Source organism: Poecile atricapillus, chromosome 10 (genome assembly GCF_030490865.1).
Source record: "Poecile atricapillus isolate bPoeAtr1 chromosome 10, bPoeAtr1.hap1, whole genome shotgun sequence".
Taxonomy (NCBI): domain Eukaryota; kingdom Metazoa; phylum Chordata; class Aves; order Passeriformes; family Paridae; genus Poecile; species Poecile atricapillus.
The window spans coordinates 11,566,972-11,639,060 of record NC_081258.1 but is presented as its reverse complement, the minus strand read 5'-3'; positions in this window follow the sequence as shown (position 1 = coordinate 11,639,060).

Genomic DNA, 72,089 nt, shown 5'->3' with positions numbered 1-72,089 from the left:
CACCATGAAAGTACCATCAGCCCTTTGGTGGGAACAGACCTACTAGCACTGTTGGCCTTTTCCTCTTCCAGGGTGTGATTTTCCTGTCTGAAGTCAGCAATAAAGGCTCTTCCCAAAATTTCACACTTGAGCTGTTTTCCAGAATGTGCCATGCATCTGAAAGTTGGCTGCTCAGGAGAATCCATAGGCAAGATGGGAAGAGAAGAGCTAGCTCCAAGCAACCACTGTCTACAGTCACCGCTTTATTCCCTCGAAACGTGAGAAACTGGAATTGTCCCTGTAAAACACATTTAGTGCCCCCATTATGATTTGTCAGACACCACCCATAAGAGAAAAGCTAAGCCGATTTTTTAATCTGAATTTGTACAGGCTTTTCTGTCATTCTTTAAGTAGATTTGTTATTATTTTTTGCCCATAATTTGTATAAAGTACTTAGCATTCAAAACAGATCCTTTTTAACCTTTTGCCCAACTTAGCTTTTTGTACTTTTTTTTTTTTTAAAAAAGGGGGGAGATGGAAAGGGAGAGAAACCCTTTAAGTACCCTGGGCCTGGGTTCCTTCAGTATGCAGGCTGTAAATGTTTTACTTTGATTTGAGATACATGACAATAAATTAGGGGACATTTATCAAAGCTGCTTTGTTGCATTGCTGACAAAAGCTGCTTTTTGCATAAATTACTGCATTATACAAATACACTTAGCAGGATCCTGTTTCTTTGATGTTGGTGGAGGAGATTTATGTCCAATGGAGTTTTTATTTATCTGCCCTGTTCACCTCAACAAGGGCAGGACATATTCCTCAATTAGTTCCATACCCCTAGAAATGACATATATATCTCACAACTAGAAGCAGAGAAATTTAAACAAAACAAAACAAAAAAAGCACAAGTGCACTTTTTCTGGCAAGTCTAAACTACTGTACAGTGTAAAAAGTAAATATTAGGCTGAAGCTGTGGCTTTGAAATCTTTGTTCTCAGACTGCTTTGAAAGATATTTAAGTAAGCTAATTTTGACAAAACAATATTCCCTTTGCAGAAAAGCTTTTCTAGACTTCATTAAGAGACTAAGTAAATACGAGTCCTTTTCAACAAATGCTTGATAGCTGAATAAGTAGGTTAAAAGAATAGATTCCCTGGGTGGTAATCCTCTCTGGAACTGTATTTATGCTAAAATCTCTTCAGATGAATATCTAATAAACTAATGAAGGCCATCTTAGGCTAAATGGTGAATTAGGATGGTTAGAAAGGAACTTGTCAAATGAATAAATTGGCTAAACAGTTACACTACTTAAATGAATACAGAATCTCTTGAACACTGTTTCTGAGTGCTATTCTTCTGTCACTCACCATCCCCATACCTCAGTCTACACGTAATTCATTTTGTTCCTGGGTCAGGGGTTCAAATGCAGCACTATGTGGCCACTCAGAGCTGTGGCTGTACAGTGGCCTGAGACCATTTCAGGGAACCTTTTTCTACCTCAGACCTCAAAATAAAAATAAAAAATAAATAAAAAAAAGCAGAAATTTACTATTGTCCTCTTCTTTATATAAACATTATATATTTATACCTATATACATAATATAGTTGTAAATATATATTATAAATATATATTATATATAATATATTATATATTGTGTATATAGCTATAGACATGTATAGCGTTGTCTGTCAGTCTTTGACACATATTTTAATCAATGCCAGAGTATCACTGAGCCAGCCACGAAGAAGAGATGATCTGGAATGCTGGAGACTACTGCTTACAGCCCCAAAGTTGTCAGGGCCTGTGCTAGCTTTGAAACTTTGCCAATGAGGGGAAAGAGCTGAGGCTGAGGGGGCTGAATCAGCTCACACAGATGGTTTGGAGCATTGTCTTCCCCATCCTTGGACAATCATTCCCCAAAACTGAAGCCCCTACATCTCTGGAGCACTCCACTGGAGAGAAAATGTTCATAATCTTTATATTATATAAAGGTTCATAATTGGCACCTCTCATGTTTCACCCTTTCTTCACTGGCTTTTGCCTGGCACTTTTTTAATCGAACTATTTATGTCAGAAGGACTTTGCACCCATTGAGCTCAATTTTGTCTATGAAACTATTGAAGGTTTTCAACAAATAATAAAAAATACCTTTTCTAAAACAATTAAAATATTTCATTAGCAAACTCTTGTTTTGTTTGAAGATGTTCTTAATCATTAGTAATTTGGAATTTTTAATTGGATCACACCTGTTTCTAAAAATTCTGGAAAAAGTTCTCTGTCCTTTCCCCTCCATCCACCCCCAAGATTTTTTTTTTAAAAAAAGGAAAAAAAAGGTGAAGTCCTTTGAACATTTCATGATGGTAGGAAAACAATAAAATTATACAAAAATAGATTTTCATTATTCAGGCAGCTCTGGGGAACAGATTCCACACAATGCATTTCAATGATCCCAGACAATGAATTACTATCATAATTTGTTCTTAAAGTCTGTTTAATTGGCTTACTTAGCCACCTGTTCAGCAGAGTTACCATGAAAACATGGGAACTGAATTGGTTTTGCTAAATTTCTGAGTGCCAGCCTTTCATCTTTCATCCTGCCTCCTTCACCCATAAAGCAATGCTTAGCACAGATTTAAAAACAGTGTCATAGCCATGCAACACATATTTTAGCTAATCAGGAAGGAACTGAAAAGTTATAACAATGCCAAGCTAATCGGGGCATTTACTCACTGTCAGCTCTGCCTGTTCCTGGGTGAGTGTCAATTTGTTACATCCCACTGCACATATAATAAAGGGGGAAAAGGTAAAGAATGATATGCATGCTTAATGTACGTAGAGAGATGGATGCTACACACCCCTCCAGCTGAATTACATCAGCCCATTGCACATTAAGAAGTTCCATAAAGAGGAGTAAAATTGTGAGAGGAAATTCAGCCAAGGAATTTGAAACTGTTGTCCATTCTTTAAAAAAAAAAATTAACAAATAAAGGAAAGGAAAAGCAAGCAGAGCTACAGGCATGAACTTCCATTTAGAGACACTCACCACATTAAAAGTTATAAGGCACTGGGGCACCCTTTGTTGCCTGCCGTGAGTCAGATTGCTTTCCTCGAGACCAGTGTAAAGTATTTTTGCAGAACAGCAGATTCTGAGAAGGAGAGGGGTTCAGCAGTAGAGCATAATTAGCACTCTCTAAAACTGGAGCTACAGTGTAAACAGCTCGAGTCTTCACTGCACAAAGCAAACAAACAATCCCAGCTGAGAATTCCCTGGCAGGAACCGAGCAAATACGGCCCTCGCTGCTGACTGCTGTTATTGCTATGGTTGCTTAATCAAAACAGACAGCAGCATGTAAAAATGTAAATATTTGATATTTGTTAATACAGTCCTAAGTTATTGCTCTGGCCTGCTGGTTTGGTTCCATGCGTTGGGATCCTCTGTACAACTCGCTCGTCATACATTTCAGCAGAGGAATATTTTTAAGAAGCCATTATCTAAACTGCTGATGTAATAAGGCACCAGTATATGAAATACACTTAATAACTCAACTTCAGTTATTTATTGTGAACGAGGGTGCATTCTCCTTGATTCCATTTCCCAGCAAAATATAAGTGGAGCTTTCATCATGAGTGCTTGAATTTATGGCAAGCAGACCAAGTGACATTAAGAAAGCCACACAATCCCTTCATTCAGGCTTTAATAAGGAAGCCAAGGAAAAATTATCCAAGCTGGTTTGCGGGTGACAGCACAAGAACTTTTTGGAGTCAGAAAGTTAGCACGGAGGCTCCCTGTCAGCCCATTAAAAAGCAAGGTTGGCATTCCCAGATATTGGAACCATGTGTGCAGAGGAATTTTTCTTCTGGTAAGACATTCCAAATATTGTCCCAGAGCCAAACACTTCGGTGTTAGACTAATTTAAGCAGTATGTTGGAATCAGCTCTCAGGACTTTGATCATATGGAGATCGTTTGTTACAAATTGAACTAACCCAGTCTCTATTTCTGGTGGATCAGAACTATGGATTTGTTGAATTAAATGCCTCATTTAATGCAGTTTGCACATGAAAAGAAAGCTGCACTCAGGAATCTGATAGTGAATTTTTCACCTAACCAACAGGTCTACTTTTTTATTACTTTTAAACCTAATCCATACTCAGTCCACACTGTTCTTAATAAGCCCGAGGCTGTTTGGAGTGAAGGTTTAAATCAGCTCGTATGTTATGGGGGGAAAGCATCACTGAATTATCAAACCATGTAATAAGGAACACATTTGAATCCAATTCTAGAAATAATTTTATGAAGAAAAATAAATTAGTCCTTGGTTGTTATTTACCATCCAAATAGCTCAGTGCTCTTTCATGACAGCAGTGGACAGAAAGCTGAAAAATGATTTTGCAGACATACGATTTTCTCCCTGCTTCTCATTGCTATCCCCATTTTTTCAACTAAACTATCGTGAGGGTTAAAAGTGCACAAAATAAAGCATTTCCACATATGGCTGCACTTTCTTTCCATTTCTTGAAGTTATAATGTCTTTAACTGTTGATAATGATATTATAAACTGTCATTTAGTGCATTTTGAGTATATCAAATACATGAACAAAAAATGTGTGGTTCCAGCTGGACCCTGATCAGAAACACTGAGATCTGATTCACTGAAACTGCAGATAGCAACGTGCAGAGCTTGTGAGGAGCCTTGTGGAACAGGTAGCAGTTGCAATAGTAATAGAATAAAATAATTGATTAAAATAAAAGGACCTGACAGCAATTATTTCTCCAGGAGTGGGATGAAACTGAGAAACAGGTACCCAAGTGATATCTAATGGAAGAGTCATTGGCATGCTGCTACACAGTGGACTGACACAGGGCTTGAGTATATCACAACTCTCTGCCTTGGGGAACTCAGGATTTACACTGCTTTCAACACATTTTCATCTGGAGTCTCACACAAAATAAAAGCAGGAACACCAGGAATTCCCAGGGACCCTTCCTCTCAGTCCCAAGGGAATCTACATAACAGAACTGACGCGGAAGGAAATGGGAATGCTGTTTTCTGCCCAGAAGGGGCAAAATGAATCTCTCCAACCTCATGGCTTTGAAAGGACTCTATAGCCAAGCTGAAAACCTCTGGTATATAGATATAATTTTTAAAGACATCTCACGGTTGTACTGGTTTAGCAAAGAGATAATATGCCATGGTAAATGTGGCCTCAGCCCCTTGGTGCTGTTACAGGCATATCCAGCCACTGCAGCCAGAAAAGGAACTAACCAAAAACCCAAAAAGGTGAAATCACTGTCCAGACATGAGCCCTGAGCAAGAGTTATCAAAACCTTTACTGGGTCTTAGAGGACAGGAACAGAAAATAGTGACTTGGAAATTACATGGCAATGCCCTAAGCCTGACCAAGGCAAGCTCAATCCCCAGTTTATGCTGATTATGGTGTTCCCATTGCTATGAGCACCAAGGGAACCATCCTTACCCAGGCCACGGGGGGATGATGGTGAGTTTGGCACAACCAATGCAGAATACAAAACAGCAGAGAGAAGCAATAAGGGTGTTGTGTGCTCCAAATCCCATCCTGGGGCAGGGGGAGTGGGAAGGATCTCCCAGGGATCGTTCATTCCAACTCCCATTGCATGCAGAGAGCAGAGTTCATTCTTCATAATGAAAAGGGAAACTATTCCTTTAGGGAAAAAAATAAAAAACCCACAAAACAACACAAAACAACAGTTATCTAGCAGATACTGATTTATACACACTCACACACATTTATATATATATATTTTATTGGCAAATAAAGAAAGATCAGATCTTTAATGAAATCAGGATGGGTTTGGGAGGTGAACTTGAGCTGAACTCCCCAGATTTTCATGGAACTTCAATTAAAAGGGTTTCAGAGGAGTTGCTGAAAGCCAAGCACTTGCCATTGAAAGCTTAATTTAAAATGAGAAGCATTTTTACACCACATTTCTCAGTGAAATTCTATCCCTGATCCTCATTATATACTTTTTTCTCGAACAATATATATTTTTTTCAGATAAACCATGTGACAATGTATATAAATTTTATCCTCAGGTGTTATGACCAGTGCACACATAGTGGCTACAGTGACTAAAGAAACCATCATTACTGTGCAGAAAATCACTCTGCCCTCTCTGCTCTAAAACTAGTGGTGAAATTTCAGTCAGAACTTGTTGTCATGTATGATATATAAGGATTTAGATATCTGATAAATACTAGGACTACCAAAAAAATGTGGTTTGGAGGAAAGGAGTGAAATCTAACTTCAGAAAACAAAACAGAAGGAAATAATTAAAAATAAAGATGGTTGTTTAATTTCTGCTTACCAGCCTATTCTCCGTCAATCCCAAGAATACAAGGTAAATACACAGCCTCACTTTAGGGCCGTTTTCAATACCAGAGGAGTCACAAAATTCAATCTTTGAGCTTTGCCTTCAAAACATATCCTGTGCTTGATCAGATGCAGTACAATTCAATCTGAATGTCAGTTTCTGGGTGTGGAAAGAGGGCACTAACTATCCATTGAAGAGTGACCAAAATGGACACAGATCCTGGGGTTTAAATGGCTTTAAAGCATTAAGGGAAATGATCTTGTTTTAACCAGGCACCAGGAAGTAAGTTACTTTGAAAAACATTTAAATAAATAATACTTTACTGTGTAATGAAACATGATGGAATAGAAATTATTGTGAAACTTTTTAAAGTAATGATGGGGGGAGGTGTGCCTAAAATAACAAAATGCAGCACTCTGTCAGGGACACTGTTACCAAGACAAACTTTATGTGCTGTGGGGTGGAACCTCTCCCTCTGTCCAAGCTATCTGCAGCGCAATTGAATAATAACAGACCTGCAAACCACAGCTGAGCTCTTGGAGCTGACATGTAAGACTAAGCACTGTAGTTTCATGGTCTCACATGCAAATGGAAACAATAAATAGATTGAAAGGCCTTGTTCCAATTAAAACATTAAATTCACACACTTCTTCTAGTTTTCATTTGCTTATGATTGTTTCTTCTGTCCTTACTGTAGACCAAAGACTTCTAAGTCACCTAAGAAAAGCCAAAACTAGATTATCCTAAAAGGTTCTCCGGTCTTCTTCCCTTTCTGGCAGCTTTGTAAGGAGGTTCAAGTGGAATTCTTTCTTCTTTCACCCTTTTGGGAGATCAGTTGTGTCCTAATACCTTCTTTGTCCTCATTGCATTCAGCTGTGAAGAGCAAACCCCAAAACTTCCTTTGTGTAGTCTGGGAGAAGAACTGAAAGTTCAGATTGCCAAACATGGATGCTAGGAAAGTTAGAGCGCTGGATTGTCTCTTATGGAGCTGAAATGTGGTTTTAAAACTGTGCAAATACTCAGAATATTCAATTTTGTCATGGTTCATCCCACAGGAGAGCCTCCTCATTTATTCCACAGAGATGGTTCCTGCCCTTGTTAAAGTGCCCTGGTGAGAGCACTGAGCAGCAGCCAGCCTTCTCCAGGTCAGTACTGTGTGCCTTGGCTGGAGATTACTGCTAAACTCCCACCAGAGCCTGGCACTTGCTGTTAGTGTTCAGAGCCATCTGAGCATGGCCAGATATCCAGCAGGACAAGGCTCTGGAGAGAGGCACAGCTGCAGCTTTGCTGGGTTCACCAAAGCACCCCGTTTCTGCTGGCTGAATGTCTTCAGTGGAGTCAGGTATTGGGGCATGGACAGGCAGCATTTCCTCCACACAGACTGTCCAACAGCAGAGTGGTGGCACATCAAGCCCAGCAGATACTGATTTATACACACACACACATATATATGTTATTACATTGTATATTATTGTGCATTACATGTTTTATTCTTGTATATTTTATGATATTTCAAATCAAGAGATTTCAGGTTGGTATCAGTGACCCACCAGTGGGGTTGCCACACCACTGAGCCATGCATTAGGACAAGTTTTCATACAGAAATAGATAACCTGGTATGACTTAGAGGAAAGAGCTTGTGATCTGGTAGCTCACCCTTGGCTTGCTGCATAGACCAGAGCTAACACCAGCTAAACCAGGCTGCTCCCAGGATGTCCAGGATTTCACAGATAGTGACCACCTTCCAATTCCTGTTTTCAGCCTGCTATAATGCATGCAGCAAGGGGAAAATCAGAGCAGATTTTTGTCTCTGCTCATACCTTCCATTCCCATAGTTTCCTATTTTACAAAGAGACTGATGCTATTTAAAATGCCAGATTCATTATATCTTTTGTTTTCTCTAAATAAAAAGAAAATGGTTTCTCACAATTTTATGGGAAGCTATCAATCTTTCACAAAGTGACTTATTGTATGGAAGAAAATAAACATTGCTGTGTATGTAAAGCAGAGCAGAAAGGCTGCAGTCATGGGCAAAGCACTGCTTTCTTTAGCAGTAGCAACATATTAAAGCCAAATGTAGTCCACTGAAAGTGACATAAATAAGTGGATTTCACATCTGAAACATTGTTTTTAGCAAGAGAAGCTTTTAATCCCCTTAAGTTCATTTCTAATCTGTCTTGGAACTGCTTGTCTAAAGAATATTACATTGATATAAAGGATTTAATTTATTAAAACTAAACAGTAGCCAGCACACTACTAAAGAATATCTTGTACACAGTACTCTCCCAAATGAATAAAGCTGCTACAGGTAGAAAAAAAAAACCTGCACAAACACATGGCACAGCATTCATTAAAAATTCACACATTATGTTCCTGAGCTCTCCTGCTCGCTGTGCTTTTCCCAATAAAGCAAACACTTTAGAATTCATAATACCTCTTTATCCCATGTGCACAAATGACCTCCTCTCCTTTATGCACCTAGCAAATGAACAAGTACAAAAGGGAATAGAGTAAGCAGAAAACTAAACATGCCCTCTCCTACCCAAGAGCATAAAGAGAGGGCAAGCAGAGGTTCTCTGAAGGGTTTAGAGCAGCCTTGACCAAGATGCCAGGGCTCCCATCAGTTTTGGCCAGTGCAAGCTACATAGGCAGCATCAATTATACAGTTTGTCAGTCAATTAATTTTAAGGGTTCTTTCTTAGAATAGCAACTGAAGGAAACAAAAGCTGCCTTCAAACTACATTTAAATCACTCGTTAACCACAGATTTGGAAGACTGTTTAATAATCAGCAAGAAGCCAATTACCAAATGATAAAATGGCCTTTTTTTCTCTTCCTGAGGGTATGAAAATATCTCTGTTTCTAGCAGCCCACCTTGAGACACCATGAGACATCTCCCTGGTTTCTCCATGAGTGCTTTTAGTATGTAAGGTGGTGTTCAAACACAGTAGTGTCAAACAAGGCCCCAGAGACCTTTTAATCCTACACACTAATCATGGAAAAACTTGGAGAAATTTTCTGAAAATGAGTAACCAACTGTCGTAAGGGAAGATTTAGTCCACAAGGAACAACTTTCACCTTCAAAAATGTAGTTACTATGGGGCCTTTTTCCTAAATTTTGCAGTTTGATATAGTATAGGTCTCCAAGGGTTTCTTTCCTATCTTGACAAAAGAGACATTATTTATTGGGAAAATTCTGCTCTGCTGTGGCACAGTGTGTGTGTTGTGATTCCTCGTACATTACACCCATTGATTCCTTGTGAAGTCACAACGGAAGCTCACTGTTAGAAGTGAGACCAGAATTTGGTCACACATTGTTATCACGCTGGATCTTAGACGACATTGCACATGACATAGTTTCCATTCATTTCAATCATGGCCAGCAGCCATCCTGCCTCCATTTCGAGCCCACATAGCTTAAGTCAAACAGGGTCAGGACTGGTCAATGCTGGAAGATCTCCAAAGAAAACCATGAGGCATGCAGAGGTATTATTCAGGGATCAAGATTTAAACTTGCAGAGAAACATGTTCCTGAGGAGTCAGACTCTTAGTAGGTGTTTTCTGCAAGGCACTCTTGGGTTGGTGCTGCTGCTGATTAAACACACCCCTCGCCAACCAGGGACAGAAAAAACAGACTCAGCTGGCAATGCTGGTTTTTGTCCTGCTACATGATACCAAAGTGGAGTGATTCTCATTCTGTGACCTACACACAACCGTGGCAGTTCTAGCAGCATGGGCACAGCCTGGTGTGAGTAGAAGGAGGACTGGCTTTCCTGAGCTCTTCCAAATAAATTGTCCATGAAACTGGGGGCCTATCACAGGAAATAATTTTTCACTGGGTATTATATACATGTATATTCTAACTCAGTAGCAAAGGGAATGACAAAAAATGCTCATCTTTAAGGAAAAAATTAATTAGCACAGAAAATAAAGTCTTCTGCCTAATAGGAAATCCCTTTTATTCCCTGCATTCTTCCCATCATTTTAGATGGTGCTGTAGCACAGTCAAGTGGTACTTACTGACAATTTTATCTTGGGTAAAAGTCCATGAAAACATTAAAACATGAACAAGTCATCAAGTCAGTTTATGAATCAATATACAGATTTCCTCCATGCCCATAGCTGATTTCCATAACCATGAGCGTGCTGAAATCCTGTCTAGATGCCAAATCAATTTTTCTTATATATGAACATCACAGCTACTTGAGAAAGGGAATCTGTGCCAAAAACCTCACGCTCTTAACTAATTATTTCTGTGACTCCCTCCTTGCAGAGCACAATGACTGCCACATAAATACACACAACATTTATTAGGAACAGGCACACTTCCCACAGGTTCAGCCTGAGTGCAGCAACATCCCTGACAAGCTCATCTTCCCAAAATGTGCAGCCAGCCTTTATCACAAGGAATAGTTCTGCTTTTCCCAGGATTTTTTTTGCTGTGAAACATTCAAGCACTTATCGTCTCAGGCAGGGCAGCCAGGAGGGTATGGAAATTCCCAGCTCTCCATGGATGCATCCTGCAGAGACAACTGTTGTCTGGCGCTTGCTTTCACTGGTCATTGATCCTGGTCTTGCTCAGTGTCATTGTGGAGCTGCTGCCTGTGAGATGAGAGCAATACTTTATGTAAATAATGTCCAAGTAGAGGAACTAATCATTAATGCAGACTGTTCTGAAAGTAAAAGCAAACAGCATTTGGCAGGGAAAACTATTAATGAGAGGGTCATCAGGGAATTCATTCTGCAAACCACATGGAGATTTGCAGGGTATTTCCTTGTGAAGCACCTCAGAGCAGATGTTGTGCAAGTACCACTGACTGATGCGGAGCAGGAGAAAAATGGGGTTAAGGTACTGAGTCAGTGCCAATGGCCAAGTAGAGGGAAGACAAGAGGCTGTCAGGACAGCAGGGCCTGAGGAGATGTGGGCTGGTATTGACAGGCTAAAAGTATGCTGCAATGAACTCCCATTGCACAACAGGGACAGCACTGGGGTAGGTGATGGTTGGGTCTTGGCTCCAGCCTCCAGTTGTTTTTGGAGTTGTTTCTGGACTTCAGACACCATAACACTTCTGTGTATGTGGGGGTGTAAATGTGTGCATGTGTGTGTAAGCATGAGGAGCTAACCCAAGCTAACCCTTCTCTTTCATAGGTGGCTTCTGTTGTTATATGTTGTTGAAAAATAAAGTGGATACAGGGGAGGAAAGATGCTGCCAACCAGGCACTGCTCACTGGGGATTATCACTCTCCCTCCTGCCCTGACCCAGCTGAGCCGTGGCACAGGAAATGCCACAGCCATCCCACACCACAGAGCCAAGCTTCTCCAGATTCCTGTCGGGGAGAGAACAGGAAAGGTGGGTTTTGAGCTAGTGCTCCCTGCTGCAATGAGACTGAGACTTCCTCAGAGCTGCCATGGAGCATGTCCGTGTTCCCTGGCTTGTAGCACTCCAAGACAGCAGTGCTGCAGGCAGGCTGCACCCTACCCAGCAGAAACCTTTCTACACCCTTTGTTTCAGATCAAGCACACACGGTCCCAAGCTCTGTACACAAACCCATGGCACCTCTGAGAAGGAAATCATCCAGTAATTGCTTCCAACACACGGGCAGTGCCACTTTGTAACATCATCTTGCCCTTTGCAAATATAAGCTAAATACCTAAGCAGAAGTAAAAGCCACAGATAGGACAAAGTCTGTCTATGTAACAGATCCATAACTTTTCTGGGTGCTTGGTGTATCAGTATCCTAAACAGTATCCCAAATATTCCGTTATAATCTAACGGCCAATTCTTGATCTAATGGCATTAGAGCTGCAGAACTAAAGCACTTACTGTGACTCAGAACTGACTATATTCTACCTCTGTCCTGTAGTTTATATAAGGAGATCATAACCTCCTCTGGCACCATAAATAACCATGCCTCTGCAGCAGCAGAGCCAGGCACAATGGACAAAATCATCGAAATTGCTAACCAAACAAGCAGAAGGAGTTATTAAAGAGCGCTTAGGCTTCCACATGTTTATTTTCAATGATTTCCACTGCAAGCACTGCCTTAGCTCTCCCAAAGAGCCAGGACACTGATTTTGCTCTCATTAAACAATGCCCTGTCATCAAGCCGAGACGCTGGATAAAATGAATGATTATTAATCCCTTCAACATAATTATAGATGACAAGGAAGAAAGAGAGGAGGCCACACCAGTGGAACAACTTTGCTCACAAGAAGAGAGAACAAACAAGTATGATTGCAGATGTTATAAATGTTTCTAATTCAACTAAGCAGTAATTTTTTTGTTTGTCCAAGTAGCATCCATTGGGTTTTGCCAACAGCTATGAACATACACTATGTGGTTAGTAAGGTTGCAATTCTAGTAAACATAGAAGGAGGCAGTGATTTTGTTAAAATTCACAAGCCTTTACTTCATCAACAAAAATCAGTTTTTGCTTCAACAAAATGACAAACCTGCAGTCAGAGCCTGACTGATAAACCAGTGACCCAGCTCGAGTGTGTGGTTTCCATGAACATTTTGTGAAGCCATGGGTATACCTTTGGCTTCTTTCGTTAATCTGAGTGGAGGAGACAGGAGCAGCCATGGAGGGTGCTGTGTTAATGACCAGCACAAGTTTTCAGCTGAAAAGAAAAGGAAGTTGCTTGATAAGAAAAATGTTCTTTGTTCTCTTTTCAAGAAGTTGTGGAGACACCATGTGTGAAAGGAGGTAAGGCTATGGTCTTCCTGAAGGAGAAGGAGGGATGCAATGACAACAGCAAAAAGTCAGAGGTTCAGAGATCATTTACAAATATCTGTGTGATATTTGTAGGAAGTCTGTGTGACTTCCTGGACTGCTGAGTCCAGGATGAGGTGGCACGTGTGTCTGGGAAAAGATCTTCCCCAGCTATAGAAGAGGTGTTGGGTGAGTTGGGAAACAGGCAGAAGAGCAGGGCAGCAGCAGAACTGTGATAAATGAGTTACAAGACAGGAGCGGGAGACATGGGAACACGTGAGGGTTTGCAGCCATGGAGCCTTCGCTCCACAAGAATTGATACCAGATGACTCAGCCGTACAAATCTGATACAGATCACACTATGGGCATGTGACTGCTTCTACCAAATTAGATACAGCACATGATGTGAGCCTGTGCCAGCTCCACTCAGGCTGTTGAAAGACAGACAATAAGGATGAAGAGCCTTAAAGACAGTGTGGAGCAGTCAACCACCACCTATTCAAAGTGGGATCTTCTCCCCAGATTTTTTCCTCCAAAATGGTGAACAAGCTTAAACCTGTGGCGGTGGGATATACTGGGACAGAGCTTTGCATCACAGGGCCGTGATGTTTTCTACTCAGTAGCTGGAAAAACACCGCCAGAGGAGCTGTGTCGCTGGCAGCAGCCAGTGCTGCATCGTGCACAGGCACAGGGGTGTGGGCACTCCCCAGCACAGGGGCTCTGCTCGAGCAGCTGGGAACAGAAGGAAAGGGGGATGATTTCTACCTGAGACCCAAGGCAGCAGATGGTGTTTAAAAGCTTGACTTTCTCTTGGCCCTGCTGTAGAATATAGGTCTAAAACTCAGATTATGCTGCTTGCAGCATCCCAGGAAGTCAGATTTGCAAAACCCTGAAGAAACCCAAAACAACATGCACTCAGAAAAAAACCCAAACTAGCAGCCCAGATGCCAAACTCAAACCTTCTGGTCAGCTCATTCAAGGCTATTTTTCATTTTACTTATCACTGCCACCAACATTTTGCTTAGTCTTGAAGAAAACGTTGTCACTCCACAGTCAGATGTTTGTACATGTACATCCATCATGGCCTGATATATCCTGACCTTAGTTAAAACTTATGTTTTCTAAATTGTACTTTTATGTTGAGCAAGCCCTTAGGCTACACTGTTAAAAGTTTACACTGAAAAATCATTTATAATTGGTTTGTTTGAGTTTGCCTGCTTTGCCTGCTGCAAAGTCACCAGAAAGGGCAGTATTAATTAGCAGTGGCTTACACAGAGTCTAGACAATAAAAAGGAAATTATTTTACCTTTTTTTAAAAGTTTTAAGCATCTTACCACTTCCAGCAAATGAATCTTTTAGAAATTACATTTAAGGAAAAAAAAATTGCTGTATAATTTACAGCAAAGCTGTTCCATTTGAACAATTTATTTTTTCTTGAAATATTTTCAGGATACACACACATTGCTCAAATAAAAATAAGATTATTGTGAAATTGAGACAGCCAACAAAAATTTTAATTTATTCCATTTGTTATGCAAAAGCTTGGTTGGAGAATTAAACAATAAATTTTAGTTTATTGCATAATGTCCTAAGTTTCACTATAAAAGACTTGTTTTCATTTTGGGTAGATAATGATGACAATTGCACAGAATTTTTAAATAGTGCACACAACAGAAAACTTTCCAGAACTCCAACAAACCCTTCACTGCACATATTGTTTCAGCAAAATTAAGGAGGCAGTTCGTCTAGGTTAGACACTGAGGGATTGAGCTTTTAGTTCCAAACATCCTTTCCAAGTGTCTGACATAACTTTGCAAAGCCTTATTAAACATGAATTAATGAATCATTGGAGCTGATTTTATTTATTCACAATGTCACTGTGAAGAGACAGAGGAGTTTTGGATCATGGCACTCTGCAGCACTTGATGTTATTTTAGTTCATAATTGGTGGTGACAAAGCCACAAAACACTTAGAGCATTTGCCAAGAAAATATAATAGCAGGCACAGAATTTAACTTACATCTACCTTCATTTGGAAGCAGATTATTTTGTCATCCTTGAGACTGACAACAGATCCCAATTTCTGTATTGGTTCATTTCATAACTCGCTGCCTGGCCGGCCCACATGTGTTGCAGTTTATCCTGCTGTCACCTGATACCCTGGAGGTCAGCGTGGCGGGGGGCACCGAGGAAGGCCTGACAATACAAAAATGACCGTGAGCAAAAGGCATTCTTCAGGGCTGATTCTGTTCTCAGAGCAACCAAAGATCAGCGTGTATTTAAACAGATAGGGTTACTTTAAATAAATGTACAGTAGCAAAAATTCCAGGAAACCCTAAGGCAAACTGGAAAAAATAATCTCCTCTGTTTCCTTGTAGTCCTTTCCTATTTTGTATTGGAAAAAAACAAAGTGGGGTTTTTATTCCCAGCACAAAGGACAGCTGAAATAAGGAAAGGAGGGAAGACTAACATGCTTCTATAGCAGGGCTTTGCTCAGCCCAAAGACAGCCTCTAACTCAAGACACATTCCCTTCTTTCATCTCTCACACTTTTCACTGACAAAGGCAACAAACTGTAAGCAAACACAAGAAATGTAAAGCTCCATCCTTGAACTGTTTCTTGATCCCTTTCCTATTTTTACTTCACATCTTCTATTCTCTTACAGACCCATCTTTTCCCAACAGCTCTAGGCACATATTTTTTTGAAGTAAATGAAGCTGATTGAGATCTTGCTGACCCAGGTTAAACACAGATTCATGTCATGAAAGCCAGAGGAGGTGTATCCATATCAAACCAGTGTGAACAAAAGTAGAATCAGACCCCACGGTATAAAGGTATGGAAGCATATATGTCCCAGTAGCCTTTTATACACGTCAGTTTAATGTTAATGAGGTGCCATTGGCTTCAGAGGAATGGTTCCTGACTTGCAGAAGTAGAGTAATTGGAGATGCCAAGCACATGTGGTGTTTAGCACAGCTCTCCCTGTGCAGCACCGGAGCAGAAGTGCCAGGAATGCCTTTCCCTGCCTGACCCTGCCTGAGCCCTCTCACCTGCTCCCAGCTGAGGCTATTCTTGCCCACCTGCTCTGGCAAAGAAGCTCCCACACGTTTGGTGTCAAGCACAGGCATAGGGTTCTCCCCATCCTTTGGAACCACGTTCCGGGACGTGGCCAAGGAGCGGGGACGGGCTCCGTGTCACAGCCCCTCTTTCCATGCACACAGCATATCTGCCCACAAGTCAGCCTCAAGGGCTTGTTTGTACCTAGTCTTGCTGCCAGGTTAAAGAGCAGTTACCCCAGGCAGAGGAAAAGAAATATTTTACAGCTTTGTAATTCATTAAAGCACTGGACCTGTTCCAATATGAATCTACTGCTGGGTAGGAGAGAAGACATGTTCAGACCGTGGTCTACAATGACACACTTGTAATATTTGTGAACATTTCTAGTGACTGAAACTATTTTCTGGGTGTTCTTCCTGTGCCAAGAGACTCAAGCACACAAATTCAAAGTAATTCCCTTTTGCTTGCATGATTCAGGCTTGTGTCATTTCAAGTTTTAATGATAGATTTAAGAGGGTCACTTCAACCATGCACTATATAATACAAACACTCCTGAAACAAAAAAAAATTCCAGCATAGCACAAACAACAAAATCACCCTAAGTCTCCCAGGTGTGGTTCTTTAGTGGCTTATACTTAAGTGATTTCTGTGCATGTGAAGGAAAACACTTCAAAGATCCTTTTACCGGTATTATAGTCACACATTTACCTAGTTGGAGAAAAGAGTTCTTGTCTTTTCTCTTATACAAAACCTGTAAAATAGAATTTACAAGACTTCAGAGTCTTTGGCCATGATCCAGAAATCAGTACATATGTTCCTATTAATCAGAAATGAAAAATTTAAGTAGAAGTCAGTAAAATTGTGTCCTCTGACAAAATTGACAACCACCTTGTCAATCTCGTTGACTTTGGATATCAACCTCAGTCACCTGTTACTTTCCATAACAGCTCTAACCAAGATCATTCACAACAGAAGTAAAAACTTCTTTGCTTTTAAAATTCACAGAAAGCTTTAAATTTCTCCTCTACTTTCAAGAGGAGGCAATATACATGTGACACCAGAAAAAAAAAAAAAATAGAAAAAAAAAAGAGATATGTGCAAATATTCACAAATTGCATGCAGATTCAAAAATATTACATGTTCTGATTTTCCTTGTAATTCTTTATATGCTACTACCTCCAGTGCCTCCAGTGTCAATTTTATACACTTATTGAGTGATTTACACAACACCAATAATTATACTCAGTGAATGTATGTTTCAGAATAATAGCCAAATTATTATCCTAAAAAGTAGAAACATTGATGTTAAAGAAGGTGGAAAGAAGAACCATAAAACAACAACAAAAAAATAGATTCTGTTGCTTTGCCCAGGGTGTAGCTAAATGCACAGAGAGTAGAAATAAGTCTCCCAGGAACGTATCAAACCAAGCAACAGAAATGCAGCCTCAATGCACGGAGAGTCAGCAGCAGTGCCACCAACCTCCAACAGTCACAAGTCAGAAATGACGCCCTAGAAAACCAGATGTTAAAGCTCAATGAATGTAAGAGTTCATTGTATTTGTTTGTGAAGTTTGCATTTGAAATTCACACTCAGAAGCTTTTTTCTACTTTTCTGAAGTCTGAAAACATTTGTTATTACCTAAGCTTTTCATATGACCCTAGAAGGTAGGGAGTTTAAAGAAAACATTAAACATAGAAAGCTTGGATGGGCAAACTCAACAATTCTGATACAAAAATTAAACAGGACACAAAAACCATGCCAACAAGGCTGGAAAGACCCTGTGGACCTGGCAAGAAGTGATCCAGCAGGCTCAAGTGCTAGTGTAGGACCAGCCATGCCAAATCATGCGGTCACTGGCTGGCTGGTGCTCTTCAGTCCTGGCCTTGGGGTGACACATCTACTTCTGGATCAGAAAATTTGGGAAAGTCTCTCCTAGGTAAATGGAAAAGAGAAACTCACAAGTCATATAGTCTTTGTGAAGAGGATGGCCATACATCCAGTACTTGATTTTATGTGACAGTAATGGAACAGAGGTCACTCTCAGGTGGGAGCAAGCAAAGCGACCTGAGAGCACTAGCGCTGGCTGAGACCAGCATGCCCTTTCAGGACCTGCTTGTAACTCCCAGGGGTCATCCAGGCAGGGCACAGGGTCACTCAGGAGGCTGTGAAATCCCCATCTCTGGAGGTTTGCATGGCCCCTCTGGATCAATCTCTGAGCAGCTTGGTCTGATGTCCCTTTCTGCTCCAAAAGGAGCGGCTCTGACAAGGTCGCATCCATTGTGAATTACACTCTGATTCTGTATTGTAGCAATAATTTCCCTGACTGAGAACAAACCATTGTCCTCTACCATGTTTCACACGATGAAGTATAAATAAACAGACCCAAACACAGGCAAATATAGACAGAAAATTGGAGCTCACATATTAAAACCCTTCTGCCACTCAAGAGACCGACCCCTTTTTAGGCAGCATTTGCATGAGGAAATGATTATCCCCATCTCCACTCCCACTCAGGTGCCTCTCTCTACAACACCTGATAGCCTCCAGGTTGCTGTCCTGTTCATGGTTTCTGTACTCCAGCTCAGCTCACACTCTCTCATGCCCATGTCAGGATACACCATCCAGTGATGAAATCTGCCGTCACCCAACGCCGTGGCAAAAGCCCAAGTCAGAGTAAAGCAGGATTTCACTCCCATTATGGGTAGGAACCTCTCCGTGCTCCCCTTAGAATGAATTAGTAAGGACCTGCAGTCTTGAGCAAAGCCTGTATCAGTGACTCTTTGGTGAGATAATGCCCTGAATTTCCAACCTCCTCCACGGACAATGCACACAGTATTGGAGTTTCTCACGTTATGGTCAGATGGAAGCTCCCAACAGACTCCTGTATCAGTGGCCTGGTATGGAAGAGCTGAGAGGTTAAAAGCAGTCAGTCTTTTCCATGGCCAGGTCTATAGGGCACACCAGCAGGTCACTCAGCAGCTCCCAGCAGCAGATGATAAATAAACATATATATATAACTGTAAAGAATAAAACAAATTTTAATTTCTACCCTAGGAGCCAAGGGAAATGGCTCACTGGCCTATAGAGTTATGCAATTGACTTCCTTTCAAGTTGCAAATTACAAGATGGCACAACCACAACTATAAATATGTTCCTCTGGTACTGAAATAAGCTTTGCTTTCAATTAAGCAGTTGTTAAAAGTATGTCTCTTTTTAAAGAACTGGCTTATGATAGGGGATATTTCTTTCTTGGCATTTTTAGTACACAGGAGCTTAAATTTAGGTTACAAAACAACCAGCCTGACCTTTTCCCAGAGCTTTAAATCCTGGACAATTTCCATGGCACTCAGAAGTTGCTCAGTGGTTTTTGACCATGTCTTTAGACCATTTATTTCAATTTCAGGAATGTAACTTCCAGGTACCAGTCCTGACAATCCCAAACAAATGTGTTTCAGAAAATAGCAATTTTCCTGAAATACAGACAATTATAGACAAACCTTCATGGAATCAGATATAGGCAAAAGTTTGAAGTGCTTTGTCTCAGCAGCGTTTCAACAAACTTTATAGGCAAGAAGCATCAGCTATCAGAAAGAGTTTTAAAAAACACAGATCATCTGCTTTTCCATCTCTCCAAATGGAATTCTGAAATGTCATCAGTTTAAGGTTTCAGATGAGAAGATATTTTTATCCATTTGAGAAAAAAAATCCATTTCCCATGCATTAGATTCATGCGAAACTCTAACGTTAGAGGCTGTGTCCGTCCTGCTCGCTGATATAAATTGTACCTTGACAATCCCAGTGATGGGATTGGAAGTGGGTTGAGCACCACAACATCTCATAAGACGGCTCCTCAGTGCTATTCCTGCAGATAAGATATCATTTGTGCTCCCCTCAGGCACCAAAGGCAATGTACCAGTGCAATAATCTTCTGAGTATCCCAACATTTACAAATAATTGTAAAGTCCTGCTAATATGGTTTAGTTCAGCAGCTCTTCACAGTGCTGAGTGCTGACAGAAATGACAACTAAGAGAGTATTAAACAGTCTTTAGGATGTCTTGAAGGAGAAGGTTTGTGAAGCAGTTACTCCAAGGAATGAGTAGTGGGAAGCATGTTGACCATTTCATAACTGTGGCCTCTCCAGCCCCACATTTTGTCCATAGACAAAAAAAAGCCAGTGTTTTGTGTTTTGTAAAACTGCCTAACAAATGAGACAAAGAATACGATGGCGAGGTTACAGCACAGTCATAAATGTGCTGTTTACTCATGTTAAAATTTCATTACTAAACTGCTCAGCAGTCACATGCAAAGCAGGTGGCAAAGATCTTAATAAGTTTTCTTTTTAAATGTTTCAAGAGGTCAGAAGGTCTTATAGGACAAATTAAGGAGTTTGATAGAAGAATTAGAATAGCAGTTGATAGAAATACTTAGGATGGCAACTAGTAAGAGGAAGTTCTCCATTCATTTTATTTTTGAAGCTGGATAAGAGTTAGGATTATTTTTGAAGCTGGATAACATCCATTTAATGATGTTACCATCAATTTCATCCTTCACATGAGTATTTTAAAAGTAAATCTACAAAAACTGCTAAACACTTATACCACAATGTTTAAATATCAGATAAGAGGGAAGCTTGTATATTGCTTAAAAGAAACAAAAAAAAGAAAATAAATCAAAAGTTATGCTTTTAAGGTTGTTTTATTTTCTAATTATCACAATGAATACATTCCTCTTTCATAAAAATGTCACTTTATATACTTACATTAAATTTGCTAGACTTTTTCATATAATGCATATTTCTGAAAAAAATGCATGTTACCAACAAAAAAAATGAGCATTAACTAAGAGACAGTTACCCACATTTTATTCTTCTGGAAGTGGAAAATCCAAGCACATAAATCAAAATGACCCTAAAGCAGTGACCAGCATGCCCTAAGCAGATCAACAGTGGTTTCATTGACCTCCAGACTCATAAGGGTCATATTTTCACACAGATGAACTGGTCTTGAACTGCCTTGCCATTGCATTGTGCACAAAGAGACCTCAGCCACAAAGTGTCTCTGCTTTCTGTTAGGGTAACCTGGATCACTTCCCAAAACAAAAAAATCAAAGCCACATTCCATTTTAGAAAGTGTTTGTCTGTCCTGCCTGGAGTCCTTTCTTCTAGTCTTGATTTTCATTAGTACTTTTATGTATTAATTTACCATTAATATTCATATTAAAAATAAACAAACAAACCCCCCAAAACAGCACAATAACATCCCTCAGAATTTGTTATTACAGATTTTTCTTTTCTGAAGATTTTTCCAGGACACTTTTTCACACTTGTGAGACTCCAACTATTCGATGAGTGCACAAACTCTGGGCAACTCGTTTGAAAGCTGTAGGCTCTCCTTCTAACAGACATGCACTGAAGTGTCCCTTACATCACAGTAGTTTTTCACAAACGTTAATGTGAAAATCCTTGCAGTTTTCCTGCTTGGCAGGAGGGAGCACTGAGGCACTGACTATAAACAAGAGGTTTATATTTTGTCCCTGTGCTGAAGGAAGGACACCACAAAGCTTACATGCCATTAGAGTTTTCTAAATATACTTGTATAATGTTCAACCAGTGGGTGAGCGTTGTTTGTCTCCCAGCATCAGATGGCATCCCAGGCTCTCGCTGGCTCTCGGCACAGGATGAATTTTGTCAAAAACAGAGCATGCCATGGCTGGCTATGCAGAACATCTGTGGCACAGGCAGGAGCTGAATCCAAACCAGCTAACTCCCAGTTTACTGCTTTGATCACAAACTCTGCTGCCTCTATCCTGCAGCATCCCTCGGCACACTTCTGGGAGTGCTCCCAGGGCAAGATGGAGAAACAGCAAGTGAGGGCAGCAACAGACAGAAATGGGAGGCTGTGCAGGGTAGGTCACCTGCTGTGGCTTCTCATCCTTACCCTGGGATTTTATAAAATAATTCTGGAAGCTTTGGGGGTGACTTCTGTGGCAGAACAGCAAAAGACAGAGGCAAAGTTTTACCTCTCTCAGAAGCCCACATTTTATTTCTAGTTTCAGTGCCACCATTCATATTAATGAAAAACGCACAATGTTTGTGTTGCCTCCTTTTTTTTGAAATGGAAGTGATTTCTCTCTGTCAAAATCAATCATCATATCAGTTTTAATCAGATAAAGATTTTGGCTTCTACTATCTAAATTACCCTTCCCACAGTGCCTAAGACAAGCATCAGTGCTCCATCACAAAATAAATGTGTTGATATTTGATAGCTCATTTGAACACGATGGTATTTACATCTTACTTGGTTAGATTTTCATTTAACACAAGTTATGGGTTCACATTGAAAATAAAAACAATACTTCTCTGTTCCTCTTGCCATTCATGTCTACTTTTGTTTCAGCCTAAAATAACACATTGCTGGAGGGTATTTTCTTAACACTGCCAAGCCTGAATGCAAGCCCTGTGGAAAATGTTTGTGTTGGGCTTGCCATGGTCCAGGCTAATAACAACGTGATGATGTATAGGTGAATTCCTGCTCCTCAAGTCCTCTGTGACACACGGATTAGGTCTGCCCTTATCTTCTAAGACATCTGGATGAGTGTCTGGGTTTTAATTTCACAATGAAATCACAGGGGACTAGAGTTATGTTATGTGCTTATGAACAAAGTGGAATATCCCTGGTAAGGGCAAGAGTGGATTACCTTAGATAACTCTACTTAAACCAGAGAACATTTGAGAATGTTGAAGAAAGGAAAGAGGTTCCACCAATAAAAACAAACACAGGCTTAAATTTGTGTTCTGTGTACTAAACATTTTAAAGCTCCTGGAGGTTGAAATATGACCACATGTAAATGGACTGATAAAACTAAGACAACTCTTGAAAGACCAGATCAGGCTTCCCAGGACAACTACTAGCACTAAATCCTAATGGCATGCATAAATCATTTGAAGACACATTTATTCAGAAGATGCCACTTTAAAGTCAAAATACTTTGCTTTAATCACCAGAAATAGTATGTGCATGCTAACATTTGCAGAAAATGCTCAAGGGCAACATGAAATTAGTATCTTAAAATTCCTAAATACATGCTTTTCCTAAGATGAAGACTTTTATCTATTTATGCCCATAAAACTGTCAGGAAAAAAAGACCTGTGAGAGCATAAAAGGGTCAGTCCTGCTGACTACAGCCCAGCCATGGACAACATTAAAGACATCAAAGTTCATATGATGTTCATGGCTGGGCTCTGAGTGTTGCTGAGCTGAATAATCAGCTTGCCAGACCCAAATCCTGTGATCTGGGACTATTGCAGCTTCCCAGTTTCACCAAGACTCTATTCCCTTTCTGCAGACTTTGTAGACATTGCCTCCACACTCTCAGCCCCTAGTCAGGCTGTAATCCCAGGGGTCCAAGCCTACCTTGTTTGTCGTCATGCTAAAATCTGTTTGGGTCTGCAAGACAGCCCGATCTCAGCAACCCAGAGAAGGCCTCTTCCACTGCCTGCATTCAGAAACATGGGACAAGCAGGGGGAATCAGCCTGAAAACCTGAAGGATCCAGGCTTATTTTCCAGTGTGGCTGCAGACTGTTCCCTGTCTGCTTGTGCATTTAAGTTGCAAAAGTGCTGAACACTTGCAATGCAGAAAAAAAATGAAGCCACAAATAATGGCATTGAGAGGAAAACAGACAAAATTCCATTTTGTTTAGCACATTAACTACCTGTCTTCTAATCTATTAAATTAAAAGCAATCCAGACATATTGAAAGCTTTTAGTAAACCACAGAGATTATATATACTAAGAAGGTTTCTGTTAATTCAGTATTAGTTCACAAACATGCAATCAGCTATTCCATTTTAAATAAGTAACAATATAACCTGCAAAAGTTGTTGGGTTTTTTCCCCCTCAAATATCAATAGAAAATACATCAGGCTTCAGTGAAAACCATGGAAAATCTTTTATTGACTTTGGTAGGGTCAAGATTTCACCCAATAAATCTTTAATTTTCATAACTGCAACAAAATAAAATATTTTCTTCCTGATTTAAAGACTCTACTCAGAGCTTCTCTGCCTAGATAGGAATATATCTTTAAAAATGTCTCTGTTGTTCCCATACAAGGAAATTGTTCTATTTAGGCTAATCCAGCCATGAAAAGAGCTAAATGAGGTGTCGAGATTTCTTTTTGATCCTCAGTTTAACAAGAGTTTTAATCAGTAATAGATCTAACATTTGTGTGATGCTCTGCAAGCAACATAAGAAAAGTATATTAGTTTTGTTTCTGAGCACTTCACCTGCTTTCTTTGCTTAACAAGCAATCAAAACACAGGTCCTGTTGTTATTGTTCATACATTAGATACAAACAGGGCAACTTCGTGCAACTAAACTTTCTCTAAATGTGTGACTGCAGCCTAGAGACCACAATATTTCAAGGGGGAAATACTAAGTGAGACACTGGCCCTGGAAAAATGAATGTACTACAAAAGACATTGTTATATGTATTTCTTATGTGTTATTCACAGCTGTTTCTCCACAACAAAAGAAGTCTAACATCCTATCAGAGAGACTCAGGCCAGCCTTGTGAGCATAGATGTCCTGCTTGGCTAGAAAGCTGCTGGGGTCCTTTAGTATGTGAGATTATGTATTCACACTGATCCATTTGAAAGATGCAGAGATGGCTGAGATTTGATGTTGTTTTCATTTTGCATGGAGAGCCCACTGGTCTGGCTAAGGCAGACAAGAGCCACTGTGGGCTGCAGCCAGGCTCACTGAAGCTGTTGTCACCACCAGGTGCCTGCTGCACTCTTCCAACAGCAGCTGCACCTCTGTACTGTGGGGTGGCAGGGCATGCTCTCAGCATCTCAGCTTTACAAACAAGTATGTTAGCTTAAACCACTGGTAAAATGCTGGAGTAGTGTTTTCAGTTGTGCCATAAGGGCAAGCAGCACGGTGGCAGCTGTTGTCTCCAAATCATTCATTCATCACTGGGAGCTGCCGTCAAATGGAAACTGAGTCACAGCCACAAAATCAGCTCTGAGGCTTTAGTGCGTGGATAGGAGCTAAAGCATCAGGACTTAATGTGACACCTAGAACACAGTGGATTGGTGAGAAGGAGTTTCCTCATCTTTGACAAGTTAACAGGTATGCCTGAGGATGGAGGCAAAGCTCCAGTTTGCCAGAGGAAAGCAGGAAAGCTTCCAAGACCAAGCAGATTTATCTACCATCTCCAATGACTGTGGGCAGGCTGAGCAAATTTGCCCTCAGTGCTCAAATGAAGGCTGTGGCGCTGAGAACAGCAGCAGAACCCCACCCACCCCTCAGATGCAGTCTCACCTTTCCTGTGCAAGCGTGTGTGGGCCCACCTCAGCCACACATCTCCTGCTGCTCTGCGGCCGCCGGCGTGCTCGGTCTTGCCAGCACAGGTACACCTAGAAGGGCCAATCTTGCAATCGTTTACTCAGACAGATGAGTTGCACATAAGTAATGAGCTGCTAGCATCCCAGCATGTTAGACAATATGCTGACAATGTCATAACATTATTTCATCCTTCTTAAAAGATAAGACCCAGCCTGTTCTAACCTGCTCAGGTCATTATCTTGTTACCACAAGATGCCCTGTCACTAACCAGTTTAGAGTATGTAAAGCTATAATTTGCACTAAAATGAATTATGTATTGTTTACAGTTTACCATTAAATTACAATGAACAAAAACAAGGCATCTAGGATGCCTCTTTCAAAGTCTTCCAGATGAGCTTAAATGTACACAGAAACAAATGTCCTGGTATAACAGCATTAGAAGTAGGCTGGAGCTTGGTTGACTAATTTTCACACTAACTTACTTAAAAGCCAGAAAGAAAACAGTGAAGATCTTTATACAGGCCATCAAAAAGCCTGACTGCAAGTGTTTCCAATTTGCTTTAGTAATTAAATCTAAAGGAGTTTATGGGTTTTTCACCCAGGTCATTTACTACTTTGGAATTTTACTGCTTGCTTTGCAAAGAAAACAAACTGGAATGAGTCACTGGTGAGTATAAAGAGTGGATGAACACTACTAAACAAACCAAACAGTGGGCTCAAGTGGATAGAGAAAACACAAGTCAGAATTCTAAATATGGATCTGAGAATAGTGTAAAAGGATTAGACGTCTTTGTCACATGAAGAGCAAACCCACATGCCAGCATGCCTTTCCAGTGCAAGCAGCCACTGATCAAAGTAACATCTACCAGTTTGTAAATATGCTAATCTTCATGTTTACACAAAAGTGTCAGCACTTGCTTTACATCACAAAGAGCCTCATACAGTTGAAGATTAATTACTTCCAAGACTGAGATAGTGTGTAAATACTGGTTTCACCAGAACCCTACCTTTTGCTGTATTTGCACAGCTCAGCAGAGGTGTATGTTGCTAAGACAGATAATTCAGGGACACTTACAAAGTGTCAAATACCTCCGGATGGGTAGACTTTTGACAGGTATTTTAGTGATTATGTGGAGCCAGGATTAGACAGGTTTAGACTTCATGTTGCAAGAACTGGATCGAAAAATATTTTTGCCTTTTTCTATGAGTTTTAGCTCTGAATAGCACTATCTACCCTAAACCTGATTTGTGCCTTCAGCTTTTACACTTATATGTGATTACAAAACATTTAAAATTAATTTTTCCACTCACTGGCTTAATATCACTTTCCTTCCTTATAGTGGCTTAGAGCCACCACACAGTCCACCAGGCTCTTGGCAGTGTCCTTGTCTGCTTGCTGAATGCTCTCTTCTAACTCTTGTTTGGAGAAGGGTAACTATGATAGGCTATGATAGGGACACACAAACACATCGTTTTCTAGCAGTGAATTTCAGAAACCTAAGGTATAAAACAGGGAAAATAATTACAATGGCCACTGAGAAGGAGAGATCAGTACCCACCGCTGCATTGTTGCAACAGGGAATGACAATAAGGAGATTAAGCCAAGGCAAGACTGAATTTCCAAAGGTGCTTAAGTCATGGCTTGCAAGATCTCTTTAAAAGATATTTTACATTTTCATTTTCATTACCATGTACTCTCTACACAAAAAAAAAAAAACAAAACCAAAAACACCAACAACAAAACATGGCAATTCTAGTACTGAAGGGCCATGAGCATTAATTAAAAAAAAGAAAAACATTCAAGCAGGAATTCTCTTCACCTCTCCCTTGCTGTTAGTGCTCAGCACAACTGCCACAAGAACATCACTGTTTGCCAACAATTATCACATTTGTTTCCTATTCTAAACTAAGAAAAAAAAAAAAAAAAGTGGGATGTTGGTAAATGCTAGCATTAAAAGATTGCCAGAGCAAACAAGAGTGACTAGACGAGGATAATTGGGAGATTTAAAGAAAAGAGAATCAAATGCAATGTTTAGAAAGTGAGAAATAAATGGCTTCCATGTGAAACACCAAACCTGAGTGGAAACACTTCCATATTCAACACTCAACAAGACATTTCACAGGAGCACTTGCCCAAGTCAGCCTGTCCTGCATTTCCCTCTTTACTGTGACAGTGGCACCGGGAAGTGCTCTCAAGGCACAGGGGCTGACGGCAGCCAAGCAAGATTGAGGAGGTGACACATGGGCTGCTCTGTCCCCAGCCCCTGTCCCCAGGACAGCAGCTGGGAGCCTGCAGCCCCCAGCCCCAGGCAGTGCAGGGGCAGCAAGAGCTGCAGCCTGAGCTTGGACACACAGCAGAAGCAACATGAGCAGCAGGTGAGGCTGATGTGGTTAAATCAACATGCTCTATCTCACGTTTGCATAGGGCAACACAACCATCAGATTAATTACTAATTACAGTGGATTGCTCCTAAGTAGGTTCACAGCAATAATAGTAATAAAAATACTAAAAGAGGCATTATTAGCATAGTTAATTATATGACCATTGGCGAGATTATTGATGGAGATACACAATGCTGTTGAACAAGAAAGATACGTTTGACATTGCTTAAGAGAAGCTTCACTATTGCTTCACATCTTTTTGGATTTTTCTAATCATCTCATCTGTGTTCTGAAAGTGCAAAAAAACAGTAATTATTTCTGTTTGATCTTTGACTAACAATTATTTATGAATCTAAGGGAACAATAGTGTTTCTAAAATGTAAGTATATCCAGTAATATTTATCAGCATGAAATCTTCAGCCACACTGGACTGGGTTATGGGAATCTGTCGTGTGATGAAAGCAGACAATAGTAATTTATTGGTTTAGTCATAATCGTTTTGGTAGTCCAGATTGCTGTTGCAAATTTGTTAAAAATCTGCTACCATTCACTGAGCAACAGTACAACACCTGAAGCAATGATGTGGGTGGGGAATGTAAAGCAGCACTCCAATATTCATGTGTGGCATGAGTTAGACAAGGCCACGGGAAAAGAGCTGAGAAAGAACAATGTTGCACAAACCAGAGAGAGATTACTGTTCTCCCACAGAATATGTGCAATTTAATCTCCAAATGGAGACCAGTTTAACTTTTCAAATGCTTCAAGAGTACAAAAAAGAATTATTCACTCAGCAGTTATTTTTTATCCTTTACAGAGTGGCCACGTGTTCCTGTGAAGGATCTACTGCAATGAGACACCACCTGTGTAAAACCACACTCTCTTGTGAAAAGTATTTACATTAGTACACATTATTTTCCCTTTAATTTTTCTTTATTTGGTGCACTTGGCAATACATAGCTCGCAGCTCAGTCAAGCAGTTGCCCCAGTGTTTAACATGGCAACTTCAAGAATAAATATTAATATTTTTAATCATCTAGTTTGGCAAAGGAACTGAGAAGCAGCTGCTGTATTTATGACTGCCTTCAATTCAAATCCTGAAATAGGCTGGATTTGACTGCCCCCCTTTAAAAATATCCAAGAAGACAGATCTCTGTTGGAGCCTAACTTTGGTGGCAGGTACAATTAGGCTCCCATTGACAGGAAGACAGAGTTGTGACCAAGTGATATGGATCTGTTTTCAGAGCAACACTCAGCAAACAAACAATCCTCCCAAGCGCTTCAGGGGAACACAGAAAGGCATAAATGGTTGTGTTAGCATGTTTGTCTCAACATTACTTTCTGGTTATGTTCTGATCACTCACTCACTGCTAGTCATCATATTTTATGAACCTCACCCATGAACACTAACATGCAAACTGAAATTTAGGACTCCTGACCTTTAACACAAAGTGGCCATAGGTGTTCCCACAGCTGTTAAATAAACCTATGTTTATGGAGCCATAAATGTAGTGCAGGTGAAGTTTCCAATGATGTAATAACAACTTCCATCGCAGTGCAGTTTGTCATTTATACAGCAGTGTACCATCACCGGTGAATATTGTTTTACAATAACAGCACAGGTTCCTTCGATTAAATCACTCTTTCTTCATTTATGAGTCATTTGACCTTTAACCTCTCAGAGGAAGATCAAACCACTTCTTAAGGCCCCACTCTTTTAACCGAGGAGCACAACAGTTGGTTAGATAACTAAGGAGGTTGGTATGTGCCCCCAGGGTTTCACAAACAACTGTCCTAGATCTTTTATAAGATAATCTTAACATAATCATGTAGCCACAAATTGTCGTGTAAATTCCCAATTAAAAACACCAAATAGGAGCTGTAAATCATGATACAACTGCCACCTTTTCAGCACTGAAATGCAGTTTGAAAAGCAGTAGAGAAGCTCTTGTTTGTGCTTGTTCTAGTACTCAACATACCAACAGCAAAACAGCCCTATTGATTTACAAGAGAGCGACAAAGTGACAGGACAACTAAAACTGTTCAAAACTTAACCTAGCAGCAAAAAAGAACACAGAACTTACAAAACTGCTCCATCCCCCGCTCAGGACTATGCTTGAAAAAATGAGCATTTGTGTTGGCATGGCTCCACACCCACTTCTTGTCCCAATTTACATAAAACTGCAGCGTGCTCCTGTTGGAAGGATTGATGGCAATTTGGGGGATGGGAGGAGATTTTGTTTTTGAGAAATGGCAGCTTAATTACAATATAAATGTTAGAAAAATAAATAGCAATTAAAGCCCTTTATCCATGGCTGATTGGCTTCACTCCACAAACTTTAGCAAAGTTTGAATCAGACAGAACTGAAGATACCTCATCTGCCACAGCATTTCTGCCTCTGTCAGGGATCCAGCAGAGTTGTGGGTACCCACTCACGGTGGGTGACACGTGTCCATTGCGACACAAATCTCCAGCCTAGCTCATGGCACCACAGGTCCTTGCTCCAAGACAGCTGCTTTTCTCCTGCCACCACCAAAAGTCAATCTTTATTTCCTTTGTGAAGATCATTCCTAAATTATTCCAGGACTAGGCTTTAGGGCTAAGTGTCTTGGATCCTTGTCCTTCACATGCACACTTGCTTGAAGATGCATGTCCCTTCCCTGCAACATCCCTCCCCACTCTGGCAGCCAGAAACATGATTAGAATGGGTTTTATAGGTGGTTCATAAACAATTCCCACAATTAATTACAAAAATTTTAAGGCATTCAGCAAAAGTCTTAGTTGCTGTCAACAATAAGTAAACAAATGTAGATTGCATTTTTCTCCGCCTACTTCACACTTTCCATGTTTCCCAACACCTGCCAGAATGTTGTGGTAATAGATGCAGACAATAGATGCTTTACTAAACATGTCCTTTATATCTGCATAATCTCCTTTAATATATATCATTAACTTGGGCCAGTCCCATGTTATTGCTTCCTCAACACTGCTAGCACATCATGATCTGGAAGGAGCTATTTATTGCTGAATGTGACTCTCTCACCCAACCAGTCAGACCTCAAAATTTTACTTGTCCATTTTAGCTTCTGTTCCCTACTGTACCTAATGCAGAAAAGATGAAAATGAGATATTGCAGCAATAAAGAGACTTGCAAATAAAACATTCCTCCCAAACACTTTTCCACACTGCTAAAGTCTGAGCATTTCCAAATTCAAGGTTATGGAAATTTCTTGTGATCACTAATAAAATCCCCCCTAAACAAATTTTTCAAATGTAAGATATCATCAGAGATATAATAATTTTTTTCAGGTGCAAAACTCATGCTTGTGAGGTGCAGAGGTCTGAATCCTCTGAGGGAAACCTCAGATATCTCAGGACAGAAGAATTCCAGAATTGTAAAAGGGACACCTTCCTCTGTGTAATCTGGTAAAACTTTGCACTTGGGACTCATGATAAAAACAAATTGTCTTGAATGTGGAGAAAAGAGTAGTAAGAGGCACATGCTGAAGAAGCAGAATGTTAAAGTAGTGGACAAGGCCAGATTCTCAACCTGAGTAACCCCAACTAAAGCAGAGTTCAGGGAATCACAGCTCTTACCCCAGACTTACTGAATGAGCCCCAGGGCTACAGTCCCCAAACAAAGAGCCTCAGATGGAAATGCTCTGATTGGAAATGGCTGCAAAAAGCCTGCAGTGAGGAAATGCTTGGATGTCTATCAAGGGCCCACATCTCACAAAGGAAAAACAAACCTGTCTGAAGCCTCCCTTGCTGCGATGCAGCAAGAATTTGTGGTCCCTCAAAGCCAGCTGGAATGGTTTGGCTCCCAGTGGCAAAGCTGCCCTGACAACCTACTGCTGTGCAGGGCTCGGCAGGACAGCCCCACACCGGCCCCAAGGCACTCCTGAGGCCGGGCTCCTCAGGAATGCTGCTCCATGGGGCACAGCCCCACCACTGCTCTGAGCCATCCTCCTCCCAGCACGTCCCAAACATCACTGTGCCACAAGGGCTCCCTCTTCCCCTCCCAGGCATAGGGCAAAATGGCCTTTTTTTCTCAATATTCCTATTTTTTCCTTCATATTTTTACCTTTTTTTTTGTTTTAAACTAATTTCATCTTTATGAAGACAGCTATCAGCTTATTAGAGTTCAATACTAACAGCCTCTCCTTTCTTCTCTGTTTTCTTTCCATGGCCAGCAAAGGAGGTCCTAGGGGAACAATGATAACATCCCATCCTACATAGAAATTTTGCCCAATGTAATACTGTGGCCAAATGTACCAATGTTTCCAGTGGGTTTACTGCATTAATCCCTCCAAAAGACTCTTGTCATCCTTTCTCTTGGATAATGCACTCAGATCCGGGCATTTTTGATACACTTCCTGTGAGTGGCTGTTTCAGAAGTCATTACTTACAAATCCATACTTTGTAATCCTTAGCAGTACCTGAAGGCCATGGGAACAGCTGCTCAGGGTATTGCATCTACTCTGCTTCATTTGTAAGGCACTTTCCAGACCCTGAACATTCACTGCTCACACCAGGCCAACAGACAATTCTGCTTTAGGCTACAGGGATCATTCAGAACCACGAGACTGAAAGTTGATGGTAGATGCCTAAAATAGGAGCACAGTGGATCTGAATTACATAGATATTTGTACAGGCTCTGCAAGCCTCTCCCAAAATGCACAGAGTTCAGTCTGATGTAACCTATGAAAACTGCTCTGGGACCAATTTAATTTTTTGATTGTTCTTAAGCCCTGAGTAGGAGCCTAGAAGTTTTACTCCTAGGACCTTAATTTTGGTACAGACTGTATTCATGTTTGTTCTATAGGTACAGAAGCCAGGACACACAGGCTGTGTCCTCCCAGAGGGAGGCAGACAGATACAACCCCTTCCCTTTTCCTTTTTTTGGCAAATGCCACAACAGCTCCACTGCTCCCCAGACAGTCCTGAGTGAAGGCAATTCATCTTGCAAGGACAGGCCAGCAGGTTAACCAACCTAACTAATAGGCATGCTACAGGAACTCTAGAATGTGTTCAAACAACAGCATTTTCTATTTTGGGTAAATGCTCAGGCCTCCCTTTGGCATTTCCTACCCATTTTATTCTCCTGATAAATTCAATGCATTATCCTTTGCCCACCCTTGTTGGGTTTTAAATCCATACATCCTACATCACTGCAGCGGTCCACTGAAAATCTGATTTCTCTTCCTTGGCAATCTGTGCTAAAACCATGACAGAACTTGCAAAAATATAAAATGGATTCACCCAGGAGGAATTTTCTCCCTTGCTTTGAACAAAGCTACCAGCTGTTGTGACAAAAACAATACAACCAGGTTTAGTGGCCAACCAAAAACAGGCCAGGAAGGAGATCAAGTGTTACCCCTGCCGAGTTCCACTGGTATCTCCCTTTTTTTGAATCTTCAGCTGTTATTAATATTTCAATACGGGACTGGCAATATTCAGTACCTGATGGAAGTGAACATTACTGAAAACAAGCACAGCAGGAGTGCATCGTTCTTTAGGTTTTGTATTTTTGATAAGACATTGCCATTGTGAAATCTGTCCAACTGCTCAGGAAAATCTGGCAAAGTGAAACGAGATCCTTTTGCCTGAACCCCGTAACACAGAACCTTGTGCCAGATGACTGTATTTCTTGCATGCGTAACATTTGCTTCAATCGGTTGACAGAAGGTTTGGGGTTTTCCAAACGCTGTGAACCTGGTTGAGATTATTGAAATCCTCAGCTCTAGGAGTGTTGGGTTACTGTTCTTTTAAAGCATGCTTCCTCTGACAACAAAATGTAATTAAGGGGGGCATCGCTGTCATGTTACGGTCTCATTTTAGAAGGTCTGGAAGAATGTAAAAAGGGCATAGCAAAAGTTGCTTAACCTCCTTAGAAATAAATGTCCCTAACATTTTAATGTCTTCTCTTTGGTCCATTATTGGTCACAATGATGAAACAATTTAAAGGAGAAAAGGTCACGGCAAAGCAGTGAACTTTATATGCTCTTCAGTGCAATAAAAGTTACTTAACGTATTAGCATGGGAAAGGCATGACTGGCAATATGAGGGAAGAGGATGGATTTCAGATTCTCAGTAGGCTGTTCAGAGAAAAAAGTCTTTGGGTATCCGTGTGAATCAAACACCAAAAAAAAAAAAAATTAAACACTTGCAAATTTTCCATCTTATCTAATTTCACTAAAGGAAAAAAACCAAGGTTCAGTCCTTCCATGCAATATTCAACCTGCATGAAGCATCATGGAAAACCAGCTACCTCACTTCCAACACACGTGCTGCACTGGTTTGAGTCATGAACATTATTTTGGGCTCTATATTGAAAATTAAGATCATGCCTAATTTTTTATCATATGTATTTTGTGTTTTGACTACATGCAACTAGGACATGAAGGAAAATTCTTAAACCATCTCTAAATTGTTCAAAAGCCAGCACTTTCTAAAACAATTACCTTTTTCTCCTTGTTCTCATGCTGCCAATACAAACACAACTCCTAATAATGTCAATGCTAAAACTTTCAAAACTTTTTCTTCTATTAAAGTCAAAGATTATGAAGAAATAAATAGGAACTGAAATCCACACATTTCTTAGGGTTTGGAATTTGGGGGGTTTTTTTGTTCTTTTTGGTTTCTTTTTTTTTCTTACATTAATTTTGCTTTTAAAGAAAGAGTTAATTGTCTTCCTAAAGCAATTATTTTTCACTCCCTAATTTTAGAAACTGCACTGGGGGGAGAGTGATTTTATTTTTATATATTATTTCCCAGAGTACATTTTCCTTCAAATCTCAATATAAATCCTTTTTAAAGTGTACTCAGCTTTTCACTGTTCTTTTTATGTATTTCTGGCCAGACATTTATTTCCCAGCACTCTATTTTACAAATATTTTTGAAGTTTATTCGCATTGCCTCACAAGTCTTCACAACATCAGCTGATACCAAAAATTGTACTGATTCAGTCAAAAAATAAATATATTGTACGTGTGACCAAATAAAATCACCCCAGACTTCAAGCCCTTAATATTCAAAACCTCCATGAGTGAACTGTAACCAAGAAGAATCCATTATAATAATTTGAAAAATGAAAACTTGAAAAAGTTGTATCTGTTTCTGAACAATTCATGAGCACAGAATGAGGCACGATTCATAGAATGAATTATTCTTTGTGAATTATTGGCCCACTATTATCCTCATAACCAATGAGACACATGATTTACATTTCTTTTACAGGCGATAGTAGCTAATTGATGTCCTGGTGTGATATGGAATGAAGCACAGTCATATAAATAAATTGTTTCCTAAATTCTTCACAAAAACACATTAATATCTTTGACACCATGCAATTGTATGCGGTGAACACTGCTAAGACAGTAATCGTGTCATCAAGAGTTAATTTATTCTCAGCAAGTCCATGTAATGCAGATATTAATCTCCTGGAGCACACACTGTTGTTCAGGGTTAAAACATTCACAGTTTCTGAAACATAAACAAGTCTCACACTCACAGCTGTTCTCCAAGAGCCAAACAGAGCTGCTGCTCAGTGAGGATTTGTCACTTTGCTGCCTTTTTGAAGAACAAGTAAAGAAATTCAGAATACAAAGGAAGGGTGAACTTGTTCATATTTCCAGAGACTTTTCTGCTACCTTTAGGTTACAGCTATCAAATTATGGATGCATATGAACTCTTATAAAGTGAGAAATGCAGATCCTGTCAAGTGGCATTGCTACACTTAAGACTCAGAAGAAATACCCTTTTGAGAGGACAGTTTTAATGCAAAGAGGGCTTAAAAAACTCCACTTCCTAAACCCGTCTTGTTGTGTTGCCATCTTACAAGTCAAGATGGACAGAACACAGCCCCAGAGCAAAGCTGACGCTTGGGCAGGGCTTCAGATTGCTTTTCCAGCAGCCAGGACACATACAGGGACACCACCCGAGTCACACCAAGTGACCTGTGCCACCTCCAGCACCCAAGAACAGAAGTGGCCTCTCAGCAGGTGGCCACCACAAACCCCACGTGCCTTTAAGTCTACAGAATAAGGGCAAGGTACCCCCTGGTCCCTGTCTGAGGCAGCTGTGCTCAGAGCAGGAGGAGGCTGGGTCCAGCCCTGCATTCTCCATGCTGCTGCCTCCAGGGAAAGCTGTGAATCAGGAGATTTGATACACTTCCCTGAGGTGTAATTTTTTAATTTTTTTTTCTATCTTTATTTTTCTCCAGTTGGCTGCCTTGACTATGGGCTCAGCACAAGCACTGTATGATATCTTCATCAACCATTTGAAAGCTCTGGGTCAGAAGCTCTGAGATTTGAAGGCAGAGACATGCTAATCTGCTGAATGGCCCTTTTGACCATAGTCAATTTCTACTAATTAGAAAAAAGAAATAATTAGCTAATGTCGGTGAAGAGCTTTGAAGATGAATAAGCTATGGGGAAAGCACTAGGCATATTAGTGGGAAGCAAGTTTGATCCTTTTTTAAATTTGTATTTAAGTACTCAAAGTGATTATAAATGGACCAAATGGAATAGCTAACCACCGTAAGATTAATACAATGTCTTTTGGGAAATTACAATTTATATTATACAATTAAGTATTATACAATCGCTTTATTTTAAGGACTCCTCCTTGGAATTTTCTATTTAGTTCCGGTCAGTATGCTTTATATATGTCATTTAATCCTTCCTCTAATTTGTACAAGTAAATTATAATTACTATATAATAATAGTAGTGGCAATGGTTAGACAAGTAAATGTGAGTCTGCACCTGAGAAATATATTATAAAACAGCCAAGTAGAAATTACTCAAGCAGGTTGTTTTCCATTCACCGGATGCTTTGTAACTCCTTTCAGAACAGCACTGTGACACCTTCACAGGGTGCATACAATGAGCCACATCCTGAACTGGTTGTACAGCACAGCCCCATTCCTTATCACAGTCTAAAGCAATAGTTACCCCACTTCGAAACTAAATGAAAATGGCAAAGCAAAAGATGAAGCTCCCTTTTCTTCTTGCTGAATTCTGGGGGTGTTTGATTATTTCCTATGAGCTTACATTTCTATAAGTCTCTTTGCAAAAAGAATATGAGAAATGCAGGACTGAAACATTGCTGGGGCCCCAAGTGAGAGCGCTCTGTTTGGACAAAAATATTCTCTTCATTTTCAGCTCCTATAAAAAAGATCCATCTTTTGTATTACCACCAGACCATCTGGGTTTGTGTCCAGGTACTTCAGCTCTGACAGCGTGACCAGAATTCCTGCATGAGTAACACACTGCACTCCTCCTGCAGGAAGGACTATACTTTAGCTCACCACACCAGCCACTCCTCAGAGACACCTCTGCAGCACATATTAGTGTGTACTTCTCTTCTCCCCTCCCTTTTCAAAGTGCCACTCAAAAATAATTCAGCCCCTGTTAGCTGGAATGATAAATGGAGGATATATTTGGCAACCTTCATACCTGGTTTCCTTCTTGGCACCTCCTTTTGCTTGTAAAATTCAAGATGAAATTACCATCCTACTGTCATTACTATTCCATTGCCACAAACCAGCTGGACACCTTATATAGGGTGTAGAGAAAAGAAAGGAGTAAAATAGGCTTGGGATTTATGAGTTGATTCCCTGCTTTGTTGACACACAATGTAAAGCCCTTGGGTCAGATAACATATCATTTTGTGTAGGAGTAAACTAAATGAGGTGTCATGACATGAAATCTCAAGGCTTTAGCATCTTTTGGTATCACAAGTCCAAATAAAAATAAGAGGAATGTAGCTCCTCCCTGAGATGCATCTGCTGGATTGTCCTAATGCACTGTGTGGGCTTCAGAAGCAAAAACCCAGACTCTTTGTCTTCTGCATGTGGTAAAAAACCTAATTATATTTTTGGTAAGAAAAACAAATCATGTGGTGTACTTGGCTGCTGTAGGACCCACTGATAATTGGACTATTGAACTGGTCTTTAAGATGCCTTTTCGAAGTGGGAAAAAAAGGATATGAATACATATTATATTAATACTTGTTTGTTTATTGTTTACAAAATGAACAAGTTGTAGGTAAGCTCAGGAACAAACACTTTTAGTGAAAGTGTGCCCCAAGCCTCAAACAGATGATTATAACTTTAGAGAAGGTTGACAGTCTGCCAGGCAAAGCAAATCGAATCACAGGGGATCAACATGAAGAACCTGTTGTTCTCAAAAACCCAAAGTTCAGTTTCAAGGAACTTCAACCATGACAAATCATGAGTTTGTGGATGGCAGTACACCAGGGATGGGTCATTCTCATGTACTATTGATCCCTAGGGTGAAGGAAGTCCAGAGGGAAGGAGCTTGAGTGACATTTCAGCTTTTATATCACAACAGAGGACAGTGAACAGCTTTTTGGAGTGTGGCTGTGTGGCTGGAGCCCTGCATTTCCTCAGCAGTTCTGCTGTCCACCCCCCCAGTTCTGACGTGGGTCTGGGCTGTAAACTTCAAAGCAGCATGACAGGAATATTGCAAAGAAAAAATATCGGCATAAGTCACTTATTTTTCCAAATAACTAGTGATTCTCTTTGCCCCCCCCAACATTTATTTTTATCCTATGCTGGAGTAATAGCTAGAAAATGACATATACATGGTTCCCTACCATAAAAATAGCAGCAAAAGAGAGTCATACTCCAAATCAGTCTACTAGGAACAAGTCTTTCCTTAGAAGTATGAAAAAAGCCTACAAAACAGACAAAGCATGTGAATTAACTAGTGCCACGATTTCCAAAGCCACTGAAAGCAAAGGAAGATCCAAGAAAACACAGATATTTATATATATAGGGGTGTTCTATCAGATCTTGCAGTGTGACAACAACACATGTCAGTATCAGCACAGGTCCTGCTGGCAACACCTTGAAAACTGTGTGGAGGTATAGAAAGTAAACAGCACTAACTGTGATTTCCATGATAAAATAAGAATGTAAGGAAAGCCTCTTGGGATCCATAATCTGGAATTGTCACGGGATACAGATTGTCTGTCTTTCTGATAAAAGATGTCAGTTCCTTTTCTGGGATTTAAACAGAAAGAAGCACTTGTGATTATTAGGCTGGCTGTATACCATGAGGGCTGTTGACAGAATCACTACAAACACAGATGTGTCTGCTCCAACTATCAATGTTCCTAAAATTTCTGTGTCAAAAGAGCAGCGCAGCCTAGCCTCAGTCACAGAAAATGCAATTTCCTTACTCCAGATCTTCTAATTTGCCCTAGTACACGTAGTGAAACAAATCTAAAATTTCCTGTTATCTACACAGATCAAAAAGCATCCGCTAGGTCATCCCACATTGGGCATCCATAATTTTGAAAAGCAACTGATTAATTAAGCTTGGGAAAGCTGATGTGGTAGCTGTCATTTTGCAGAGCTGGAGGCTCACACTGAGGTATGGGCTGCTTCATGGGGGAAGGATGTGCCCACTGAGCCAGCACAGCTCACACCCTTTGTGGGAAGCTCTCTTGGCTTTCAGAAGGACAGCCCAAGCTGTCTTGAAAATTTATTAAGAAGAGGCGCATCCCACACCGGGGATTACTATAGTCAAATATCTTTAATAGTCCAAAGAAGACCTAAGAGAGAAATATTGACCTTTCTGCTGCATCAACACTTCTGCCAATCCAGTGAACAGAGAAGCAAGCCCTAAATAAAACAGGCCTGTTGCTCAAGGTTCATTCTAAAGCACAGGACAGAAAATAATTTTCCAATTGCCAGTAATAAAGCAGAATTTGCATGAGCTCTCTGAAAACAAGTCCTTGGGCTGCATCAGCAGCAGCTCTCATTTTGCACACCACAGCCTGGCTTGTGAAGATTTGCACAGCAGACATCACATGCACTTCTGTGAATTCCTAGTAAAGATGCAGGGTGGAGCCCAATTGAGCTTGGACACATCACTCCAAAGCTTGAAATGCCTCTTGTCAGAGCACAGAGCTGGGCTTGAATGGATCTGTCGATGTGGGAATGTCCTAACGTCAGACATCCTGCAAAAGCAAAGCAAAGAGGGACAGCAAACATGCTCTTTTCTTGTCTGATGTTTGCCCAGTTGAAAATGCACAGCTCTCAGCCACTCCACAGATTTCCTCACACACTCAACCCAGTATAAACCAGGTTGCTCTTCAGTTTCTTACACAGAAGCAGCCACACGTGCCAACAGCAAACTCCAGAGCGTCACACGCTGACCTGTGAGTCACCATTTCCACACTGTTTTCAGGTGTACATCACTGCCACAGGAACAGCACTGGCTTCCCTCCTGCACTACTTATAACCCAGACTAACTCTGCTCACATCAGCAGCACTGCACCTGGCTATCCAAGAAGAAGAGAGCCTTTATCCCTCAGCATTACCATGGGGAGCCTGAAAGCATGGGATGCTACATTAAGTGCTTGCAGAACATTTCCACCCATCCAAATGTGAGTTTGTGACTCACATTTGCTTCACTATCAAGTGTGGGAGAAGCGTCTTGGCCCTGCCTGTGCTCATCCTGTGGTTCCTCCTGCTGCCCACAAGGTCAGTCCATCTTCTGCCAAGCATAATGCAGGCACCCAGACTGCTACACAGCAACACCATCATCCAAAAATTCTCTTTATGACTTGAATGGTCATCTTTTTCATCAGAAAAAGAAAAAAACACACAGTTCAAAACAATGACCTGTCTTCTACAGCAGACCACCAGGAAGAGGACCCAGGAAAGAGGAAACTGAAACAAAAATGGAGACTAGTTGAAACTGAAAAATAAAATCCCTACAGCCAATAGCCAGTGCAAGGGCAAAAAGAAGTTGGAGATAGAATCCTGTAAAACTGCCAGTGCTGATGTTGCTGACAGCTTCAGTTTAAGACCCTGAGATGAACCCAGTTGGAACAGGGCACTAATAATGCCAAGATTGCAGGTTTGATCCATGTATGGGCTATTCATTCAAGAGTTGGACTTGATGATCTTTGTGGGTCCTTTCCAACTCAGAATATTCTGTGATTCTTAATTAGGCAAATATTGTTCATGTAAATCAGAGCTATGCAGTGTTTAAAAATATATTCCTGTCATCATGAATCAATATTCATGGTATTTCTTCACCTGTGTGCTCCTCTCTCTTCTCTACATCTCCACTGACCCTTTTTCCACCCCTTCCCCAGAGCACACCAGCTCAAATGCCCAGCATGTAATCTATGCTGAAGAGCAAGTAATTTTATTAATTAATCCAGGAAGCTGGATATTGCAATATTTTTCAGGCAATTTCTTTCATTGGAAGCCTGGATGTCAGTTGATTTTCTGCATGTGTGTGATGTCAGGGGAGCACAGTGAAGAGAAAAGTCAGCTTCATGGGAGGGTGGATGTTTATTGTCCAAATCAGGGAGCTTCCAACAGTCAGACCCAAACCACTGAAATCAAAAGAAGCATTTTTTTTTGTTGTCTTCAGTGGGCTTTGAATCAAATTCGTAAGCTTTATTAATTCAGCACTGGTAGAAAACTCAGTTTTGCAGAATCAGAGTGACTGATTTACAGATGCCCATTCCCACTTTAATATTTGTCAATAAAAGCATCGTGTCATTTATTTTTCTCTTTTCTTCTTTTTTGAAAATACATTCTGATTATGCCAAAAGGGCAAATGGCCAATTTAACTGACTTGAGCCTTTGATCCTTGCGAGTTACTTGTCTCTTCAGCAAAGTTCTCATTTGAAGTGCTTTCAGCACCTGATTTATTAACAGTCGGGTGGAGTTAGGCTGTTTTGCAATTCCTGAGAGGCTGATAATAAATCTGATTCTAGTATCACAGGTGGTGCTGATATTTTTAGCTGGACTGCAAAAAAAATCATAAACTGAAACAAATGTTTCTGTATTGATGCTTCCATCCTGGAGTCCAGAAAGCGACTCATGTTGTCCATTCTGGTGGACATTTTGCCTTTCACAGATTTCCTCTCTGAATACTCTAAATTCAATCTTTTAAATGTCCTCTCTTCATATTATACTCATAAATTTTATTTTAATAAAAATCAGTGCCTAACAGACATAAACAAAAAATGCCAAAAAACCCACCTTAATTGTTTTTCAAACCTTTTGCACATTTTGTTTAAAACAGATGTTTCCCTGACTTGTCATTGTGATGAAAGGAAATCCAATATCCCCTCTGCTTTCCAGTGCAGAACTGCAGAAACAAGGAATGACAGAGGAAGAGAAGAACCATCTTAACTGGGAGGTGATTATTACAGCTAGAAGAGAAAGAGCAAGGACACATGCTGGTGGTGCAAGCTCATGTATTTGAACATTCTTGTTACCTTTTTTCTCACAGTCTAGATTAATTTTAAAGGCTGCATCTGTGTGTTTCAATACTCCAGCTGAAATGAAGTCAAATAAACTCCACCCACCTGTTGGGCAACATTCTGCAAATCCAGTGCTAATGTCACGTTCCTAATTATATTTCACTTCTCCTATTACATTTTTGCTATGATCCAGTCTTCAATGAAAGCAGCTTTCATCTTAAACACAGTTTTTCTCTTCCTTAACTTCCCACTTACTCCCCCATTCATGATGCACAGCCTTGTAATAGTTCTGATTTTCATGGATAATCTTAATCCCAAGTTTCCAGTGGAGTATTAATTGTATGTTTTCTTTCAGTCTGACTCATCCTCGACTGTCTTAAACCATGCTTAGTTTATAAAGCCATCACAAATGGTGTGATATACTTGAACAAGAGCCAAAAGCTTTGTAAAGATCCTTTTCTTCCTGTAACAAAGCAAAATTATATTTCCTTTCTTTCAACAAACTGCCATGTTGCCTGTGATATGAAGGCAGTGTGAGGTAAAAGAGACAATACACATAATCAACAAATATTTCTCTTTTATCAGAGGGTATTTTCTGCCTGGTCAATGTGAAAACTGGATCCTTTACAGATTGATGCTCATTCAGCAAACAATACAAGCCAAGGCCAAAAATATGTAACTGCTAAAAGGATCTTATATGTAAACAAATCAGGTATTTAGGTCCAACAGGCTGACAGTCTCATGTGTAATTTCAAGCGCGTCCTTTTGTTTTAGGGCAATGGTGATCTTCTCCAATACCACTCTCATATAATTTTAAGAGTAATTAAACCACAGATGGAGGAGCAAGAGGCACAACTGATGAGAATCATCACTCCTCTTGAGGAAGCAGTCTCTAATTCTAACTTTTCCAATTCTTTTCTCTTGTCATTGTCCCAAACCATACTCCAGGAATCAAGAAAAATAGCTATACTGGTTTTCTTTTCTGAATAAACAGTGCTGCACGGATGTGTTTTTAATGTGAAACACAAGCTTTGTTGTGATCATTTCCTAAGCATGATGTTTAAATGGAAAATAGAGCACTTGGGAAAACCAGTCTGAATTCCCTTCCCCAGATGCAGCCTGTTGATGTAGAATTCAGGCTTAAACAGGGAAGGAGACTTTCTCCCGTAGTACAGACATAAATCTTTTCTCAGCATTGCTGGAAAAGGCTCTGCAGCTTACATAGGTGAGACAGCTGTGAGGAAATAAAGAGGGATTTGCTATGGGAGAGCTTTTCCAGTTTTCTGCCTGCAAAAGATAAGAGTTCAAGTTGATGGGCATCCTACTGCACAGATGGCAATGAAACCACTATGTTCTCCTTCCAGAAACACACAAAAAGATAGGATCCCACAGTGGATGCTGCTTTAGATTTCTTTCTCCTTAGATGTTTTCAGTTTGGTTTGGGGTTTTTTTGTTAGACAACTGCATATCCATGGATAGTTAAGATACTTAAGGCATTTCCTAACATTGAGCTCTTCTCTTCTTAGCAGTAAGCTATAGGTAAAGCTCTACTTTCCAGTTTGCAAAGCTGCATTTAGCTGAGAGATTGATAAATCTTAAATCTTATTCTCACTAATCACTAATGGGTTCCAGACTAGGAATGTCAGTCTCACTGATCTGGCAAAAATTTTACCTTACACCAGCGATTTACTCCCCAGCTGTCATCGTCTTGTTACTCAGGAGCTGCATGAATCTATCATAGCTGCTCTCAGAAGTGGGTAATTTGTGCCTCTATATCAACACCCAGTTGCCAAAAAAAAAGGCCAAAGTGTTCTCAATGAGTAAACTGCACTTGCATCTGCAGATCTCAGACCGGCCAGCCTCCCCAGAACAAGTCAGTGCAGCCCCTGACTTGCTGCAACTGGCACCAGACTTTTATAGCTGCAAGGAACCAAGATTGCAGGCAAAGATTTTTCAGATAAGCATGTCCTGGCTGAAGTCTGAACATTGTTGTAGGGATGTGACACAGGAGTTACAGTGGTATGTATTTCCCTCCCTGGGCTCTCCTGTGCAGGGAGAAAGTCTCTGGAGACATCAGTCTCCTGAGGTTTGAGGTCAGATTTGCACCCAGAGAGCAGAGCCAGCAATCCAGAATGAAAATGTGCACCTCCTTCTTAACCTGCATGCTTGTGCTGATATAGATGTGGGCCCCAAAATATGTATGATAGCACTTCCCATGCTCTGCTACCAGCTGGGGACAAGAAAAAAACTCTGAAACTGCAGCTAAATTCACCAATGCCAAACAGCCCTGGTTTTGTTGTTTTTTTTTTTTTTTCAGAAGAGTTTTAATTACTTGATTTTCTCTGTTCTGTTAACGGTTGTAAGGAAAAACAGGAATGTTGGACGTGTTTGAGAGCTGACATGACAGAATGCCACAGCCTTTCAGCATCTCAGTGGTCTGCTGTGTAAATTAGTAGCTAGACCATTTTACAAATGTATATTATTTACCCAGCAGATGCTGTTATGGTCTCTTGTGTAAATTCGTAATTAGACTATGTACTGCTTTGTGAAAATCCTTTAATAACAAAGGTGCCACTGGGTGCTGAAATAATTAAATCAACCCATTTGAAACAACACTAGTTCACCACCTCGACTTGGGTGATATAATATTACACATTCCTGTAAAAAAAAACAGAGAAATTGAGAATGATCAGCTACAAAACATCAGATACAAGGGATAATGTTACCCATTCAGTAGCTTTGGGTTTGGCATGAGTCTAGTGTCACAGTTGAAAAAGTTGCAGCCAACATACCAACAGCTCAGACAAAGAACAGATGATCCATCTCCTCTGCCATCTATCATGCACAGCATTGCCAACTCCAGGGCTTTACCAGCACTGACATTTAAAACAAAGTATGTGTCAACCATATTAAATAATATACCAAGCTGTGGGTTATTAAGTGTGGGGTAATTTGACCACAGCAATTAAACTGAGATTAAAGAATGATAAAGGCAATGTTATATGCACTGTTCAGTGGGGTTTTTGGAACATATGGAGTCCTGAATATTTCCAAGTGTGAAAGCCACATCAGATACTAAGGCGCATGTCAGTCCCAATCAACACACTCCTCCTCTGCCCTCCCTCCTTCCCTTCCCCCTGTGAGATGCTGCTCCTAAATGGCAATAGTTTTCATTCCACATATATTCAACCAATGAAATGTCTTCTGTCTCCAGACTGCAGCCCAAGGAACATGTCAGCAAAGTGAGGGTTTAACGTGGTAGCACAGTAAGAACACACGATTTGCCAGACCGTGCCGCAAGGCAGCAGGGAGTGGGTGATCCATGGACAGCCACTGTGCCACAGACTCACACACAAACCATTCGTTTTCAGAGCAGTAACACTGAGGAATATCTTCTCTGTCCTCCTAAAGGGTTTTCTGGTAGAAGTCTAACGGGGAATTTGCACATAACCACCCTGTCTGCACACAAACAACTGTAGGCAGTCCAGGCAAGTAAAATCCACAGAAAACTAAAATCTAAAGAGCACAAGGCAGCTCATCAGCAATCTGTTCTCACTTCATGTCTGCAGGCATTACCCCTTCCATCAGAGTGGCCAGACAGAGAAGCAGTGAAGAACTCGGGTCTACAACAGCCAACAAAGGAGCATTAGAAAATCAGGGTCAGAATTTCCTGTGTATGGCCCTAATCCTAGAAGTATTTCACTATTTAAAAGAAAAGACAACTTAAAATTGAAGGTGCACTCACATTCCCAAATTGCACAGTTACCAAACACACTGTGACACTCTCCTCAGGTATCTGGGGATCAGCAATTGCAGCAAGTGTGGGTCACCTATGATGCACCTGGCTTTTACCTGCAGAAATAAAAATCCTAATAAAACGATTGAAGCTCATAATCCATTTATAAACAATGTCTATTAGGATGATCCTGATGGAGAAAGCCACCACAGTGCTCCTCATAAATACCTCAGCCCTCCCATTTTAATATTTCCAGGTGGCTGCCTTTGGTACATCTTTGAAAATTTCAAGTAAAGAACATTTCTCTAGTATTTTCTCACCCTGAACCAGAGCAATTCAGGTATGGTAAATGGAGGTTTTTGAATACCTATCTGTTTTTTAAAAGCCACCTTTCCCAGAAAAAAGAAACACAGCAGAATGGTAAAGAAAATTTAAAAATTACGAAAATAAGGCAGCATTCTAATGAAACAAATGCAGAGAAATAAATACATTGAGATAAGACAACCTCCATTTAGAAATGTCAAAAGAACACCTAAAATATTGCCAGGACTGAATGAAGCATAAATGAGAAAAAAAAAAAAAAAAAAAATCATTTAAATCCCCTGGAAACAGCTCCAATATAAGCCTATCTGCAATTGTTAAAACAAAAGGAACATACCCAGACCTGAGAAGATGTTGACACCACTAAAATTTCACACAGCTTACCTCTCATTTGGAGGCCTTTAGACATATTAAAAAGAAGGCAATCCTTGCATGATTTTCTCCACTTTCTTATCTGTAAGCATATAAGTAGTTCTGTTGCAATAAACAAGTCTGCTCATATTCTCAAAGTTGAACATCTTTCACTGGAACTTTCATTCAAAAAGAAAGGAAAATGGGGAGGAAAACCAAAATATTTTGGCAACATTGAACAGTTCCATTGCAATGACCCCAAAGGAAGGGACTGTTAATACAAACCCAGCTTCTTCACTAAAAATAATTTCCAAAAGTTGATAAAATTGTTAAAATTTTATATTGATATATGATACAAAATGCCTTCTGCATTTCATCTCTCTCATTATTTTTATTGTCCTTCAAAGCTACATTAATATAATTATTTTTCTAACAATATATATTTAATCTACTGAAATTTTTTTGTGTTCTCAGAACCTTGAACACATCCCAGATACTACACTCTGTTATGCCCAAATGGGATTTCCAGCAGCCTATATAAATCTGCTTTAAAAGAGAAGATCCTAGTGTGAAATAAACTGAATTTACCCCTAGTGAAGACAAAATTTATTCTAAGGAAAAAGCAGAGACCAGAACACAGTGGCCACAAAGACCAGGTCAGGCTGAAGCAGAAAACCAGATAACTTCTTCCTCTTCTGAAAGTTTCCTCTGGGTCAGGCCACAGCATGAACCTCTCATAATACAATGAGCATTATTGACAAGGCATCAGCCATGAGTTTGCTCTTCCCAAAGGAAAAAGCAAACAAAAGAAGTGGTCTCAGGAGTGAAGTTGTCTCATCACCCTCTACAGGAATTCCTGAAGCCTCTGTGGGTGTCCAAGGCTAGTGTCAGCCCTAGACCTCAGGCTCTGCAGCACCCAGTCCATCTGGGGCCAGAACAGCCAAACCAACCTGGACATGTTTTGTGGTACTGGCTTTCTGCTTGTCTGCTGTGTGATGGCTCAGAGCTGGCTTAATGACACCCCCTCAAGACCTGAGCAGCAATTTTCATTCCTCTGCTACAAACTTTATCCACGTCTACCATTTACCACTAGCACTAGTGTGGGCACATATTTTTTCTCATTATTTATTGTTTCTATGCCCATAAACCATGACAGTGAAATAGAAATCAATAAAACAAACCAGATTTTAAAATAGTCGACTCAGAAAAACTTCTCTCTGCTGTAATTACAAATGCCAAATTTCATGACACCTTCTTTTTAATAACTGAGCCATAAACTTCTCAATAATGAGTCTTGTAATGGAAATGCTAAGCCTCTCTTTACTGCTTTGACGTGAACTTGCTGCTATAATCAGCTATTTTTATCAGTTAGTTGATTACACCTTAGAAAAATGACTGCTGGCAGCACAAGTCCTGTTTCATTAGAGACTCTCTTAAATACTCTAGTGTGGTAGTACAGCCAAGAAAGAAGGGTTGAAGAGAGAGAAAGAAATGTTTGAAGAAAGATGGGGGAGAAGGGAGAAGTGTAAAACTTAGAGAGAAATATGTGCAATGGGTGACAGTCTGCAGACTTGTCATTTCCAGCTCTCACCAACAATGAAAGGTGCTGGGTTGGTTTTGCTCTCTCTGCCAATGAGGCATTTTTGCCACCCTGGGAGTGTCAGCAGCTTCTGGGCTCCTCCTGGGCACCTGCCTCTCCAGACAGCCTTGAAGTCCTGAGCTCTGTGGATGGAAGTCTGCCACCACATTACTGGCATTGTAAGTTTTCATTCTTGTTCGGGAAAACTTGTGATTTCCTGGTCATTTTAAAGGGTTTTCTTCTTCCTGGTTTCCCTGAAGACTTCAACTGGCACATGTTCATCCACAATAGTGAGCCTGCAGATTCCTAAAGCTTTCTGTGACCCAGTTTGAGATACATGGCACATATTATATACCAATTTAAACCAGATAGTTTATTCCCTTACCTAAGTGAGTCACGAGTTTCTTTTACTGTTTTGTGTCCATGGTATGTTGAATTAATTCCTGCATTAATAACATCTAACTGGCTTCCAGCTCTATGCTCTAGAGAAGCAGAAGAGGACACAGGAAGAATAAGAGGAGCCTGTCTTTTCCTGAAAGATCTTTGAGAAATACAAGGCACAATGCAAACCAGGAATATTGTATCTGTTTTCTTGTCTTTAAAATACAAACCTAAAATTTTAAAAGCTTCATATTAAATTGCCATTGACAGCATTATCCTTGCAGGTGCACCTACATAATGAGTGTCCCAAGGATACAGTGGCATCTTCTCTATGTTGGTCAGAGGGAGCTGGGGACACATCTACAAAAATCCTGCATTTCAACGAGAACTTTCACTTAAGAACTCTGTTATTATTTTGCTCAACAGTGCAGAGATATGATAGAGGGAACCCATAAAACACTTACCATACACTGTATAACTAATTATTGAAATGTACAGACATAATCCTCTAACCTTGGAAAAAACTACAAGTATATGTAAATATAATTATGAAGGACACATGGTTGCAATATGATGACAGACAGTATTAAACATACAAAAGGAAGGACATTCAAAGAGGTTTTTTGCATGTGCAGAAATTGTAGTTTGTTTTCTCTGCTAGCTTCCCAGGCAGCATTGTGCATATGCAGTTAATCATGTCTGTGTTTATACAGCCATTCTGCAATTACATTCAAGTTTTCCTAATTCTTCCACATTTAAATGAGAACCATAAATCTGACCATTAGAGAAAGCCAAATGCTGTACTGTAAGGAGAGAAACCCCAAACCCCATGGATCTTATCTCAGTTACAAGATGAGGTGGCATTAATTACATGGCTTTATAACCCTAATCTCTCAAAAATACTTTTTAACCCTATTCCCCCAAACCTTCAGAATTTAGCCCATTTTCTGTTCAAACTGTTTAACAATTCCTAAAATCTTCTGTGATCCTGCACTGCTGCAGAACTTCCTCCTGACTTGGAGAGAGCCAAGATTAGACCCAAAGCAAACTCTGTCCTCAGCCTTTGCACACAGATTGCACTGCATTTCTTCCATTTCTTCCAGCCTTTGGGGACCAAAAGCCAGCAAAAGCCATACCCTTTACAGACAAGTCCTCTTGTCTTCCCAAAAGACTCCTTGTTCCACTTTCATAGTCCAAAGATATTGGGAAAGTAGAAAAGAACACTAGAGACAAGAAGTAGAAATTATATTACAATTTTAAGTATTCAATCTCTACTAATTTCCCTGTTCTAGGTCTCTAAATTCCCTTAGATAAGACTTCAAAAAATACCTCTTCTTGAAATATGTCGTCACACCTCCAACACTGTCAGAATGCATATTTGCATGTACTAATTTGGCATAGGTTTAAAAGCAAGAAAGAAAGAAAAAAAAAAGCCCTTTTCTTTCTTGTGAAAAAATAGAGTAAAATATCAATTATATAAGGAGATCTGTGCAAAAACGCTTTCAGCAAGATGCACATTGCAACTCTCAGCCAGGCAGCCCCATTAATATGAGTGAAGGTGAGCCATCTGTGAAGGTGAGGCATTGCCTCAGAGTTTCACAGTCAGTATGAGCATCACATCCTCAGCCACAAGGCAAGAATATCACAGGTGTATTCCAGGGCAAGAGCACTGGAGCATAGAATAGAATAGAATAGCATCGTTTTTAAATTAAGCTTTTTGTGGTTACAAAACAATTATAAGAGTTTTCAGAAAACTGCCCTGTTTTATTAAGTAGAAAAAGTCTCCTCCACAATGTTGTGCAACAGCAATTCCCGCAAGGGACTGAAGTATAACCACTATCTTTTCCCCTTTTTTTTTCTTTTTTTTTGGGTGGCTTTAATTTGCTTGTTCTTTATGTTCATTGGCAGCCCTGCTAAAATGTATCTTTGCAACCTATTGTCTTAGGTAAGATTATATCAACAGCTCCAGAAGGACCACTTTTAAAAATAAATTCTGCTTTCCCTTATCATTGACAGGAATCACATTTACATATTCTCCTGGTGGAACTGATAATGCACCAGATGATTAATGTGCCTCGATGTGGTGATACCTGTAGACTGTTTGATCAATGTCTTGCAAAGAAAGTGTCTTTCATTCAGTGTGCTCAGAGTCCAAAAACGCCCTGTGATTAATGTAACTAAATGTTTGGGGTCAGCTGAAGCTCCAGTTCTTGTTCCTGATTCAATATCAAACCAAAGATAGGTCACAGGAGAGTGGATTAGTCATGTGAAGAAAAAGTCTGACTATGCAACTTCAAACCATGTCCTTAAGAAAACCTAAAGAGTTCTAGTAATTTTTAGTTACCACTACAGTTACCTGCACCATTTTTCTACCTCACTTTTAAACAAAACAGCCCAACATGGTAAGCCTTTTAATGCCTGGACATTCTCACTATAAGAATAAGTGGGTTTGATTCGGTCCTTTGCATTGAAGTTTGGATTTATTCAGATTTATTTATTACAGTTAGCAAACCATGAAAATCCAGGTCTCTGAAGTTATTCCCCAAAGAGAGCACTTCATACAGTTGGAAGATAGCAAAATGTCTAATGAATACTAGACCTTTTCTTGGTTTTATTTGATTATCTGGGGTAACACTGACTATTTTTGCTTGATCTTATATCACCTGTTTGGTGTCTTGTTAAAAATAGATGTGAGATATAGGAAATACAGGCACCTGCCAAGGGATGACTTTCACTTCCACTCATATTTACTCTCTTCCTTGAATCTGAAGGAGGTATAAAAGTCATTCATCCAGTGAGTGGAAATTCCACCTTCCCAGCTCTTTTTCCACATTTGTCTCATTTCAAACACATTCCTGACCAGGAGGAAAGCAAGCAGGCTAAGGAAAGAGCTCAGATGCACACTCTCAGCTAGCTCTGTCCACTGTGAACTTGGCTGCCTTAGACTGTCTCTATAGTCATAGAAAGTCCTTGAAATTAAGTGAAGATAAATCCAGGCCAAAATATGACATGCTGGGACCAGATAAAGGCATTTTGTAGGACATACAGAAATTGGAGGTGGAATTCAGGAGAATAAAGGTGATGTGTAACTCCCTTAGTCCCATGAGCTGCTGCACTGCACCTCCCTGTCCTCTGCTCAGCCCTGGCTTCACACACCACAGCAACAATGCCTTGTCAATATACAGGACTTATCCTGGACTCTATCCAGACCCACTAATGCAGAAACCTCCTCCTATGCCATGCTGCCTCTTATGCTATTGAGTTGCTTCTCTTGTAGCCAAGGCTTCACAAGGTCAGGTGGCATCATCTTATATGCAACATCTGCCAAAGAGAAAGGCAGTGAGAACCACCTGAAAACTGCTGGTTTCCAATGTAGTCAATCTCATAGACCACAATGATCTCAAGAATCAGGCAATAAAAGAGCAGCTAAGAAAATACATTACTGATGAATTTTCACTCTTCTCCTTATGTCCTCACAACTGACTAAGGCACCATTAAATACATAGCCTGGACCTTAAATTCCCATGTTGCAAATGAGCATCTTTGGCAGCAAAGCCCAGTTTGTGCCCGGCTGATGAGGGCTCCAGCCACTGACTCCTCTGATCAGCCAACACCTGCACACTTTGCATAAAGGAAGATGACAAACCTCATACTAAGTTTACACTCATGAAACATAATCAGCTTCAGCAGCTTCATTTTTTACTTTCCTTAAGGCAAACAAAAGTTTCTGGGCCATGTCCTCAACTGCAGTGGTGCACAGGACATTAATTACCCTCTTTCCAATGCTTTCCTTAAACACAGCTTAATTCAGTGCTTCACAACTGCACTGTGGCCTTACAGCATCACAGCTGATGAGAGCTTTCAACTTTAAGAAACTATAGGAGGCTCTGAGATTGTATTTACTGTTCAAGGAAAACTCAAGACTAATAAAACGTATCGTAAATACTAATATAGCTGCAAAAGTTAATTAATGAAAAATAACTATTATGAAAAGTGTTATCAATAATTTTAGGAATAACATACATGCATAATGAATGGATTTTGCCCAGGGGTAATAGCTTGCATCTTGGCCTGATTTAGTATGGAGAAACTGCATCATAATGAAAGGCAGAATTATCACATAGTATAACTGCTAGCTTTATCACTGCTTGGTAGGATCCTAAAACTGTCATCAAAATGTTAAAATTACACTCACTTAAATGATCTCTATAATACAAAACTATGTGCATGTGGATTTATTGCCCTCACAATAATGTGAACAACTTCACCATCACTGATTTGTAAAATGCTAATTATTCTGCTATAAAGATATACATCAAAATAAAACAAGATGGCACTTTTAAAGAGGGTAGGCTTGAGGCAGGAATTGTACCAAATATGCTCTCTTGATTTTAAATATGGATGAAATTATTAGTCATTTGAAAGGTTTGTGGTTTCCTGTTTAATTTTTTGGGTAACTTTGTAAGTGACATTGACTCGGGCAACTAAAACATAAAGGATTTTTCATTTTTTGGGAAATATATTTGATCTGTTTTTTTCAATGCCAGAATAAGAAGTTAAAAGTGACTTCCTTGCTTTGGGAAGAAGTTCAAGTTATAAAGTGCAATCAATCCCTGAGAAATGACCTGAACGTCATGTTTATGTCTCTTAAGGAACAAATTCTGTCTGCACATACCCAAATCCAATGGAATAATAAAATGGAGTTACTTTATAACAGAATAAATGTATTGGGAAAATAAGTATATGTTATTTACACACTTTTATATTTAAATTTTGTGTAGACAATATATACTTAGCACAAACCATTACATCTCTAACATGGTTTTGCTGCTATGTTAGAGATTTTATTGCATCTCACCAGTATACCTGCTTTTCATCCTCAAATATCATTTAATTGCATAAGAGTCTTATTAATACACAATATAACAATGTTTTAAATTATATGGGCTCATAATGGATTACACAAAATATGAACAGTGTTGTTCATCAAAACCTTAGCTTCACACCTACCAATATTATTTAATTAAAACTATTTGTTAGAAGGAATAGATTTAATCTAGCCTTACCTCTAGAGAGACTTTGATGCAGCCTTTAAGGTCCTCATTCTACAAGGATGCTTCTATCCTTCCAGACTTCATTTCAAGATCTTAGGTTTTTAAGATTTTCACATTCATAACTCTGCAAACAAACATTTGCAGATACGAAGGCCTGATCAGAAATCCTAGCTCATCCACTAAGTGTCTTCCTCAATCTTATGAATTAACAAATTTATCTAAGTAACTTTGCAACATTGATGAACCTATAATGCCTTGTATAGTTCTGGGAAACTGAGGAAGGAGACACAAGTATGCGTGGAGTGTTCTTGTTCAGTAGCAACAAAATAATAATAAAATTAAAGTAACAGTCAACAGTGGCATTCAAACAGTACCTAATTCAGTAAAATCCTGGAGAAAAAGTTAATCTGACAGAATATTACTCTTTATTGCCATTATGATAATAGCTTTGTGGAATCCTTAGGATTCCTGTACAAAGTTCTCTAGTTTTTTTCATTAACTTGAAGGGATTTTTGCCTCTCTGCCTTACTTCCTTTAGGACTAGGGCTATTGTGAATCCATGAATAGGTTATAAACCACTCCTCAACTCCATCCTAGGCCAAGTAGGATTTACCTAATATTCTTTAATAAGACACATTTCAGTTCCAAAATTAACTTGGTTTTGTTGCAATTCATTAGAAATGGTATCCTTTTTCACCAAATGCTCAGTTCTATAAAATCCAACTACATTTCTCTTAAAAGAAAAGCATCTCTGCTGTATTCATCTCAGGCAAATTAGTTTCTTCAAAAGCACATGAGCTTATTGGGAGGAACACTTGGAAATGATTGCTAAAGAGGAAGGTTGCATGGGGTACATCTTCTAAGACATTGAAGAATGGAAGCAAATGGGAGTGAATGAACAAATTAATGATTAAAGAAGATTTTTTTTTTTTTATTTATCCTGGAAGCTCTGTCCAGCTTGGCCTCCCAGGTTCGAGTAATCTTTCACTGTCAACATAAGCCACGAGATTGATTCAATTAAGATTAGCGGCACTAGAGAAAAAAAGTAGCGTGGTTTACTTTTGATTAGTATTGTCTTTCCTCCCATCTCACAGTGGCTGTGACCCTTACAACCAAGATAGTTTAAATATATTAGATGATGAAAGTAAATCATTTGTCCAGTATGAATAAGCACAAGAGGAAACAAGCTTAATCACCACTTATATTTTAGATGCTTTTACATCTTTGCAAGGATTCCCTTTTCTATTTCACATATTGGATTTAATTGACTTACGATTAACTCTTACACATATCTAAAACAGGAGCAATGGTGTAGAGCTGGAAAAAAAGGGCAGGGTACTGAATACAGTTTACTGCATGAAGTAGTGTAATTCCCAATATAATTACCTTTGAAGGTGGATTAGTTTCTATCCCTCTTGCATCTGAAGTGCTTTAAGAGTATATAAAGGACACTTAGTTCCCATATCACACATTAGCAGGTAGATTACATTTGAAAATTAGCTGGAGACTCAGGGTGTTCATCTCCCTGCTGTCACTAGTATGGCCTACATTTTCTGCTGGTACAAATGGGATAAACTGTCTTGAAAACAATTGAACCACACATACTTACAGTAGATGAGAATTTGACTGAAAGTCTGGGGTTTATTTTTGTTTTTTTCCCCTTACATCAGAATGAAGAAGGAAGCGAATTCCCATATTATCCATTCTAGAGAAAAACGTTATGGCATTTTTTCTATTTTTCAAAGTCTCCTAGGACACAGAAAGATGAAATAACTTAAATAAGGTATCCTAGGCTTCATGGTAACACAGATAATAATAGGTAAAGGAGCACCATTTGCTACTGCAGTTATGTTTCTGTAACTGTATAAAAAGGTTTTATTCAGTTCAACAAAACAGACCATAGCTCTAGTGCACAGTGTAAATACACGTGTTGCCTTTATGTTTCTGGAGCTATAAATTCAAGGTTAACTAATACATCTATTTTAATTGCAAACAGAAAGAACAAAATCTCACCTTTAAGTGTTAGAACACAAAAACTGCAGGCCAATGTTAGCCAACAGCAGCTTTTAGAAACATCATCTTGGTCAGCCAAGGGCTGATTCTGACACAGAGATGAAGATTCTTCTGATTAATGTTGACTTCAATTCATGGCACAAAGTTGTAAAAGGTACTTATTAGTACTCACCGTGTTTGATAGAGACATAAATAAATCACAAATATTTTTTCCTGAGATACGTGAGTTGGGATCCTTGTCTGGATCCATGTTAAACAATACTGGTTGAGGGTTGATGGGTAAAGGACACCAACATAGCCTTTTATCTTTGCCCCAAATTCATATTCCAAACCAGTCTCGGCATTGAGTGTAATGAAATCAGAAGTCTCAGTTCAGTCCCTAGTGGCATTAGTTCACATTATAAAATCATTACACATCATTTGACAATGTTGTGCACTGTTAGCATAGAGAAGAACTTGTTCTGTGTCTCTGGGGGAGACGGTCCCCACAGAAAAGATCAGGTTTGTGTGTGATGAGGAGGTGCAGGGGGGAGTGCAGCTGGCTGGTTGATAATGAGCACTTTGATGTTTAGCGTTTTTACTCCCTTAACACTCATCAAGACCAATATTTGTCAGAATACAAAGAGGGGAAAAAAGTCAAATTGTTGTTTTCTAAAAGGGCAACTGAGTAACATTTACCTAGTACAAGTTTAAAGAGAAATTCAGATGTTGGGAAATACACAGAATGTATTAAATCAGCTTTGTCTATTACTATTCAAAACATCTTTGACTATTGCTAGGCTGGAACTTCAATGTAAAACATGGATGTTTTCCTATTTCCTTTATTTTTTCCCCTTTTAAAGGCAGATTTACAGCACTACATCTGATCTCATACACTTGTCACCATGATATTCTCCAAAGGCCCTGAAGATAATGGATCTTTCCAAGCAAAAGAATGAGTATTTGCAGACTGGGTGTCTAACTCTGCATCTGTGGGGACTGGAAAGCTCAGGCACAGCCTGCCTCAGCTCACAGTCTCCCCAGCACACAGTGGGCTGTTTATAGCCTGCTTTCACAGCTTGCAGCAGTACATCTTTAATTACTGGGAAAGAATCCTATCTTTAATTGTGGTTGAAAAAATAAGTCTCTTTGCAGGCCACGTAACAGGCTCTTTCTCAAGTGGGTTGAGCCACAATTGTAATTGGAATATAAAGAAGCAAGGACAAATAACTAAGCAGTTAATTAACTCTGCAGTTTTAGTTAAATGCTACATTGTCTTTTCAGTCATGGAAACATCACCATTCCCAAGAGCATGGGTGAAACTATCTGCACAGCTGCTGGAAAACCCAGTCACCAGGGGTCACCTAGGGCATTGTATCTCCAAAGGCTAATGAGGATGGTAAAGTCAGGTAAAGCTGGCTGGAAGCCATCATTTTATTCCAGCACAAGAACTTCCTCATGCTGGGCCTATAACAACTTGATGCAAGTCAAGACCAGAGAGCTGTCCTGTCTGAGCCACATGTCCTACCTGTGCCCCCTGCTCCTCCAGTGGGATGAAATAGACCAGGGGAGACTGGACAAGAGCACAGGAGCCCAACTTAACGGGTCCAGCCACAGCAGAAACAGTGCCTAAGAATGTACTAAACAGCCTTTGCTCTGGCCTACCTTAAACATTACAGCAATTGAAGTGATTTACAGTGGACTGAAAAGCCTGTCATGTCCCTTGACAGAAAACTTAGGGTTGAAAACATCTGAGTCTGATTAGCAGCCATCAGCCTAGGGCCCACAAAAGCCATGGCTCAGGCCTAGAACACCATTAACATCTGGGTTTGGAGGCAATTTCACCAAGCAAGTTGCACTTCCTTCCGCGTCAGCCAGTTCTTGAGTTCTTTGATTTGGGTTTCTGCCTCATTTTCATAACTTCTCTGAAATTAATACACCACGGTTTGTTTTTATTTCTAAGACTAATGTTCTGATACAGTCTCAGTATCCCGACTGTTTTAAACAGAGCAACCTTGCTCATGCTTACCCTGATACAATAAAATCAGGAGACCTGACAATACTAAACACACTTTAGGTAACTATAAGCAGGTTTATCTACTGTTCAACTCAGTGTAAATATTTTCAAAACAAAAATTAAGGAATAAATGACTGTTCCAATTGTTCCAGGTCCTTTCTGCTTTAAATTGCTTCTCCAGCAGCTGTAGTCTGGGGGTGGGGGGGACAACGGGTCTTGCAGATATCTGGCTTCATTCACCATTCACTCTTAAATGGTGTAACAGTTTTATGGCCTTTCCTTAATGATCACCCATTGTGTAATGGATTGCCAATCAAGGATCACTTAATGACAAAACAGAATAATTTAACCCCTATTCAAATGACAATGCCCAGAATTGCCCACGTAAATGTCTTTACACCACAGAAAGTTTTTCAGCTGAATGAGGTAAATAACATTAACAAGCTATTATCCTCTAGCTCTTCCTCGCCACTTACAAAAGACCGACCTTTGAACTTTGAACTTTTTCTTTGACTGATCGCCACCATTATAACATTTGTGTTAGTCATTTAAAACTGCAGGTGTAGCCACTTTCAATACCTAATAAAACGTGTAGGCTTCAAGGGAGGAGAAACTCGGGGCTCACAGGAACAAAACGGAATTAGCAATGGCATTTCAAAAGGAATGATGTCCAGTGGTTCTCCCGCAGCAAAGAGGGCCCTGCCCCAGTGCTGCCCATGGCAGCAGCTGCCCAGGAGCTCTGCTCTTTGTGGTGATGCCTCTCACCCACCGTCTCCTTCTGGGGCCAATCTGGGAAACGCCACTTGGGTTGCTAAATCACACCGATAGTCTTCAAAAAATAGTTATCGCTGCACTGCTGAATACACGGCCAAGGGACGAGTGTGTGGTGAGCACTGCCAGCCTCCAGACAGGGAAAGTTGGTGGTATCGCCTTTTTTAGGTGACTGATCGTAAGCTTATGAAAATACGAAACATCGTGAACATGATGCCAAGAGATAAGAACTGCTGGGCAGGAGGTCTATAAATACTTGCTCTTTCAGTGGAATAGACTCAGGAAGAGAAAGGAGGTATTTCCAAAGCGGATACAACTCCTAAGAATCTACAGTAGGCCAGTGGACGTCCTAGGAGCTCTACAGAAACTAAAATTAGTGAATACCTTGCTTACTTTAAACCACAGCCTGGGGTTTAGCAAACTGACACAGTATAGGAGGCACCTGCACTGCACCTCATTCCATCTTTGGTTTGGAAGTGAATGAAAATACACCTTGCAGACCAAAAGTTACACAAAGTTCCTGGACAGCAAGGCAAGCACCTTACTCCTTTGATGTGATCTTTACACTTTTTAAAAAACTGATTGAAGATGAGTGCAAAAATAGGTAGGTGTTCACTGTTTTTCACCAAAAGTGAATTTAAATGGCAAATCAGTACAACACAACCACTTATTGGAACCAGATTTTAAATTTGTACAGTATTTATAAGTCTTGCCTTACAAGAACAGGCACAATATAATTTGATTTATTTAGACAGTCTGAAATAAGTCACCTATGTTCCAGATAAAAGTTTCAACATTATGATCAATTCTGTGAGAAAAATAAGCACAAAGTATTTGTCTAGTAATAAATTTAAAGACATTTGAACATGGTCATGGATATATTTCAATTACAGAAATAAGGAACTTGATCAAATAACGTGTTCACTTTGAACCATTCATGCAGTTTGATTTAAATAATTGAAATACTAACTTTATTAATATTTTGAGTTGAAAATAATATCAAATTATGTAATATTTTAGAAAATTAGTATATAACAGGAGCTAATCTAATATAAGAAAAAAAAATGTAAATTAAAGCAAATGTTAAGAATGACTACTTGATTCCCACCATTATCTAGGGGAATTTAGGAATTCTAAACATATACTGTTTTGAGGTTTTTTTGCCATCTTTTGTACTGATGCCTCACAAAACCAGGCTTAACCCCATGAAAAAAGACTTATAAATTTTCTCTCTTGAGTAGCTCTTATAGTCACACTATGTTTTGTAATATATAAATATTACCAAAAAAGCCCCAAACAAACCAGGAAAAAACACAAGGAACAAAACAAGTCTTCATACCCAATCACCAACCAGATAAATCCTAGAAACCTGGTCATAGGGCCTTATGCCAAAGAGCTAGAGATGGAGTTCCTGGTTTGGTACACAAATACTCAGAAATTCAAATTAAACCATCTCTCTAATACCAGATTGATCCAAATGGGGACCAGCAGACCTGCCCATTTCAGTCACTGCTTTAAACAAGTCAGGAGTGTCCAAAAGTATTTGGATCCTCAGCAGGTTAGCTGAATGACATAGCCCTTATCGTGAAAGAAGACACAAATCCACCTCCATGGTAAACACATTTCTGGCAAGTTCAGTAAAGACGGGAAAGGAAGAAGGAAAGATTTTTTTTCTGAGGAGAAGCTGGATGTGTGTTCCTAGGCATGTCCCTGTCTCTGTTCTTGCTCTGCAAGGAGAAAATATTGCAGCATTAGAGCTACTGGGACAGCTGGACCAGAAAGAGCTTCCACCAGTTCCAGTTGCACAGGAATTCCCCAGTTGCAATCCAGTTAGCAAAATTGGACCTAACTAATAAAGTTCATACTTTGATGAAGAGAATGGGAACAAAAGCTGCAGCACAATTCCAGTCTTGACTGATTCAAGACCAGGCACTTCCAGCCATTTCTGATGTCCACCTCCAGCAGGGAATGGAATCCCACTGCCACTGTTTTCTTCACAATTTTCATTAACATTCTTGTGTTTAACGTAAAACACACCCACACACTGCACCAAAAATAATTACATGCCACACAGAAAAGGTTAGGGATGCTTCAAATAATTGCCTACAATGTCCCTGACATGACCAGCAAAGAGCTGGAGGGAGAACAAAGGAAGTTTATAAAGAAATCCACAGATATTCTAGAGGCTGCCATCACTTCAGTTTTGGAATAGGTATGTTGGACACACCAATATACGGAGCTTGTACATCAAAGTACTTTCTTTGAGGCCAAAGAATCAAAAGAGAAGTTCAGGGAAATACCAAATATTCAAAATCACTGAAAGCCCCCAACTTTGCTGTGAGATGGGCACAAACCACATTTCTAGTAGGGCTCTCTCTACTTCCCCAGAGCCCCAGTTACAGGTTACTTGAAGTGCCTGGTGTCAGGCACAGCCCCTGACCCGTGTGATGCTCCCGCTTGCTGGGGGTGAAGGCACACACATATCACCGCACAGGGATCTGACACGCTCTTATCTCGGGCCTTTTGCTCTTGACATTTGTCACCGCTTCAAAACTTATTATAGCCACCATCTCCGCTTAAATTTACAGATACGTTTTAATTAATGGGCGAAAATGTGTTTATCTCCTCCGAGCAGTGCCTGGCTTCCAAGCGTTTGTTATCTCCGGTGTGAAATTTGGGCTGACAAGAATCAGCGCTTCCCACGCCGCGCTCGGCTCGGGCGGCCGGGCAGGGCCTCCCCCAGCCCTGCTCACACGAGTGTGCCGAGCACATCTGCCTGGCCTCTGCCAGCTGGGGCCGTGCGACCCATCCAGCGCCACACAGACAAATTAACGCCAAAGAGTTTAATTATGAGTAAACCGTGCCGCATTACGGGGCGGTAAACAGCAGTAGGCACTGTGCAATTGCAGCTTTCCATCACAGATGTGGCCGCTCCGGTGCTCTCACCAAGGAGCTCTCCCCGTCTGTGCCACCGAAGCGGCTGTGGCTCATTTGCAGCCACTGCCAGGGGACAGAAACGCTGCCCTTCGCCCATCTCACACACCCAGCGGGGCAAACAACGGGGACAGACAGCAGAGACAGCGTGCTAAACCCCTCTCCTATTTTCCTTAAGTAATAACATGTTTCTTTCTTTAAAACTGCCAGCTGACTAAATATCTGTGTCACGCTATCAAAAACACATAGGCCTGGGAAGCCTGGGTACAGATGGTTTGGGAACATGGAGTTGGTAGACGTGAATATTTGCCCAAATTCTGAGTGCCCTTGAACCAATTGTTTCAGTTTATTGGAGGCAAACCTGAGGAGCTGGAGCAGTTTCTGCCAAGGCTGCTGTGACTTAGTTTCCTTCTTCAGGAAATGGGAAGAGTTCTGAGACTCTGGGAGACTGTGGGGATTATCTTCAGATCCTGTGAAATGGTAACATACATCAGCTGAATCAAGTTATGAGGGAAGATTCCGAATTCTTGTTCATCATTTTGCTTCTTTCTTTTGCCTTCACTCCTATTCTCATTGCTTATTGATTTTTGTTTCCAGCTGACATACGAGCGACAGCCTACATTAAGACAACAGCAGCTGAAGCATCAGGAACGTCAGCATCACTATATACCATTTAAGAAATCTGCTGTTTGATGATGCACATTTACCACTCCAAGTGCCTTAGGGAAATACAACCACTTCTGAAGGGAGACTTCTACTAGGTGGGTGGGCTTCAAAAAAGCACTGCTCTGCATGATGTCCAGTAGGAGAATCCCTTTCAAAACCAGTGAGATGGACGAGCTGTCATCAACCCACTTCATTCCTTGCTTTGCAGGACACATAAAATGGGCAAAGGACAGTTCTGGTTTGTTCAACACACAATAAAAATGCACAAAAGGTGATTGACATAGAGAAACTGCAAGCGTGGTAAACTAAACATATGCTTCTGGAAGCACTGATCTACTAGAATAACTCGGGCGTGTGTATCCTCTAGCTGCTGAAAGACTAACCACTACTTTAAAACAATTGAAATCCCTGTATATTGTGAGTATAAGCTCTTAATTAATTTGCCATATTACATGTATCAACAGCTAGACAGAAATGGAGCTTAACAGCAATTTATCTTCAGTCATGTTTTGAAGCCAACACAAATATTTCTACATTTCACCCTGCTTTTGACTCACTATGTAAGTAGAATCAAAAGGGCCCAAACCATTGCTGACATTAATGTCATAAAAGGTGTAACCTGGCTTAAATCAGTGCCATTGGCTCTTCTTGTGCCAGCAATGAACTGGGATCTCTGCCTTCACTCGTGACACTGCAGTTAAGAGAATTTGATGTAATGAATAATTATGAACAAACTCACAAGATTCTCACCCTCTCATGAAGTGTCACAGGCAACAGGTTTGCATGGTCCCAAGGCTGCCTTTTGATTGCTAGGCAGAGATATTCTCCCTCATCTCTTAAGGAAAATCAACTGTGCTCTCCCACCAAACACCCATGCAGTGTACAAACCCTGTACAGAGGTTTCCACTGAGGTTCTCCCACTTCTTCTGAACCCACAGTGGAGCAGGAGCCTCTGCTCTGGGCTGACAGCAGCTCCTTCCCATCAGGCAACCCACTGAGGGAGCACATCTCCAGCTGGGATTCTCCATGCATGGGACACACTCATTAAAGCTACTAGAGGTGCAATGGAACAGAAAAGATTAAACAGCAAAACAAAAACAAGAACAAACTACTATACCACAACCTTCACACACACATAAAAATTACCAAAAAACCACCAAAAAACAACAAAATGAAGAAAAAAAAACCTTTAAAAATAAAAGGAGGAACATGTGCAGCCATAAAGGATTCCCCTGCTTGTTCTGTCCAGGCTTTTCTGTTGTGATTTTCACCAAGAACTTTACCAGGGTTTTGTGCTGATGAAACAAGCACCACATACTTTGACTTGCCATTGCACTGGCACTATTCCACCAGGGCTCTTTGGCTAGACTTGACTTGAGCAGGTAAATGAGGAATTTCCTCTAGGTTTTGCCATTCAGCTCCATACAAATATGGCAACTTCAAAATCCAGATGATCAAACCTGAGGAATAGTTACAGAAGGGCAACTGTCTTCAACAGACTCAAGTGAAAGGAGATAGCTGAGATACCTTGCTGAGACAGCCAGCCCATATTTGTGTTCTCCAGTTTATTCAGTCTTCCTCTGGTTATTTCATTAGGTCTTTCTTAATGAGTGTAATCCCACAACTCCCCTAGCATGCACACTACACAGCCTGTCCCTAGAAATTTACTCCCTCTGCCTTTTATAAAGCTCCCTGACAAGCAGACTGCTCCACACTGTACACACATATCCATGTAACTAACACAATTTGCCAATTTGCCAAAGGGTAAAAAACTCTAAGCTCCCTTTATTTGTCTTGCTGCTGAGTGATCTCAGCCCCAGTGACTAAGAGTCAAGCAGCGAGCTGTGAGGAGATGCCATGCTGCAGCTATACTCACCTCAGCTGCAAGCAGCAGAGCTGCCATCTTCCTAATCAGCTTTAATTTAGCTGTCTCACAGCTTCATAAGTAAATAAAGACTTACTTAGTGTCAGAAATATCAGTATTTAACCGTAGAGTTAAAAAAGTATGGTAATTAAAAGAGTGCCACAAGTCACAGCTCTGTGCAATCCTAACAGATTGTAGGGTTTGCCTTTTTGAACCTCTCAGCACGTTTAGAAACTTGAGTAAAACAACAAAAGGTGTTAATAGCTTTAAGGGGAGCATCATGCTGATAGATTACCCATTACGGTTACCCACTCACAGAGAAATGGCAAATAGGTTTGATCAATTCGATTTTAATGCAAAGTGGAACTTGAAAAAAACAGCAATGAGCAAAGAGAAGACCTTTTGTTGCTAATGTGTCTGAAAAAAAGGACTTAATTGAGGTCATAATAATATTAGCAGTTATTCACCATCAATAATTCAGCCTTATTTATTACTACATGGTAAAGTTCTGTCAAACAGGAATCGTTCAGGCTTTGTTATACATGTTAACATGAAGCTAGCTGTTGGATGATTGGTATATATTTCACCAGCTGCTCAAAACTGCGGGATAGCAAGAACTAATGATATTCTTTCTTGGTCCTTGCATTACACAATAGTTAATTTGCTGCATGCGGAAATATACGTTACAAATATAATAGTCCCACATAAAGTATGCATAATAAAAAAAGCATTATATCTGAAACAGTGACTGACTAATCTTGCCTGAGCTATCTGTCATATGGAAAACAATTTCAATTCCTGCATGATTTAGTACTCCTACAGCAGGAGAAACATAAATTCTGCCTTTTCACACAGTTCTAGTCACCTGTGATTAGTTATCTTTAAAAAATCTAAACGAACGTATAATTGTACAATTATAGATGCAAACTTCAGTGTTAAAATTTAAAATGTATTAGTCTCGTAAAATGGCTCATTAATCTCTGGGTCTTAAAGGACATACTTGTCCAGTAATGAGCCAAATGCAGGAAATATGTGTGTGATGGTGGAATTTTACCTCATAAGTTTGGGGTTTTTTTGTTTGGTTTGGTTTTTTTAACCTTAGAATAATTTTATTCCTACAAAATCTGTTTACCAAACACAAAGAAGTTGTCAGTGACAAAGTCAGTTGCAGTTCTCTGGTCATTAACTATGGAAATAAGCTGTTTTGAAGAGATTAGTTTTTCCTTATACACGATATTCATGGATTTATAACAGCTATATAATTACTGACTGGAACTGCAACCAGAAAGGTTGGGCAGGAATATTGATCTTTCTGTGTCTGCTAATGACCACTTCTCCGCTGCGGTGATGGAAGGAAGCCTTCTAGTAGATTTTTACCATCTTCCTTAAAGAGGAAAAAAAATAAAAAAATGAAAAATAGAGGGGCACCTGTGCAAACCAAAGCGTATCCCACTTAGAGACGGTCCGGCAGCGCTTGGTGCGGACATTCGGGAGCCCCAAGGCAGGGGCGGAGCGGGGCAGCGCCGGGGTGATGGATGGGGATGGGGATGCAGTTCCCGAGCCGGAGGAGCCGGCAGCCCCTCCGGGAGCTAATCCACTTGGCAGCGCTGAGATGGCTCCTTGAAGGAGCTAAAGTAGACTGACACAATGGCCTGCGAGGCATTAAAATGTAGGAATTAAAAACTGTTAAATTGCACAGAGGGATTCTTAACCTCAGCCCTTTGGCAACACAGTGATGTTTCTTCCCTTTTCTTCTCCCTCGCCTCTTCTTGAAAGTGATTTGCTTTTTTTTTTTTTTTTTTTTTTTCCAAATGCCTCATCAGACCACACTAATTCTGAATGCCAGTTCCCTGCCGTACACAAACCGTGTTAATGAAGGGAACAAAGCACCTGAAAAAGTGCCTCGGAAAATACCTTGTCTTCTCCTGGCTGCTCCTGCCCTTCTCCCTACCCTATTCCACAGTCGTCATCACTTAAAAGCACATCTGGATTCGTAGATCCTTTTGGTCTCGCAAATGTAAGATCTCCAGACAAGCCCTCCTCTGTAATTGGGGCTGTGCAGATTCCCTGCACCATTTGAATGAGAAAGGTGAGGCTCTCCGTTGTTTAAATCGACAAGCAAATGTTCAAAACTATTTTAAACTGGGGACAATTATTGTTTGCCCTGGAGCTTAAATGGATATGGGCTTTTAAATTTTTTTTCTTTTTTTTTTCCTTTTGTTTTCTCTGAAACACAAGTTATCCTCAGGCTCAGAAACTGACATGTGGTTCCTGACAATAATAGGGTATCACTCAGCCACTTTGTAGAGAGCTGCCAAAAGAGACGACTCTTCTCGCCTAGCTGGTGGGTTGGTCTGGGGTTTTTGTTGTTTTTAAACAGCGTGACATTTTAAAAGTTATTAGAGCATTAATGCTGCTTTTTAATGAATAAAGCTTTATAAAACTACTGATATGGAATTAACATAAGTTTACCTCTGAATGCAAGTCTCTTTTTTCTATTTTACTATCCATTACTTCATTAAATCAACACTGGAAAAGACTAGCCTTGCCAAATTTCTCACTGCACATTCCACTATTTGCCCATGACAGTATTTGAATGTGCTTATTATTTCTAGTAAAGCCCTTATCATTTTCACTGTGAAATTTAAATCACCCTGATCCAACTCTTCTTAGCTAAAGTCAGCTTTATCAACCACAAGAGATGTGGGATTTTAAAAAGATCTGAGTAAATTCACATTGTTTGGATAAACTCATTCAGGGGGTTCAGCAAATGAAAGCTGAAATAGATATGTATTCCAAGGAGGTTATGGACTGCTCAAAAACAAAGAAGTTAAAGCATAATTAAAAAAGGGAAAAAAAGTTAATACCATCAGTATCTTTTTAATGAGGGCATTCACAGACCAGATTTTGAATTGGTATTTCTGTGCTTCCACAATAATTCAAGTGAAAAGCAAGAAAAAAAAAAAAAAAAAAGAAAAAAGAAAAACAACCAAAACATTAAACTGTTTACAGCAAGATATTTTTTTTTTCTACAATCCACTGTGCTATGTTATCTGGTCAGTGTTGTGCTATCAAAAAATGTTAAGGGCTGCATTTATGCATTATCCCACAATTTAAGTAACTGTGTATCATGTATATTTAAAACCATCTCTCTGTAGTTTTAATTATCTCAGTCTGCAGGGAAAAAACGCAGCTCCCATGCCTGAGACCGAAATGAAAGTGCTGCACGCTGACAGCTAAGATGTCTGTCCTAGCTTGTTGAGATTTCCTGTAAAATTTGCATTGAAAAGGCAGCTTTAAATATACTTAAAATAAAAAGAGCATTTGCATCTAATTTGCTACACTTGCAGTATTAAAGTTTTATCTGAATAAAGACATGTCAAATGGATTTATATAGTTAAGCTGATAGCTTTTAAAGTCAACACAGTAACATCAGCTAAATTCAACAAAGTAATGGCAGCAGCTAATGGCATTTATTAGTTTATCATCATTTACTTAAAAACCATAACAGAGATCATTTTATTTTCACATTACTGTTTGTGATTCTTTGACTCAGTTTGTATTGATTCCACAAATTATGGCAGAAACTGACATTTATCTAACAGAGTTTTCCAAGCTATAAATGTTGGCTTTAGTGGGAAGCAATTGAACACTTGCCACACAATGGTTTGAGCTATGCTAGGAACAACCATCTTCAAATAAACACATTTGGCAACCATTTTAAAATGCGATTGTTGCTTGTCTGATAATGACAGAAGGGTTTTTGTTACTGATAAGGCTCTTATTACAAACCACTGCCTATGTAATCTACAGCCTGATCACACAAAGTGCTCAGCACACTCACCCAACCCAGCAAAGAGCTGCAGCATTAAGCTTTGTTTTGAAGATATGCATAATAGCAAGCAAGACTTTTTACAGTACTTCTCTTCTGCAGACCTCAAAGAACTTCACAAAAGAGATCATTGCTGTTTACACAGGAGGAAACTGAGGCTGAGAGAACCCAAATCAAACCCAGTGCTGCAGTGGGACTTGATGCTGTGAGTCCCAGTTTAGTATTCTGAACACTAGGTTTTACTGCCACCTTACCCTCCTGCTGACTTCAGAGTGCCCAGACTTCACTTGCCCAGACTTCAGTGGAGCCACCTGCCAAAAGTAGATGCCTATGATAAAGATTGTTGAAGGGTCCAGAATGTTACAGAACAGTTTTTAGACTCTAAATCCATGGTAAAAACCAGGAAATTTTTATGCATTGTACTCTCAAATTTGCTATAGTTGCCTTTTTACCCCTCTTTTCGGCAATAATTGATGAAGCCTAAAAATTTACCATGAAATGTTCGGCAATATTTTATTGCCACCATAAAAACCAGACACACACATATCTTGGTTTGTAAATATTATGGGCGCGGACACCTACCTGCTGTTAACACTCAGTTTTACAACTGCATTTCAAAATGACATCAACAGTTTTCAATCATGAGGTCTACTCTCCTCCCTAGTGACATCTATGCTTGTTCTTCAGTGGAAGAAAAAAATCCAGCTGAGCTGGAGATAGGGTTTATTTTCAGAACTATCCATGGAGGTCAACATTCTTGCTAACAGGAGGCCCATGTCTAATTCCCCATGTCGTATTCTAAACCTTTAATTCCAAAGAATCACCAGCTTCTCTCTTTTTTTTTCTTTGTTTTTGGGGATTTTTTTGGTTTGGTGATTTTTTAGGTGGGCTTTGTTGTTGTTGTTTTGTTTGGTTTGGCTTTTTCGGTGTGGGTTCTTTTTTGTTTTGGTTTTATTTTTTTTGTTTTGATATTTTTTGTTTCTTTGTTTTGGTTATTTTGGGGTTTTTTTGTAGCAGACCATATTCCCAAGAAAAGTGACAATCACAAATCACATTTGGCAAGAATTTGAAATGATCATGCTTTGTTTCATGCCATTTATTATAATTCTCCCACAGCAATGGGCTTTGTTCTACTGTGTCCTCACCCTGAACTCTGGCTTCTATTTCAGCACACATTTGTAATTCTCTATCCCTGGGCTGAAGAGCTCAAACCTCTGGCTCACCAGAACAGCCAGAGACAGCTGGAGCAATGGTTTCTGAGGCATACCCATCCTTCTTGGATCACCACCTCACAGCTGGCCAACTTTCTTATGTGTAAGTGCTGGATCGGGCAAGAAGGAGAAAGAAGGAACTAAAAACTGTATTGACTTTCACTTGGAGCACCAGCCTGACCTTATTCAATCCAACAGGAATTCTGTTCTGATTTAAACAATGCCTGGATTGAATATTTATAAAGTTTTATTTAATTGAAGATTACTTGTAAAAAACTACTGCAAAAATTTGTTTGGAGATAAAAGTTGAGTAAAAGTTTACCTATTTTGCTGTATACTCTCTCTTCCTTCAGCTCAAGGAACACAGTTTGTATCCTACTGTTTCAATCCATTTAAATTATATTATATTTAAAATTGCACACCATATTTTACAGCTCTTTCAGTCATGCTGGACAGAATGACAACCCCAGAAGGTTCCATCGTGCCACGGAGATGTGAAGAGTTCTCCTTGGGACTGGAGGGGAGACAGTGCCTCTAGCAAGACACCTCCAGAGGGGAATTTTATGGCACAAGTGTTCTGAAACAAAAGCCCAGAAACAGGTAGCTACAGCACTGCAAACAGCATCACTGCTTAAGAAGTAGGGCAGCTTAAAGGAGGAGAGAGAGTTCTATTCAAAGTCAGAGAGAAAAAAACAACCTCTTGGTTTCCATCCAAATGCAAACAGAAAGCCAAGTCGCAGCTGAAGAACTGGTTCCTGCCAGCTCCACCTGAGGAACAGGGCATTCTGCACAGTAGTAGCTACAGCCTCCAGATGGCTTTGAGGTACAGCCCCTAAGCAGTTTAGTTTGACCTGAAAACCCCAGGGCATGGGAGAAGTTTCCCATCCCTGATCACAGACATGGGCTTGGGGAATTCCTCTGAGCACTGATTCCTCTAGAGTAAAACAAAGCAGAGCACCCTCACTAGGTTCAGGTCGTTTCAGTTGTACCTCACTATGTCATGGTGAGTTTTCCTTTTTATTTCAATCATCCTATCCTTCAGACAGCTCATTCCTGACTTGTGCTAGCAATGACTAGTCTCCACTTTCATTCTCCTCCCCTGAGACCCTTCCTATCCCACACAGGAATGAAACAACAGCACCCCAGCTGGTATCTATAGGGTAGCAGGCAGGATAATGTCAGCCAGATACAGGGCCACATTCTCAACCGATGCAAATTATCCTAACTTCATTTACTCCAGTGGAGTTCCTGGTGTTTTCTATCAGATAAGGATGTGGACTTTAGCATTAATCATGTGCAGAGAAAAAACCCACCATTTCAAGCTTCATTATGAAACAAGTGCTACATTAGCACTGAGCATGGAAAATCTCAGAATTTCCCTTTAATGATCTTGAAGATTATGTGCAGCAGGAAAGAAGAAGTGGAAAATCTGTCATAAATATCATTGAATATTTTTAATAGCTGAAAGCTAGGCTTTCTTTAACACTCTTTCCCTAAAAATATCACCAAAATCTAGAGACTATTCATTAATTAGAAGGAAGAGGATTGGTTTGTCATTAAACTATGTCTGTGAGACAGCACACAATGGAAAGACTAAGTCCTCAGGCTCAGAGACAGCATAAGCAAGAAAAAAAAGTACATAGGCAAGCATAGCTATTTTAAAATATATTATATGTAAGTATGGAAACAACTAAAAAATCTCAGGATGTACTTATTAAATATTGTCTGTTGTAGCCTGCTCTTTTCTCAGCCTCGGCAACTCTTTTAGTCACTACACATCATCTGATGGGGCCAGGAAATACCTGTGATGGGGACTTGCTTCCAGCATCTCTAGTGACAGCTGCAGACAGGCTACAGGAGTGGAGGCTGCAGTGGACTCCCCCTGCTCCCTAGTCTTGTGTAGTAGGTGCACAGAACACCGTCATTCTAGGCAGGCATCAGAGGCTGTTGCTTGAACTGACTGTTACTTTAACTTTACAATGAAAGAAAATGTTCCTCAAGTGAACATTTTCCAAGTCCTGGTCTGTGCTCAGGCACTACCCCAGCCTGATGCAGCTCCCATGAACCACCCTACACACCTGAGGTTGTATTAGGCTTGAAGAAACCCTCTAACACCATCCATCCTGACCTCAGAACAAGAGGAAGAGTCCCAGTTCCTATGAAAGCAGCCATGGAAATGGAAGATGTTATAGCTTTGTGCACTGTCTCAGCAGGTTCTTATGAGTCTACGGCATAGCAACACAAAACCTTGACAAGTGTCCATGTAATAAGAATAATGTTTGACAGGAGGACATAAAGAACTAGTCAAGAAGGTTGTAGCTCTGATAGACTTTCTACAAGGAGATGAATTTACTTCCTTAGATGGTTGTGTGAAGTAAAAGCATATTCTCTCTTTCACAGGAACTGGAATTCTATTAATTGCATGTTATTTGCTAAAAAGAAAGAAACAAAAAATGTTGTTGAATATTGTCTTCTATGGGAAAGGAACTAAGGCAGCATGTAGCGCTGCATTTCACTGAAGTTTTTAACAGAATGAATACCCCACAAGACTTCACTTGAAGAAAGGAACTGTCAAGTACTACAGCCTTTATAAAAATTATCAGGTTACTTTAAATGTATTTGGGTGATGGTTACAACAATTTTTTTGCTTGGCTAAATTTAATCACACTCCCTAATCATGCTGCCAAACATAATTCCATTTGCTATTGTCTACCAAAAATCTTAGTGTCTCTGTTTCCACAAAACTATATCCACCTTGTATCATTATCCCACAAAAATCTTCAAGTCAAACCAGCCCTTTATTTCTTTCTTTCCCTTATAGCCTTTTAATGACGAGTTTACCCTCTCTTTTGAGTCAAACTTTTGCCAAACAAAAAAAAACCAAAAAACAAACAGCAACAAAAGCTTTTTGAGAAAGAAAGGAATGAATATGCAAACTACTACATAATTACAAATAGACAAATAAGAAGAATAACAATAGAATTGTAATTGAAACATTACCATTTAGTTTTTGGACTGATTTCATGGTCTCCTTCTCCAGTCTTTCATTTAGAGTTGGAGGGAGCAACAGAAATCCCTTGGTCTCAGCTGCTAAGCCAGCAAGGCCTTAGATTTACAAAGGAAGTCAGTTCTACCTGTGCATGGCCTGTGAGCTCCCATGTATGTGTTTACTGAAGAATGGTTCCCACACAGCCATTACATTTCATTTTTTAATATTAAAACCTCAGATCCTGCAAAATTGTTTTACCCACTTATCAAATAACGTGCCAAGTTGAAAAAACTATCTTCAG